The sequence below is a fragment of the Phodopus roborovskii genome, unplaced genomic scaffold (assembly GCF_943737965.1).
Source record: "Phodopus roborovskii unplaced genomic scaffold, PHOROB, whole genome shotgun sequence".
NCBI classification, from domain to species: Eukaryota; Metazoa; Chordata; class Mammalia; order Rodentia; family Cricetidae; genus Phodopus; species Phodopus roborovskii.
Window position 1 is genome coordinate 14,018,104 of NW_026126585.1, and position 72,089 is coordinate 14,090,192.

A 72,089-nucleotide genomic window follows, 5' to 3' on the forward strand; every position below is an offset into this window, starting at 1 on the left:
TTGGTTAATTCCATAGCACCCATAACCCTCTAGTACCAGTGGGCATAGCTCGTCCAGGCCAATCTCTATTATAGCTGACTGGGTTCATTAGCTGGGTGAAACTAATGAGAACTGTTCATACCTCATAGCATCTTCTAGGATTATGAAAGCTATCTAGTAGGGATGGAGTTTCCATGTGAGGACTAGATTGATTTATTTTCATGTTCTATGTATGACTCAAATGTGTGGTGTCTTAACCTCCAAGTTCAGGAGAGTAACCCAGAGCACTGACAATAGCCTATGGTGTTTGGGGATTTAAGGAAAGTCATTGGCCAACAACTCAATATGAGGCAGCTAGTTCCTGGAATTAGGGTTTGTATTGCTAGCATGTAGTGTTTAGTTAGGATATACTAACCTCCTATTATACTATAACAATATTTAAGCTCATTTTATCTATGTATAGATTTTAGGAAGCTTCTACAATAGTTAAGTTTCCGTGTTCATACAATGCAGAATGCACCAGGTCTTGTCTGAATTTTTAAATTTTAACTCCACTTCATAGTCTGGAAAATAAGAATGCAATTGCTCCTGGATTTACCATGGAGTAATATAAATTGAAAATATCATAAACCACAAATCTTTCAAGAACTTGGGGAGTAACTCAATGAGTTGTAAATGACTTGAGTAGCATGCATGAGGCACTTGAGTTCCGTGTGTGCTGTCTACTTCTAGAAAAGGGGTGGAGGAATACTTGAGAAATGCCACATCTGAGTAAGACCTCTCACTGTAGAGCACAGGCATTCTCCATGTGACTGTGGAACTGATTGGAAATGCAGTTTATAGCCATGGCTGGCATCACCAGGGAGTATCCCATCTGGAAAAAGAACCAAACTCAAAACACTAAAGGCAGTTTGACAGTTTCTACTGAATTCACACCACTTTTGCATCAACAGGAAGTCTCAAAATCTTAAGGGCAAGCCATACTACACCAGACATCTTCTGCACCATAAGCATAGTCACTTTCCTAACACAGCAAGATTTAAGGAGGCATCCTTTTCCATCTTCCCTCTGGTTAAGTCCAGTTTGCAGTGATGGTAGGTACCATTTACATACATTCCTTATGGGAAGGGATATGCCTAAGAAACACTGGGAATTGCATTTGTAGTTTTGATCCTATATAATTGAAAATAAATATGTTTCCTAGGTACAAGCTTAATCCAGTAGTTGTTTTATTGTGAAATTAATCCTGGTATTTAAAGTAGAAAACAGTTCTTACTCTGCAGGGAAATACTGTGGAGAGAAAACGGTTCTTGAAAAAAAATAAACAGGCAAACAAAACAAATCTATGTAAGGATGTAGTTTTGAAGCAATGGTCATAATCTTTAAGGGGGCTCTTTTGATAAAGATGCATAATTAGATCACCGACTTGTAAACGTTTTAACTGCAGCCTACTTAATGAGTACTTTTTTTGTTTCATGACTGAGTATAAATATCAGAGATAAAAGTTCTATGAAATAATTATTTTTTCTTAAGTACATGACACATTTTCTATACCATACCCTGTCATTTTTTAAATTGCCAATTTCAGCCCATTAAATTGAGAACCATGAAGGCATAATTAAGTGTAGACTTACAAGGCTAGTAGGGTTAGAAACTTAGCTCTGTTTCTTACTATCATGGTGAGATATGGACGAAATTTCTTAATCTCTCTAGGCCACCAATAAAATGGGACTCACCACAAATGTACATCGTGAGTCATTATGTGGACAGAATTAATTAAAGAACCTATAACAGTGATTGGTTATAAAAGTATAGGTTATAAAAGTTTCACTATTAATATTGTTCTCCCAATCCCCTTGTGTAACGTCTTGAAGTTTGAAAAGAACTTCCTTGCATTAATATGAATGGTACTACCTGCCCTTTGGTTGCTGTTAATTGTCTGCTTGACACTATCTCAATTACCTAAGAATATCCACGCAGACCTATGAGGGATTATCTAGCTTAGGTTAGCCTCCTGGCTTGCCTATGGTTATTGATTATATTGATTAGGTTATCATAGGTGACCATCTTGATTTTGGAGGGAAGAGCCACCCATTTGAGGTGGTAGCATTCCCTCAGTTGGAATCCTGGAGTATATAAAACACAGAAATAAGATGAGCACAAACACATTCACCATTCCCTCCTCCCTCTTTTGGGTGTGATATAACCATCCTCTTCAATTCCTGCAGCCTTGACACCCCTGCCGTGATTGACTGTGCCTTAAACTGTGAGCTGAAATACATCCTTTGAACTGTTTTGTCAGAGACATTTCCTCACAGCAACAGAAAACAAAAACAAAAACCTAAAAACACCTGATGTCTTACCTTTCAATACACAAAACATCAGTAACATAACTTTAAATTCTTCAAAAGCAAATTAATAAGTACATTTCTTTTGAAGGGAAGATAAAATGGCCCTTTATTTTTTAAAAAAAAAATCCCTAATACATTTTTTTAAAAATTAAATAGTATGTCTTGGGAAAGCAAGTAATGATCTCTTAAAAATATAGAAATGAAAAAAGCTCTATTTTATTCATTGTTGTAGTGCTTTCTATATAATTTACTTTTAAATGTTATTTGACCTTATCATGAGTCTTCATGTAGTTCGAGGTGTTCACACCTATACCCTTTAATCCAGAAATATAAAATGACAACATTCCAATTTCGTCGTCAGCCCTCATTTATTTTGGGACTACCTGCAAAGAACTTATACTCCAACTGCTATTTTCTCACCCGCTGGTCCGTTTTGTACAGATAATTCAGGAAGAAGCTTTTCTTGGCAGGTTTACCACAAATGTCTCTTTCATGTCATTATGGGATTAGGCTTTAATAAATTTTATGTTTTGTATCCATGCCACTTGCCATCAATCCTAAACGTTAAGTTTATTCTGTAAACATTGAAGTATGTGTGACCCAGCAGGGTGTTCAGGCTCTTTCTGTTAGACTTTTAATTAGCTATCTCTCAAAACAAAACAAAGCAAAAAAACAAAAACAAAAACAAAAGACAACCTTGTTTTGATGGCAACAACATTTAGCATTGTAGTAAGACAGCTAGGGATCTGCAGACACTGCCATCAATGTGTCATTGTCCCTAAGCCGCTTCAGGAAGCAGGACTTTGAAATGTGGTTGTTTATTATTATTATTATTATTATTATTATTATTATTACTTTGAAGATGAAATGTAAAGATGCCCCCTAGTGGCATTTCTCAATTACACATTGAACTGCAGAGGTTTACTTGTACGTTCTCTAATATCTGTGTCTCACTTTCTCCATACGATAAATCAAGTTACCGGAAACAATGCATATATCATGATTACAATCTTTAGTCTACATTTGGAGAGAAGAGTCTCCTGATAAGAATGCCTCCATGACCATCAATATAGATACAACTGAAAGTTTTGAACACTTTTTGCACATGCTTTGTTCTTTTGCATTGGTGTTGGATATGTATCATCGGAGCATGAAGCCTTCGTGGATGTTCTACATATAAGGTTGGTCATTTCATAGCTGTACATTAATATTTTCCAGCCTCTCGGACACGCTGAACTCAGTCTCCAATAAATCCTGAAGAATGTACTCACGGCAGCAATTTTGCTTGAGTACTTGTGCGTTCCTAACAGTTCATCTTCAGTCTTTGTAATTGAAAGTCAGCCTTGCTGTGTGTAATATATCCTTAGATCCTTTTGAATGGGAATCTTTATTATATTTCTACGCTTTTCCACCATAGAGTTCCATGCCACAATGTGGGAATGTGATTTTGTTTCCTCTATAAGCCACCTGGCACCTTCTCCTAGATAGTCAAAGTTATTTCTCCCTCCTGTTCAAAGCTAAATAATTATATGAGGGTATGTTTCAGTATCGACCACCCTGCTGTGCTCTTTCCAATGGGCAGTTTCAGATCTTTCTTGTTTTTACTGTTACGTTTCCTTAAAGACGTTAATCATTAGACTCTGCTTCTGCTTTGTTCCTTAGGAAGTCTTATTATATGTGTGGCGTCTGTTTTGCCTCGTTTCTCTGTTCACCCAGTGTCTTTCCAGTACTTTCAGCACTCTTATTTTTCCCGTCTCTAAAGACATGATTTGCTACCCGTCTTAATCTCATGTTTCTTTTTCATTTCCGAAAATGACTTTTCCTTTTATTTTGAATTGCTTGCCGAAGTCGGTTACTCAATTCTGAGTTTATAATTCCTACTCATGTTTACATCTGTCTTGTCCCTGTGTCATTTCCTGGCTAGCATGGTTCCTTTTGAAAGTACATTTCCAGCCTCTTTCCCACGGGCCTTTCTGCTTCACTGTCTTACCTGTGGGATGTTATTCTGCTCAGTTTTCCTCGCGTGGAATTATAATTTGGTCTCTTTCTTTGTTCCTTGCTCTGGAAAATTCCTTGTGTGAATTTTTAGAAGGAACTGGCCAAAACTAAATCTGCTACCCTGGATTCCCAGGTTCCCCTTCCCTTCTAGCTGCTCCAGACCCATGTGATCCTCCTCAGCTGCTCTTCCTGTTAGGGAGCTTTGGCCTATCAAATGAAGAGCTAATAAAGAGCAGGGAATCTCGGGGTGCTCCGATCCTTTTGTATGGATCCTCTGTGTCTCAGTTTAGTTGTTTGCTTGCAGCTTTCTCTCTAGCCGTATGTCCCTCCCCCCCCCTTCCGCTTTCTCACCCTAGTTTTTATGTATCACAGGTGCTCTGTAAAATCTCATCACTACTCCTCACTGGCCCACTATTTGGGGCTTGTGGAAATGATTCGATATTTTCTGTTGGTTTTGACTTTGCTGCCGTGTTGTATTTGATGTGCAAAAACCCTTTTTAATGTAAGTGGCACCAGCTCTTCAGAATCTCATGGAAGACATAAAAAGAACTACATCAGGCCTGGAGAATTCTGAAACTTTCGCCTGCTTTTGAGAAGCAGGGTTTAATTTTCCTTTTTAAAAATCTTACCCAGTATCACGGCATTCTCGAGTGCACACTGAGCTACATTTGTCCCAATGAGAAAGATGAGGTTTGAGAGCATGCACCCACGGACCTTGTGAGGACTGGGCAACCAAGGGATCAGCCAGCCTTTCGCCTGTCATAAGATAAACTCTGCAACCCAACAACTGTGCTGGCTCTCAATATCTTACAGGAGCGGGCAGACCAGGCTTTGAAGTCATGCTCATCTCCAAGCAAGAAATCTGCACAGTGACCTAAATTCATAAATACCTGGCCCTATCTCAGGCTTTGCTACACTGTGATTTTTAGTGGTTCAGTGAGATCAAGTAATACTTTCTGTTTGGATTTACTTTAAATGTGTAAAATTATCTGCTACAGAGTCTTTGGGTCCACTGACCTCATTTATTGTATGTTTCATTATGTTAATGATGATTACCATCCAGACCGTGTGAGAAGTATAAGAGAGTGATAAGTATATTCTTGTTGGGTGTGCAGAACTTTGGAAAACCCTGCATTAGGCAAAATGACCGATCCCCAAGGTTTATCGTTTGTTTACTAATGGCTACTTATAAAACCCACCCAGATTGCCCAAGATAACCAACCTTGCTACAAACAAACACTTATTATTTGCATCTGCCACACCAGATATTAAGATATGGGCCCTCCAAATAGCCCATGGGAAGAACACACACGCACACACACACACACACACACACACACACACACACACACTTCAGCACATGCTCAATTGCATCAAGAATGTCCTCTAGGTGATGGGTTTGAGGAAGTGGGTAGAGGTTGGTAGGTGGTATGTCTATTTTTCTTTGAGATGAGGACAAGAACTCAGGTCAGGTATTAAGGCTTACTGCTGAGGTAAACAAAAGCCTTGATGATACAATGTGGCAAGGAAGGCTGGAACTTTAGGTAAATTTTGTTTCACAGAATAGTAAGTTAGCCCATTCAAGTTGAAGGGTTCTTGGTCTAGAAGGGAAATGGTTCTTACTGGTTACAGGGTATGTAGAGAATAGCCTTCAGCCATGTCGTCTTAGTCTTTGCAAGAAAATTAGTCCTAAGCTGACTCTGAGTTAGCTGCCTGCACATCATTTGTGCACATTTACTGAATGGACCTTGTATCTTCATGTAAATAATACAAATACTCTCTGGAAGAGATTTTTGTTGGAGGAGTTTTGAGCCAATGAAGAAACCATGAAGACTAAGAGCAGTAAGGGAGTTAGGAGGAAGAGGAGGGGAGAGGTGGGCATGACATATCAGGAAGATTGAGTCAGGGAAAAAAAAAGAGAGGAGAGCAAGAAAAGAGATAACATAATAGAGGGAACCGTTATAGGTTTAAAGAGAAATCTGGCAATAGGGAAATGTCCAGAGACCTACAAGGATGACCCCAACTAACAATCTAAGCAATTAGTGGAGAGGCTACCTTAAATGCCCTTCCCTGATAATGAGATTGATGCCATCCTAGAACCTTCATCTAGTAGCTGATGGAAGCAGAAACAGACACCAACAGCTAAATACTGAGCCAAATTCCTGGAATACAGTTGCGGACAGGGAGGAGTGATGAGCAAAGGGGTCAAGACCAAACTTGAGAAAAACACAGAAACTGCTGACCTGAACAAGAGGGAGCTCATGGACCCCAGACTGAAGCTGGGAAAAGAGCATAGAATTGACCCAAAGCCCCTGAATGTAGGTGTTAGCCAGGAGGACTGGACAGTCTATAGGCTCTCTGGTAGTGGATCAGTATTTATCCCTAGTGTACGAATGGACTTTGGGAGCCCATTAAACATAGAGGGATACTCTCTCAGTCTAGACACATGGGAGAGTACCTGGGCCCTACTCCAAATGATATGACAGACTTTGAAAACTCTCTATGGAAGGCCTCACCTTCCCTGGGGAGCAGAAAGGGGATGAGATGGAGGTTGGTGGGGGGGAGCAGGGGAGAATGGAAGGATGCGGGAACTGGGGTTGACATGTAAGACAAGCTTGTTTCAAATTTAAATAAATCTTAAAAACGAGCAGTTATGCTCAACTTGTGGTTCACAAAGCCTTTGGTGATTGAATGACCTTTTCACAAGGATCATCTGAGACCATCTGCATACCATTTATGATTCATAACAGCAGCACAATTACAGTTATGAAGTGGCAATGAAAATAACGTTGTGGTTGTGGGTCACAACATGAGGAACTGTAGTAAGGGGTGGCAGCCCTAGGAAGGGTGAGAACCACTGCTCTAGAGACTCCTTTTCACTTGACACCACGCCAGTAGCCAATGCGGCATTTTTGGAAAGTCTTGTAACAGCTACTAGAGAAAAGGAAGTCATTAAAAATGTGGCCAGTGAGCTTTGACAAATTGCTAATGGAAAGAGACAAGAGGTAACAGCAATCTCTCACTTAGCAATGTCAATGACTTTCGTAAGAAGGATATAAGAAGAGTTTGTGTGGTTCGTATGGATTCCAGTCACCCATGAGCTCAACTTCAACTGTTGCTATGAGTAAGGGACTGACAAGAGAGTTAGTTGTAATTTTTTACTTCAGTCTATCTAGAGGGTCTGAAGAGGAGTTAAACCAAAGAGGACAATTTAATGCATTTCAAACAAACATACACATTGTGAGATTTGATGGATGAAATTCTAAAATCTTATCAGATCACATCCTGTCACTATTTACCTGGATTTTGTACATTTAGGTGAAAGAAGGTGTATCATGTGTGAGTGTTCAAATTTACCTAGTGCAGGTTTTAGATTTCAGGATATTTCAGATTTTGGATTATCAGGGAAGAGATGCCAACTCCTAAAGTCTGTGCACTATTCCAAAGTCTGAAAAATGTCCAAGTCAAAATAGTCCTGACTGTTTTGCATTGTATCTGCATTTGATTTGTGTGTCTGTTTTATCTTCTCTTTTATTAGATGGCTTAGACTAACCAGATACATAGGTCACCTATTTCAAACACTGATTCCTTGATAGGATACAAATACAGCAAAGTCCTAATCTGCAACGTTTACCAGGATTCTATCATTTTCCTTTATTGACAAGTCAGTTAAGTTTTTATTCCTCCTCATGAGTGTGTGCATTCAAATTAAATGGTAAAATAGAAATAAATTATTGGTGACTATGTAACTCGGGATTTTTGTGCATATAATTAATTATTGTTTGCTCCCTCTTGATCATCTGGATACAATGTAACAATTAAATGTAAAGTATTGGCAGATTATTTGAGTGTGAAATCACATGGATAGCAAAGGTGTTTCTATCACCTAAACTTTCGAAAAAAAATGTGTGGATATCCCCCCACAATTTAGTGTAATCCAATACTGAACTTTAAATCAGCTAAGAATCAATATACAGGTTGTATCCTTACTATGATACCTGAAAGGCTAAAGGAAGAAGAAAAAATAAAATGACATCTCAGACACAGAAATGCTGATTTTGTGACCACAGTTAAAAATGTTTGTTCTTCCATTCTGTAAACCTTCTTAGATTTTTCAGTGTCTAGAGTTGCATGTTGTGAACATATCCATGTTTTATTTGAAAATTGCTTTGTTTCAGTATTTCACTGGGTTATAAGTAGAAAGTATTATTCACAATGCCCTAATGATTTTCTTAAAAGGTAATAAATGGTAATAAAGAAATAAAGAATAGCATTATAAGGACAGGTGTACACATGTGTTTATAGCTAAATCCACAGACAAATCCATGAACATAAGTGAATTTAGCATCATTAGAGACGGTAAATTTTTTTTCAAAAAACAAGAGAATTTAGCATCATTGGAGGTCATCTTGTATGGGAAGTAAACCTGTATTAGTTCTTTAAAGAAGATGAAGAATAAGGTTTGAAGGACATTTGAAGGTAGACTGTTTCCCAGCAGGAGCTGGAAACTCTTCTGTGGGTAGACCAGTTGTATGAAATGTGGCAAGCAGATTTATCTGGCTCTAGCACTAATACATGAACCAATACTATGAAAGGACATGTAGTCCCAGGAGAAGGTGATTTTTCTGTAAATCTTTGGAATTTACATTTATACATTTATTTTGAGGGAATTGGACAAACTTAGATTGATTCATCCCCTTTGACCAGAGAGCTCCAAAACAAAATGAAGGCTCTAGTTCATAAATTACAACATTTTATACTTGTATCCTTATATATAGTGGCTTATCCTGGGACTTTAAAAACAATTTTCTCATTTCAATATTCTGTGTGATAATTTCTGTTGAACTAGAGTGACTGAGGTCACTTTTTATCTCATCACAAGATGAAAATATATTGGTTGTCAGATGGATGAGGAAAGAAGACAATGCACCGTGCATCACACAATCGTTTCCTCTTCTAACCATGGCTGTAACAGGTGTAGCGACAGCCTCATCCCTGTGACTGCAGTCTCCTCCCTACACCCGCTCTATGTCTGCACGTGCACATATAACTGTGTAATTTATCACTTTCTGTGTGTCCTTGTCTGTCTGCTCTTGACTCTCATAGTCCTGCGACCCCCATACAATTCAGAGACGATCTCGACATCTGCTGAGGCCCTCGCTGAACTCAAGAGCTTGTGGGGAAGACTCACAGGTGCGGCCCTGTCTCCTCAATGAAAACTGTTTCCAGTTCCAGTACAACCTCACAGGTAGAGTTCCACTCTGAGTTCCACTCTGAGTTCCATGATCATTGACTAACCCTCGTGTGTGCAACCTGTCCTGGCACTGGGGAGGGAAAGGATGGTGTGTGTGGAACATGAAGAGCTGAGGACTTAGTCCCTTCAGAATGACAAACATCCATTCGTGGCGTGTAGATGCATCAAGGCCACCCATAATTTCTGAAGAACAGCTTGGCTTAAGAAGATACTGTAGTACAGTTTGGTTTTTCTCGTGCCTTTCATTATTTCAGTAACTCAAGTCTATGAAATATTTCCCCCATCACAATAAAAAATGTGAGGCCTGACCAGTCATGGATATTAAAGAGGCAATAAAAACCACATTAGATGAATTATTCAGCCACCATAGTTGTCTGAACACACAGGACAGTGCCCAAAACAAATGAGTTGCTATGGCACTTATCTGCTTCCTACCATTCCCCCTAGCAGGGGGGATGCAAAAAGGCCACCAAATGTAGAACTACATTAGGTGTTAACACTGAAGTCAATTTTTAGGAACACAGCACCATATGTCTGCAGAGGCAACAGCATCCTTTGCCAAAAACTTGCCTGTCCCGTGCACACGGGAACAGCTGGGATTCTTCATGGTGAAAACCTTGTAAATTCTACGCAGGTGTCTCTGGTTCTTTCATGGGTGAATGACAGCATGGCGGATTAACCCTTTTGCTTCCTGTCTTTGGGTTTTTTAAAGTAATTTTTCAGAAATACAACTGAATTTTGTTATGTTGGAAAAGCCCATGTTTTAAGGCTGGATTTTCTCTAATTATACATAAATTTGTTATTAAGCTTTTAGGTATAGAAAAAAATTTCAAAGGGTTTTTGTTAATGGTTGAGGGACTTTCGCCCCCACCGCCCCCACATCTGTAAGAAGAGTTGTCTCTTTTTGTTGTATTAAGTCAATTTAATATTGGGGGAGGAGCAGAAGGAGCCGGAATCATCTTGCATGGCCATGATCCAGTATTTTTAAAAATCCACTAGCCAGCCCTATAAAACTCAGTTGCCCAGTGCTATTGAGCAGAGTCTGACAGGATGTCTCCAGACAAGCTCCCAAAGTCTCTCATAAAGACAATAACCCCATTTCTGAGCTCCCCAACTTCATATAATCATCACCAAAAGGTTCTACTCCCTAGTTCTACCACCTTGGAAAGTTAAGATTTTGGGATGTAGAGAACAAACATAGAACCGTTGCCTTGGTTTAGTTGTTTTCTCTCTCAATTATCCACGACAGGAGAATAAAGAAACACCAAACTTTACTGTTCTGGTTAGTGCCTCGCTTATCCTGCCAAATGGTTGTAATAACCTTTGGGGTCTTCATTTTATTTTGCTTTTCCTAGAAAACCAAATTCTAGGAAGTCGACTCAGTACATTTATTTTGTTTTTGGGGACTTACTTGCATGTTCCCCCTCTGATACATTGGTTGTACACGGCTTCCCAAAGCTACTTAGGAAGATTGTAGCATTGTTTGTGGGCTCCCTTCCCACCCATGTGGATTATCAGAGCTTGAGTGTGCTTGGCTCACAAGCCCAGACCTTTGAAACTCAATCTTTATGGTCCTGTGCCTGTAGAGTGGAGTACATGCCAGCTGAGTGAAAACGCTTCCTGTGGCCAGGGCGTGAGGACTCGTCTGCTGAGCTGTGTGCGCAGTGACGGCAAGCCAGTTGGCATGGACCATTGTGAGCAGGTAACTTGTGTGTGATGGGATCTCTTAGGCTTCTTAGGCTTAGACCTCAACCTTCACAACACCTAATAGACATTGCACACACTGACTGAAGAGGTTTTGTGTGGCAGTTGTATGTCACTGGTTTTGGACCTACTCAAAGTAGTGGAGACAGGTCGTTTTGCACTGAAGAAATGGGACCAGTAAGAACTTGTTAAGATATACTTGCTTTCCAGAAACCATTGGTATTAGTGCCTTTACTACTGTGGTGTGAGTCCTTATGTTGTCAGGTGATTCATTTGCTTGAGTGATAAACATGTCCTTATCACAAAAAAAAAAAAAAAGAAAGAAAGGAAGAAAGAAAGAAAAATGGATGCTAACCCTGGATGTAGAATACACTAACAATTTTATCAACAAATAATTTCCAGATAAGCAATACAGTTGTCTTCTTCTCAATCTATGCAAAAGAACTCCATGTCAATTTTCAAATTAGGAAGTTCTGGAGTTTTCTGATTTTATGGAATTTGCAGATAAGCTACAGCAGGGCCCGTTCCAAAGAAGCTGGCATCCCCTTCCCAAATGTAAATTTGGCTCTATAGGGACCACTCAACAGAAACAAGAATGCTGTCATACTGCAGGCATCACAGAAACCATCTTCCAGATTAAAAATAGGATTCCAGTAATCACAGAAATGCCTGTAACATGCTGACAGATTAACTAAGGTCTGTCTCAGTTATTGTGGCATGGGGGAAGTAAATTAAAACAAAGACTTCCTCATCATTCTTATATCAACCCTAAGTTTTGTCACAATGTGCTCCCTAACTAGACTGTGAATGTCATTCAGGATGCTGATTATGAACCACTCCATCCAAGAATACATGCCCCAATGGATAGTTTTCTGAAAAGGGCTCACATCCTGTAGAAGACTGTTGGCCATCCATCATTGCTTTATTTGAATACTTAATTTCATTTAGTCTGCCTCTAATACACTGACTGCCTCAGGAGTTACCTATCTACAACTGTTCCAAATAAACAATGGGTACACTCAGATCTGTCCCCACAAAGTTAACATTCCTTCCCAATGCATGAATGAGAAATACCATAAGGATGTTTTAATGGCCAGGAGAACACCTGTGGACTGTTGCTGTTCAGATGAGTTGCTGATTTTGTTTTTGGTCCTCTGTTGTTTGTGAACCTTGTTACCTATTAATTGTGAGCTCCCTATGTGTGTAAGAAATATTTTTTTTTGATGTAAGGAGAGATGTCCATTATTCATTAATAAAAATCAGTTTCTTCATTTTCTAAATGCCATAGACCAAACATATATTTAATGACTTTCCTTTTAAAGAAGTCCTAAATTATTAACCTAATTATCACACCAGTAATCACAAATCCCTTTATGGTGGTATCTGCATAACCCACTTAAAGAGTCATCATGCTGTGATAACTAATTTTAGCTTTGGGTAGCTGTGCTGATAATATTTAACATGTGTTAGGTGCCAAAGCTTTTCTAATTAAACATACAATCAGTGTGTGAGTCACACTGCACATACTTCAGTATCCACTCTCTGAGTCTTAGGTAATTTATTCCTACGCTGAGATGTCCTCTACCTTGATCCCAATAAAATGAACACATTTTGTCTACACAAAGAGTTCAGAGAAGAAAGTAAGCTGTCTCATTAATTTGTCTCCAGATTAGAACTGTAATTGCGTTGTCCAGTTGCTCATTTGGGGATTCAGATGTATCATTTTACCTTTGGACCTATTCTTTGTACCACTAGCTTTTTTTTTTTTTTAACTAATTTCGATCTCAGCCCATCCCAGGATATCTGAATGGAATGATGACATGTCTTCCTGCTTTGTTGCTGACTGGACAACATGGAAGATCTCTGTGCCATGTGACCTCATACTTTCTAAACACCTGAGTGTCAGGTCTCTGCCAGAGTTCAGAGTTTATATAATTCTGACTGACAAAATGTCACCCACAAAATAGCAACAGCCATTTCTATGCCTGACAATTTATAAAACAATAGATGTTTGTTCTCCTATCACAATGGGGCAAGGCTGTTTATTACAGAATAAAGGGCACTCTCCCCATAAAAGAATAGTGAGTGATCTGGCTTGGCATTGAAGGTATATCTCATTGTATTTGCAGCATAATCTAGAAAAACCCCAGAGGATGAGCATCCCCTGTTTGGTGGAATGTGTGGCCAACTGTCAGCTCTCAGGATGGACGGCATGGACAGAGTGTTCGCAAACCTGTGGCCAAGGAGGTATGCCATTTCCCATTGTTTGTTTTTACTGCTAAAAATGGCTTGGTAACTGGAAAAAAACACATAGTAAACAGCTGAAGCTCACACAGGCTGACCCAGAAAATAGACCTCTAAGCATCCCAGCATGCTCAGTAGATTTGGAAGATGTAACTTGTAACCATGGCAGATCACAGAAGAGCTGGCTAATCCATGGTCAGTATCCTGTCAGAAGACTGTAAATGCTACCAGTTGAAAACATGTGGCCATGGTGGCTTTCAGATTGTGAATTATGTCAGTATAGTCTAACACAGTGACTAGAGACTTGTTTCAACCTGTGTACAGAAAGAGCTTGTTTCTGATTCAAAGGAATAATCAATCCCATAGGCTGAGAGGTGCCATAGAATGCTAATACCATTTCCCTGGATGGTGACACCATTATGGATGTTTGTATGAGCAACATTGGAAGTGGTGTACCTCTCTTCCTTATGTGTCCAATGAGAGGAAATTTAGTCTGTTAGAAAATCAAGGCAAGAAGCTTAGGATAGGAAATACAGTTTCTGATGGCCAACTGCTTCTCAGTGTTCCCCACGATGGTGTAGGGGAGTGTGAGTCTTGGTGAGTGGGCAGTTACCAATCACACTTTGAGGTCTTGGGACTTTGGTGTGTAAGTATACAGTGTGGCAAGGGATATGGATGCCAGGTAATTCTAGGAAGCTAGATGAATGGAGAAAGATGGCATGTAGCCAGTAGGCTAGAGCAAGAGACTTAACACTTATCTGTGGATGAAAATGTCCTAAAAGAAAAGCGTGCAATGGGCATAGGGTAAATGAGAGTCTTGAAGGGTACAGTTTATCAGCAAAAGAATGTCAGAAACTTGGAATAGAAATCTAGGAAGAAATCTTGACATTATAGTTAGTCACCAAGCAGAGGAGGAGAAGGAAGGAAGTTCAAGTTGGAGGAATCGTGGGATTGGGTAGAAGAAGGCATTAAGATCTGGACATTATTGCTCACCAGAAATACTCAGAGGCCATTTTCTTGGACTCCTGAAACTGGACTACAGTATGAGCTTCCTTCTAATCAGTACAAATGGTGATAGCAAGGTTATTCAACCTAGTCTTAGTCCTGGATCCATGGGGAGCTGGGCAGACATCAGCCTGCAACAGGAGATGAGAACTGAGCTGTAATATCCCAGAGAAGGCAGGAAGCCAGGATGGGCACTGGGAAAATGTAGCTAAGGATAGCAATGGTTTTACAAAGAGCGCCATTCACAATGCAAGTGTGGGACTCCCAGATTCTGGTAATAGTATTAGTAATACTACTAATAATAGTAATAATGTACTACCTACTGAGCAATTGCAAACAAAAGCCCCAGGGGGAAAATGTTATATTTTAGGACCAGGATATAGTGATTATTCTATACAATTCCTAAAACATGCCTGAGAGAGAGGCATCTTCCACGAGGGACCATTTCAAAGGCAGATGGATCCAGGTTCAAACTGCAGCTGTTTAAGTATTTGCTCTATTATCGTATATACATATAACAAAAACATCTCTGTGTGTGTGTGTGTGTGTGTGTGTGTGTGTGTGTGTGTGAGTGTGTGTGTGTGTGCATGGTTTGACATGAGGTTTAGGAAGTCACATGCTGTCTGTCCTAGTTAGGGTTTCAATTGTTGCAATGAAACACCATGACCAAAGCAACTGGGGGTGAGGGGGTATTTAGCTTATATTTCCACATCATTGTCCATCATCAAGGGAAGTCAGGGCCCAAACTCAAAATGGGCAGGAACCTGGAGGCGGGAGTGGATGCAGAGGCCATGGAAGGGTTCTGTTTATTGACTTGTTTCCCATGGCTTGCTTAGACTGCTTTCTTACAGAACCCAGGACCACCACCAGCCCAGGGAAGGCTCCACTCACAATGAGGCCTTCTCCATCAACCACTAGTTAAGAAAATGCCTTACAGGCTTGCCTATAACCCAGTCTACAGAGGCATTTTCTTATTCAAGGTTCCCTCCTCTCAGATGACTTTAGCTTGTGTCAAATTGACACAAAACTATCCAGCACGCAGTATAGTAGCTGTGTTGTTGGAGTGTTCGCTGCCTTTCATTCCTACATCCATCAGTATACTAGAGATCTGTATACTGTATCCAGTATCCATCAGTAATACTGGAGATTCCAAGGCACCTAAGATTTTTTTTTTTTACACTCTCCAGTGAGTTCAGTTATCTATATTGCTCCTTTATTATTCATGCTTTCATTTTTGCTCAATATCCTTGCAAACTTTAAAAAAAATCATATAGACATTTGTGTCTTTGTGCATGAGTGTAAGTTCCAAAAGCCAGAAGAGGGTGACAGATCTCCTGCAGCTGAAGTCGCAGATTGTTGTGAACCTCTGAACTTGAGTGCTGGAAACCATCTCAGGTTCTCTCTAAGAATATTATGTTGCTTAACCTCTGAGCCATCTCTCCAGCCCCAACTCAACATTCTTTAGTCATAAAGTAAGTGATAGTTTTAAAATGAAAATGTCACTGAGTGTTTTCCCGTTGACTTCTAGTTGCTCACATGTTCATTTACCTACTAAACAGATACAAATGCGCTGTGTTTTTGATGCCACAGCAGGACACAGCGACAACTTCCCTTATTTCATGTAGCTCACAGTCCAGCTGGAGGACAACTCCTAGCAAATAAACAGACAAGGGACGCAGTTCATGCTGTTGAAGACGCACAGATAACAGTGCCATTCACATTTGTCACACCTAACACCACAGTCATCTCTCCTCATCCACATGCACTGCTGTCTTGCCAGGGGTCATCCTGGGATGCTCTGCTCCCGGGCAACAGATGGCAGCATGCACAAGTAGTTAAAGATGGCCTTTCTTGTGACGATGGCCTTTAAGAGAGACTGTCTCTGCTGCCTCCCCTGCCCTGTCGTTCCCCCGGCCACCATGTTAGTGCATGCTGTTTCCGGGGCCATCAAGACCAGACCATGCTTTGTGCCCTCTCGTCATGTTCCCTCACACGGAGCATCTCACATCACCACTTGTTGCTTCCTGGTCGTCATGTCCATCTTTCCCCAGACGCCACCACCATCCTCATTTTGACTCTTCACGAGATAATCTCTTCTGTCCCAATGCAACGTGCTAAATGGGTCATCATTTGTCCTTATCCAGTTGATTCTAGGTCATAATATGTAAAATGCAAAGGGGAGAAGAGTTTGCAGCCTGAATCGTGAGCCTAAAGGTAGGCAGTCCCTATCGCTGCCTATTTCCCTTTTCTCTCCCAGAGTAATGAAGGTCTTTGTTCTCCACACCCAGAAGATATCTAACAGGTGGAGACAGAAACACACGGCTCTTGTTATCTTTCCTGAAAAATCCTAATTGTGCCACTGTAACAAGTCATTGAGAAATAACAGCTCATTGTGTCATTCCAACACTTCACCTTTACGCGTAGAACCCCAGAGCAAACGCTTAGTGTTAAAAATGTCACTTTACACTTCCATGCAGTTCTGCTAATGCAGAGAACTAATTACACTGCAATCGTCTATTATAAACCCAGAGACATCCCAAACCTGAGCCCCACTGATGAGGAAGTCTGGGTAGTTATAGCTCCAGTCTAAATTCAACTTTCCAAAATCCATAGAATAATAAAGACAAAGGATCCTGGTTTTCAGAAGAAAGGCTAGTTTCTGAATTGAAGCTCTGCACGTATGGAATCAGTCAGGCATCAGCTCAAGCTAATTTTTCATAAGTGAGGTTATTTCTTGGGGGCATCATTTCTTCATCTGTAGACTTCATTATGTTCTAAACTGCTAGATGTAAAAATACAACTTAAAAACTGTCCACAGTCTTACCATCTGGAAAATTTGCCAGTAATCAAAATGCAGATGTGTTCAGCCACTCCTCTGATCATGGGGAAACGTTTTGCAAAGATAATGCCTAACTATCCTACGATGTCCCCTCTGACGGTGGAAAAATAAATTACAATGTATATTACTCAGTGGATGCATTCTTAGTATGCAGCACTCTGCCAGGAGCTCAGGATAAGCTTCATGGGACAGATTATGATCTCAGGGCAAATTATGGGAACTTCATAAAGCCAGTACCCAGTGGAAAAATGAGTAATGAGACAAGCACAAGAATTAGGAATACCTCGTGACATGGTAAAACTAAGATTGATAGAACACTGCAAAAATCTGACCGGAAAGAACAAAGAGGATGATGCTGAAAAGTTGGTCTTCTGCCAAAATTGAATGTCCAGGGTGTGCCACAGCCTTTAAACTCATGACGCCATCATAAGGGTCGTTCAACACTGACTCTCATAAGGGCTCTTGACAAGCTTTGTGTTTAAGGCTTTAGGTTACAACCCAGAGACAGAAATACATAAATGAGTACTATTCCATTCATATATATTTGAACCTGGCCTCAACTGGATAGGTAAATAGTGAGTAAATAGGTCATTCTGTGGGAGAAATTGTCTATGTGTCCACTGGCTTTCTATGCACCTTCCTTCAGACTGTGTGGAAGGGATGATGTTACAGTTACTGCTCCAACCTTGGGGCGTCTTTCCTCCTTGTTTCCATACTGTGAAAATTCTGCATTTAAGTCACGCCCCAGCCTGGAAACAATAAACAAGCAGTACCCATCAAATGCAGGCCTGCACGGCACAAACTTATTCCCGGAGCTGGAAAGGTTACACACTATCACTGGGAAACATCTGCAGACATGCTTGTCTCCTCTAAGCAGCGTGCCAGCATCTGCCTTCTGTATGAGCCACTCTTTTGTCCTGCTGATTGTGGCCAGGAGACCCAGAGGCCAGATGAGATATAGTGGGCAGAGTCACATTAAAGAGCAGGAGGGAGTTACCTGGGAGTCCGCCTTCAGCACCGGCAGCTCTGAGCTGACTGCTGTAGCAAACGTGGAAGTTCACACAATTACCTCTGTTTATGAACTCACCGAGTTGTTGGCCCAGTGAGCTATGCTTCACCATCAAACTCAGAAAATGCCATTGATCTTAGGGAAATTTTGAAATGGGTTCTCACTCCAATCTCCAAGCTTGTGAACCGCCTCTTTACCGCACACCTGGAGCTTGTCATATAGATTTTAATTGTGTTAAGGATTTCAAGGTCAGAACAGTTTGAATCCAATTTCTTTCCGGTTAGAGAGAAACCGAATCTCAGCTTCACTGAGGGATCTTTTGAGATAGCTCTCTAGGATCAAAGCTAGTAATAGAAGAGCTTAATATTTGGATTAGTCATGTCCTTTGTCTATTGAGTTTTCATCGGCTCAGTGGAACGTAGAACTCCCTATATTTAGCATATCATGAATTATTCATAATTTTCACTTAACCAATAAGACTCTAAAAAGTTATTAATTCCAGACTATAATTCTTTTGCTATTTTAAATGTTTTTTCATTCGGTGTACATGAGTTGATATTATTTTTCTATACTATACAATCCAACCTGCCTCTTGAATTTCCCAGATGGCATGTAATTTTTCCATCTATTTTAGACCACAATAAAAAAAAACTAATTTTTTCTTATTATTTTCTTTCTTTTTTTATGTTTCAAGATGTCAAGGCAAATCAGTAACCTTTACTTTAATATCTGCATAAAAGTTGACCATTGTGGAATTCTTGACTGGGTACAAGACTAGTAGTTATGGCAATTCAAGCTCATTTACTCAATGGAATAATTGGATCTCATGACAGGAGGTCAGAAAGCTACAAAATAGAATGGAAAAGACTGGGCACAAAGGCCCAGAACCTTGGCCTCAGAATCTGCTGCATTTCCAATGGCAAACTTTAGAGTTTTAAAAATCTGACTTATCTTTTGAGGGGTTCAGGCTATTTTAATTCTATAAATTGAAGGAATATCAGATTGGCATTGTTTTAATACCCACTGGTCATGAACACAGTTATCAATGCTAGGCATGTCTTGGTAGTTTTTTGTAATGGTTGAATGATGCGTGCTCCTAATTTGCACCTGGATAATAGGAACCAACGTCACCAGCACAGAGACAGGGTGTGCCAGTTGCCTTGACCTCTACATGGTCTTTTTACTCTCTCCAGTAACCTGCCTCTCTCTTAGATAGATGGCATGGCTGAGACCAAACTCATCTGGACTCCAGCAGCCTTGGCAGTCTTTATCTTACCTGAATTGGCTATTTTCTGGGATGAAAGAGGTCTGGGACATTGAAGCAACTTTCAGATGACCCAAAGAATCCTTCTGAAGAAGCCTGTGGGGCCACAGCTCTGAGTGAAGACTCACTCTCATACCTCTCAGCTCTAACAGGGCCCAGAGCAGGGCCGAGAGCAGGAGTGAAATCAACCACTCAGCACTGTAATTTCTCCATCTTGTCAGACATTAGCCCTGATTCCAAATTCATCTTCAGCAATGTCTAGATTTAAAATTAATGCAAAAACTGCAGGTGGTATTTGTTAAAAGTACAGCTTCAATCATACTGTAGTGCATGTCCATATGCTTGAAATGGAGTATTTCACATGCAATGAAACTGTACTGTTCTTGATGACTTATTAGGATGCATTCATAAAAACAAGATAGTTTTCATGGGAGAAAAAGCCATGGGCATGTTACTATCAATTACTTTTTGCTAAAAGAAAGTATGGAGTGTATGAATTCAGGTGACAAATTCACAGGAATGTAGAGAATGAGGCTAAATGCGATATCAAACTTTCTCAAAACACATAGCAACTGAATTCTAGCACCCAACACCCACAAGAAGGGCCAGGTGAGCTTTACTAGACATCACATGCTTTGGAACAAAAGCAACCCTCTGTTCAGTACTGTGATTCTGCAAAATATATATAATGTCTCTAAGCTGCAATTAATCGTGTCTCGAATAAGATTAGTAATAGGTGTATCCCCAGACTGAGGTCCTGTTGTTTGGTAGGTTGACGGAATGTAGATTGGAGAGTTACAATAAGCAGAGTGAATCAGAACAAGGAAGGCAAAGGAGCTAGCAAGAACAGGCACCAAAACACAGGGTAGCCACCCAAATGACCCAGTCCTTCCCTCAGAAGTAAGCAGTGCTTTCCCAGTGATGCATTTCCTAAGAAAATGCTTTCACTACAGAGAAACACGATTAGAGTTAACAAGGTGAACAATGGCTGTCCATCTGTTTCTTTCTTATGTATCTCTTCATCTGCCAGGGTTTACTACTGAGCAATAGTAAATAAGCAAGTGCCAAAAAAATGAGAATAAATATATAGAGGAAGAAGAGAAAGTGGAAATATTTTATTCAACAAACTACTTTTTCATGCCCATCAAAAAAGACCAGTGTTATCCTGAATTTCATGACACAATCCCCTATGCTGAGTGATCACTGACCAGCTCCTTGGAGATCTGTTTCTGGGTTACCATTCCATACCAGTAATTACAGTATATGTTTAGAGGATCCAGCTAGTATTAAAAATAAATAATGCCTTGCTGGATATTGAGACAGAAGGAGGAATATTCATAAGCATGTTAAAAGGCCCAGATCACCTCATGTTCTATGCAGCTACAGTACTGTGTCTCCATGACTGCACACTCAACACACAAGCATCCATGAGCGTATCCACGGGGGTTGCTCATATTTCCTCTAATGAACTCTTGGAGGTCATTCAGTGCTCATTGTCTTATTCTCGTGTTTTCTATCCATGGACACTAACATACACATACACTCTTCCCCATGTTACTTTCTTGAATCCTATCAAAACTATCTATAATTATCCAGAACAGTTAACTTACTTAAAGCATGCTGCAAGAAAGGGTATGGTGGCCACTGAGATCTGGTTGTACAATCCGAAGGTCAGTTGCTGTATTGTTTTCCTCTGAAGCCAGTTTTTAAGAAAGAAATCTTTATATTCATTTCATTTCTGTGCGAAGAATCTTAACAAGTATTTAGTCAACGGTGGGGTCTTTAGGATTTGCTTAAATGCCTCATAAGCACCTTGTCAGTGTGGTATTGTTATGCAGTTTGAGGACTGCTGAGTTCAAAGGGAATGTAAGCTGGTTCAATATATAATTCAAATCCATATGCAGTGTCCCTGTTTTCAGTTTAGTTTTCATAGCTAGTATTTATGCCTTATTTATCTCTGGACGTCTTCCCCTGCAATCTTATTTCCTTCCTAGTAAATAACTATTGCTAAATTGATAGTAAATACAGTACCACTATTGGCCATAATGATGCCTTGGTGTTCCCAGAAGAAGGAACAGAAACAGCACAGAGAGGTAAACTGCTAGCTAACAACAGACATAGTTCTTTAGGTCCTCCTTAAACTGGAAATGTATTTTGCAGGAAGAACCGCACACAGAAAAATCAACCCCTCCCCTTCATCTCATAGATGCCAGTCACTAGACATACTGTCCACACTCATCAGCAAACTCAGGGTCGCCAGGATGTCTAGAGTCTGTTCTTGTGCTCATATTTAGAAACATAAATTCAAGCAAGAGAAGGCAAAAGAATACCCAAGGAAGTGCCTCCTTCTCACATTGGAAGCCCGAGGGCAGCATCCTTTCCCTGCTGACACAAAACAAAAACAAACAAACAAAGAAAAAAAAAACCAGAAGAAACTCAGGCCTCAACATACACTCCATAACCAATAACATACAGGAGGCAACAGGAAGCATGATTTGTGAGTTTATCACAGATCTATTTGAAGGCTAGTTGTTAAAATAAAAGATATTCCTGAAAACATACATACAGGTAATATTGTACAGACTGAGCAGACTATATTTATGAATCTAGGTATATCTTTATACACAGATATATGCAACAGTTGATGGAAAAAGAAAACTTGAAAGAGAACAAGTAACGGTATATGGAAATGAATGTTTGAAGGGAGGAAAGAGAAGGGAGAAATGTTGTAATTACAGTATAATCTCGGAAGTCCAAACTATAAACACTTTAACGAGTGTTCAGTGTATTTTGGACACCCCCATAAGATGTCCGTATATGGTGTGAGATACGTCTAGCTCATTCTCATCATATGAACGCTCCACACCCACATCTTCTTGATGTGGCTCTCTAGGACTCTATACGCTACATAACATTAGGATTCTCAGGATCTTGTAAAGCCATCCACCTTCCCACGGGCTTCTTCTGTCAGCATACCATTCTATGATCGGTCAGAAAATGTGCTAGTCAATCACAATTGCAGGTGGAATGGGGACCCACAGCTAAGGAATTATAGGAAGGGACGGTCTTCACACTGGAGTCAAAGGAGGCAAGGCGTGAAAAGCGACCAAATGATCAAAGACTTTATGATCGTGCTACAGGTACCAGTCGTGGAAAATGGATTTTCATAGCATAATCAGGAACTTACGCAAGCAGCCTGCATGGCTGATTTATTCTTTATCCTGATGGTGAGCACACACTCATAATTATGGTCTGTATGGTACTCCACATTGGATAAACTGTTACAGACTTCTAAGTTCCAGAAAAAGAATCCCATTTAAACATTTTTAGTACTTATTAAAAATAATTTCATTTCCATTTAAGAGACTCACTTCTAAATGACATTTTTCCCCAACCTGGATTACCCTCAGATAATAAGGCCCTTCTGTATTCTTCCTTTTATTTTACAGGACAGGAAATTCATGCTCGGAGGACTCAAATTACTGTCATACAGTCACATTATTTTCTAGCTGTTAATTTCAAAGAACGGTTTCCAAGTATGGATGACTAGTGCCAAGTACAGGTTTCCTCCACTGTTCCTCGGCTGCTGTAAAATCTTCTTCCTCCATCCTTACTGCGATTTTCAGTTTCTGTAGTTTGACCCTGTCTTCCACTCTTTTCTTACACCAGGAAAAAAAATTCATAATTACAAACAACGTTTTCCAAATTTCTGTGGCTTGTGGCCTCTAATAGAACAATCATGGCTAAGACATACTGGCTATGCTGAGGATTCCATTCAGTATGCAGTGGATCCTGAGAACCCTGAATCACTGCTGTTGGAGGATTAAGCCCCTATCACAGTACCCTGTGCATTTATCCTACTCCTTTGTTAACTTGAAAGTTCAGAATTGGTGAGTCTTTACTTATAGGGATACATCGGCCTTTCGATATAACCAAAACATCCTTAACTTAAAAATAAAAGGTGACAGAGTGAAAGCTGTAGACACCCCAGGTCCATTCACATTTTCATGTCTCCTATGGAAGTATTTATGTTGAACCTTAAACACCCCTGAATAACAAGGAATTTCAAATAAAAATTTACTCTATGCTTCTTGCTAGTGAAAGACACATTTGAAGATCTTATCTTTGCATCTGGATAGCAAAAGAGAGGAAAAGCCCTATGGCTTTGCTCCCAGTGACTGTCCTGAAGGTGTTATTGTTTAAACAGTAACACCATCTCTGTTTGTAATGCTTTTACTAATTCTTTGAGAACTTTATGCAGTGTGTCTTGTCACTCATACCTTCATCCCTATAATGTCTCCCAATCCAACTCCTCCTCACCAGCTCCTCCCATAATGCCTCCCAATTTACTTCACCCCTTTCCAACTTCATATCCTCTTTATTTTACTTTGAAACTCACAAGTACAATTTGAGCTACATGGTGGGGGACTATCACTGGAACATGGTTCCCTACCAGGGAACACATCCTTAAAGAAACATAACTCTCCCTCCCCTAGAAGCCATCCATACCTCCTTAGTTTGGGGGTTCTCAGGAGCCCCTTCACCTCCCTGCCAGGATGTTGATTGGGTTGATCTTGTGCAAGCCACGTCTGCTGCTCTGAGTTCATGAACACAGAGATCCTATCTTGACCAGAAGACACTACTCTGCTCTAATGTGTCAGGCACCATGAGAAATACAGCAGGTGATAACTAGTGTTCAACAGGCCAACCTAGCAGGTGAGTGATTCTCTGATGGAGAGCCCAACCTGGAAAGGCTGTGAGTTACTAGCTGTGGAAACGAGTTGCTTCTGTCTGTAATTTTTCTCGTGAGTCTCTTTATTTCTTCCCTAAGAAATTAATTTCTTCACTAAGAATAAATAGTTTTGTTTTCCCACTATATTTATCTCATGAAAATGTTCCATATGCTGGGTACATCTAGCTAGGGATGGTCAGGAAGATATATATATATATATATATATATATATATATATACTGGGACATGCTTCATAACTGCATCTATTTGTCCCACAAGGACTATAGACTCTTTATAAGTCTGCCTCATTCTTTTGATCAGACAAATTGCACACAATTAGCTCACTTTCACCTCAGAACAAGTTCAAACTAAACTAAAGACTTCTTGTAAACAGAGCATACATTTGAGACCTTACAGCTATATACAAGATCAAAGCTGTGGATGTCCAACCAAGGTTACTAAGAAAAGCATGCCAATTCTTCACTTGCCAGTCTACTAACAATGGATCTGTGTCTCAGAGTTGTCACTGGGCATTGCACCCCGCCATGTCTGGTCGAGGCTTTGCTCCTATGGCCTTGGACCTTAGTGTTGCCATGGTAAGCAGCTCAGCCCCAATTGCTTGCTTTGGTAATGTGTTCTTGTACAGGGATAGAGTGGCTGGATGGTCAAAGGCACTAGATTAAGGAATGTGTTCTTGACCAATGAGAAGCAACTCTTGTAATTTTCTTATCACCTCAAGGCTCCTGGAAGAGACCGGTATTTTAGAATAGAAGATAAAGAAGCTAGAAGAAGAAGCATGGAGAAGTTAAAAGTAGGGCAGAGTTATTAGAGTAGAAACAGAACAATAAAGAACACATGAAATAAAAAGCATGGCCCTCAGATTGTGTGTGAAATTACTACAGAAATCTGTTACACCTCCTGCTCCTGGGAAGCATGTCTCTTGGAACCCTGGGTAGGGGCTGAGAGCTGGTCTCATTAGCCCTTTCACTATGCTCTTCAACCTCTGGCAGTTATGATCTCCTTAGCCCTTTTCCTTAATGTCCATGAACCTTACAGAAGGGTGTGATATAGATGTCTCAGTTGTGGCTGAACACTCCACCAATGTTTATTCGAGGCATTTTGATCATTTGTGAGTTTCAGCATTAGCTGCTATTCATTTGACATCTTCATGGAGGAGGTATGAGAGATGCAGTGATCTATGGATAGGTAAGAATTTACTATGTCCACTTAGCAGAATAATCTGGGTCTAAGAATTCCCCAACCATAGGTTCTTGGCAAGAATTACAGTATAAGGTATATGTTTCCTCCTGTAGAATGGGCTGCAAATCCAATCAGAAAGTTGCCACACTGGTCATATTTGTAGTTTGAAGTATTTGCAGTTGAGTTAGACTGTTGATGACTTCTTCCTACTCTCCTTGCAAGCTACTTAGCAACACCTCCTACTACAATAAAAACTAACCAACATGGGGGAAGCTCCCTCATTAGTACCAATGTAATTTTCCCATGTCCTCTAGCCAGAATGTATACTATCTTCAGCAATAGAATCTTTCCATCAAGTTCTAGTACGTAACTAAGAAAAGGCTGTGTTATGTGGGGGTTTTCTAGGACATCCCTAATCTATAACTCAAGGGAGGGAATCCCATATCTGGCACGGAACTTTTTATTTAACATTTTAGGGTTCGGGAAAGAGACTGTATAAGTTAACTCAAACTAAATACTTTTAGATGAATATAAACACAGTGTGTTTCTCTCTCTCTCTCTCTCTCTCTCTCTCTCTCTCTCTCTGTGTGTGTGTGTGTGTGTGTGTGTGTGTGTGTGTGTGTGTGTGTGTGTGTGTGTGTTAGAAATAGTTTCCGGATGACTTTTCCAAGCATCCTCCATGTTAGTTATTCCCCTAACTCTTGCTGTACCCCACTCATCCATCTCTTTTCCCATCTAAAGCTCCCTCCCTATTATTCCTCCGTTTCCATTTGTATCATCTTTAACATCATATTTTTCTCCTCCACTTTCATCTACAACAGAAAATATCTGTCACTTGAATGAGTTGAATGGAAACAAATAAAATGATTCTAAAGTACTGGTCATCAACACACCATCAAGTTGAGAAAAAAAAAACTCAAGAGTTATTTGGTCTTTTAAAAAAGTCTTTTATCATTACATTGTAAATATAACTACAGAACCAAAAAATAATATAGCCATGATGTATTAGGTAATATGTACTTTGGCCAATAGAATAGCAGAAAATTTAAAGTTGAGGAGTTGTTGATTGAAAACTCATAGAAGATCTTGAGCCAAATATGTCCATAGACTATAAATAGCATTTTGTGAATGATGCTTGGAGTATAATTTAATTTTATGATTCTGGGAAATGTCCAGTTGCATTTACAGGAGCTCCGTGCTCAAGATGCACAGTGATTCAGCAATCCCATGTTATCACAAATACAGATTCCATTGTTAGAAGTCTCTTTTATGTAGTTAGCCCTCCTACCTTCTTGCTGTTTAACCAACAGCATGCTTGAAGTATCTTAGGTATGACTCTCATTCTCTACATGACTAATTGGGCTAAGTGCTTTGAGACTTATTTTTGTCACCTATAATATAGATAAATAGTATAATTTTCTCTGAGATTGTTCTAGTATATGAGTTGGTACTTATAAGTTGTTTAGAATAGTGTCAAGTACATGGTACCACCTCAATAAGTGCTCGGGTATTGATATATTATCACACATTTTAGATAGCATGACATAATGTAGATATTTTATAAAAATATGAAATAAACACATAATCAGTTAAGGGATTTTCAGCGATGACGTCTTTTTGTGGGAACCCAAGGAAGGTGCTGCATCATTGAGCTATACCGCCAGCCCCCTCCATTACTGCTGTTTTCAATTAGTACTTAATGCATAGAGAGTACAATGTTAGCAGTAACGCTCACCCACCAAAGAATTTACATTCTCAGGAACTTCCTGTGGTTTTTTTTTCAAGTTTCTTCAAAGATAGATTTACTTCATCACTAAAGTCCATGATACTATTCTGAATATTAGCAAGAGATCTGACCCTATGGAAGTATGATACCCTTAGCCTTTCAAGTGGATGCTATGAAAGCATCATTCTGTTTCTCTTTACAAGCAGGATCATTCATATCTACTGTAAGTCCCAGGAATTTTCTGTAGATCTTCTCTTCTTCACCACTGTTCTAGCCAATAGCTACTGCCAGGTTCTCAGATTAGGTTCATATCCTGCAGTTCAATACCTTTCTCGCCACCCTGTGGACAGCACTCTCCTCATACCACAACTTCTTAGAGCTCCTCTGTTCCAAGTTCGGCTTTTCAAGAAAATCGTCTGTGATTCCTTCTAGCATGCGGTGTCTAGCTCCAGTGCATACTCCCATAAAACTCTTTAACATGCATCACTTTGGAACCAAGAAATGATATTATATTCATAGCTAAGATGAATTATGTAACAATAATTACACTAAATGTGCTCCATACTCACCAGTAAGAAAAATCAATAATGAGGGTGCCATAAAAAGAGACAGGGATTCAACCGAATAGCTTGGGTCCGTTGAACTTATTATGGAAAAGCTTCTGTGGTGTGAGGAGATACCACTGTTTACCCTGGCTTTATTTCACTGTGGCGTGGAGCACCTCTTCTTGAGTATATGACTTTTAAGCATCATTGGTTCTCCTCCACATAAGCCAACTTGCAATTTTTTTTCCTTGTGTTCAGTGAAGGAAGAAATGAACACACACTCTCTAGGAAAATTGGTCTTATTGAATTAACTGGAGAAGACCGTAAGAAGCTCAGGGTGTGACCATCCTGTGAAATGTTTTGGAGTAATGGCTTATGTGCCTTTTCTAACACATTATTCCAGACACCTAGTGGACAAAACCATGCAACTTTCTCCATTTGCATGTAATATTTGTACCCCCCCCACACACACACACACACAGGTTGGAAGCAGAAGAACCATATGACAAATTTTACCACTATAGCTAATGCATATCAAAAAGTCTTGACCACACTAAAGCTTAATAAACAATATTTGTTAAAGGGAATTATCATTATAGAATTTACAAAATCAGCCAGTTTGATAGAGATACAAAGTTCATGCCTAAACAATGATATGAAGATGGGAATAATTTCAGATGTTTTTTTTGTTTTGTTTTGTTTTGTTTTGTTTTGTTTTTCAGGACAGGGTTTCTCAGTGTGGCTTTGGAGCCTGTCCTGGAACTCACTCTGTAGACCAGGCTGGCCTCAAACTCACAGAGATCTGCCTGCCTCTGCCTCCCGGGTGCTGAGGTTAAAGACGTGTGCCACCACTGTCTGACAATTTCAGATCTTTTGAAACATCAGTGTTGGGATAGTTTACGTCTCTTTCAAAATCAAAATTGAAATGGCAGAAACCTGAGCGTGAGTTGGACAGGACAGAGTCCAGTATCATAGAATGAAGACATACACATACAAGGCAACAATTTTCCCTCCGTTTCCAAGCCAGACTTTAACAAATAACTGACACCTCCTTTGTTGTTTTAGGTCGAATGAGCCGGACTCGATCTATCATTATACCAACCCAAGGAGAAGGACGGCAGTGCCCCACAGAGCTCACCCAGCAGAAACCCTGCCCAGTCATACCCTGCTACAGCTGGATCCTTGGCAACTGGTCTGCTTGTAAATTGGAGGTAGGTCATGCAGTGGCCCTGAGAGAATGCTTCTCAGTAGGTACAGAACACGTGTCTCATCAAACATACTGATTAAAGACATTACACAGCATCAGGTTCTGGGCACGTGCTATTTTTAACACAATGGAAACATGAGAAAATGTAAGCAAGTGAGTTCATTTCACACAGAGTTGCACTGCTAAGAGAGTAAGCAGCCATTCATTAGGCAATGACTATAACAAACTGGGTCACTGAGCTGCCTATCTCTTTGGCATCCTCAAGAATTCTATGCTTTTTTTTCCTACTTTTCTTGCTGGGAATATCAAAGATTTTTTAATTAAGCAAAACCCTGACTCTGGAAATTCACAGCTTGCTTCTTTGGATTGTGTTTCTTAAAAGTTAACTTTTGGCTTTGACAATGCCTTGCTTATGGGCAGAAGATGTAAAGTGGATGAAAGCTGTCCTCTAACATTATTCCATGAACCAAGGCTACTAACAATTCCTTAGTAATTACTTCTTTATTGGCCTGAAATATAAACGCCTGGTGACATTATTGTGTGTCACAGACCCTGAGCTTGTGCCGGATCAGTGAAGATCTTCCGCTGCTTGCTCTCTCTGGCCTCTGGCTTAAGAAAAGATGCATTGGTTTTCCTGTCTGTTAGTAGTTTGTCCTTCAGTCTGTATTCAGAAGCATATTTTAAGGAGGCGGCAATCACTTTGATTACACATTAAGAAATCTTCAGCGTATTCTTACCAAGACGTTTAGTGCCCCTGTCAGGATAGCCATGCCGAGCAGCTTTGTAAGATTGCAGAAATTAAATGCCCATGTATCTTTACAGGCCTCAGAGGGACAAAACTATGTGGCACCATTTTATCCCTAGTGTTCCTTTTTGTGGTTGTTTGGGGAGATAAGATATGCTGACTGGTGAATTCAGAAATGACCTAACAGCTCTAAGTCCCCAAACCTTGCTTCTCTGAAGTCTTTGGCAATTTGAAATGCTACTGAAATCAAGAAAATGAACAAAACAGTTCCCCTTATAAGCATGACAACTTTGAAAGCGTAAATAAGGAGCTTAAAGAGCCATTACACTACTGGGCAAGGAAGAGAATAGTTAACCCAACACAGAAGGTGAAGGATGAAAAGGAGGGAGAGGCTGAGAGAGACAGGGGATGGAGACACTCCAGCTCTTACCCAGCATGCACTCCTTTTCCTTCTCAGTTGTCAGCAGCCCTTTCTGTCTTTGATAGACAACTCCAGCAACTTGTCTGCTGGATCACATCGGGCAAAATCCCAAGGGAATCTGTTGCTGTCGTCTTGAGCTTCTGCCTGAAGCATAGGGACAAAGATGGACAGTGACCATGGTCTGCGGTGGCACTAGGTGGGTGGAGGGTGGCGGCTTCCCTGATGAGGCACGATTTTAGAGGTCTCAAGAACCCATGGGGACAAATGTTGGCTTTTCCTCTGGAAACTGCAAAGCTGATTGAAATTCTGGACAGGATGAGTCTCGCCCACCAGCACTCTGTGTCCTCAGGAAAAGTCTTGCTCTACACAGATCTCTGAGAAACAGTTCATGTTTGCGCTTGGATACTTACCTACACAAGGGCAGTCAGTGTCCCTGCCCATGAACTTGAAGTGGTTTTGAACCTGGTTAAAGACACAGCAGCCGTAAACTCTTAGCTGACACATTCCTCCACCTGGTGGATAAAGTCAGCCACTTGCTCAAATAAAATAAAATAAAATACATGAATAAAGAACAAAAGAGCGGGTACTGTGACAGTGCCTGGGCTAACTGCCCTGAGTTCCAAACTCATCTGACTTTCCTGAAGCCTGCGAATCCTTCGTGAAATAAGCACTCGGGATCTTTTCACGGAAGTGTCTTTTTTCTTAAATATATGGCTAAGTTTTGGGCATTGCTGGTCAAAACGCATGCAGGCCTTTCACACCCACCCTCCCCAATGCTTCTCTGATACTCCTGCCTGCTCATCATCTAATCCGCCAGATGCCTGCTGAAGATGGCGGCAATAGCATGCCCCCGGCTACTTGACTTCAGGAAGTGTCAGGCCATAATGACGGAGGCTTGCAAATGGTACTGTGAGTTTGACAAGTCACCCTCTAATTTTCATAGAAAGACATTAACAAGACAAGATGTGTTCACCTTCGGAAGCCCTGCTAGCCCTACCCAAGTTTCTCAGCCTCTCGTGTCTATTCATGAAGAGATGAGATTCTGGAGTCTAACGACCTTACCGTAGTTCACAGTTATGGGAAGTTTTACCTGAGCACTCCACCCCCCCCCACCCCCATTATCTAAACACTCCAAGCTTCATTTTCTTATCTAGCTTTTGAAAGTAGCAATAGACCAACACCTCGACGCCCTCCCCATCACTTCCAATGCCTTCAGAAGCTCCAGTCCTTCATAGAAAATGCTGTAGTATTTGCATATAACCTACATTCTTCATTTGCCTCTATTCCTTAGTATTTCTTGATTGGTTACATGGCTAATTATTAGGATGCAAGTGGCACGCAAACATTTGTTATATGTCATAAGGACTAATGGCAAGGGGGGACTATGCATGTTTACTCTGGAAGTATGTTTTTTACAAAACTTTTAATTTCAGTTGATCAAATGTGAAATTGGAGAACATTGACTCTTGCAGATATTTTTTAGAGAACTTATACGAGGCACTTGGCACAGTACCTCACATAAGTTAAGAGCTCAATGAATTGTGTTTGCTATTTTAAATGTGACTGGAACTGTGGTTACGTTTACTAGTGTCATCTGTCTGTTCACACACGGCAGAGGTGAAGATTCAGTATAAATGAAAAATCAAGGCAGTGAGGGTTGATGAGAGACTGCTCCCTGTTCACCATCTTGCTCCAAGAAGCCAGGAGCTGCCTGCAGGCCGTAGTGTATACATTCTGTATAAGGGAGTGTTTGGTTCGTGAATGGAGTTGTCAGTCTGATGCTGATTTCTCTTCACGTGGGCGCTGTCCTCAAAAGTACAGCAGATTAAGGATGAATGTGGGCTGATCCCAGGATACACAGTAGGAGCCTATCACTGTTTGTCTTGGATTTTAAGATGATCCCCAGTGCAGGCTCGTTTTCTGCACTGCTACACAAGCTGCCTGATGGGAAACTGTCAAAAGAAACTCATTGATTCATCCCATCAGTTGAGGGTATCTAGACTTTCAAAGCCCACATCTGCTACAGCATCTTTATACTTGTCTCCAAATACACAAAGTCCGCATACTCTCATCAGCGAGAAATATGTGGAGGAAAGTCACCAAAGCCGTCATCTGGATGCTAAGTAGGAAGGAGCACTCCCCACCAGAGAGGAATTTCAGTTCACTCTCGTTATCTTTTCAATATATGCAGTAAATGTTTATTAGAACATTTGTGGACTGATTTTAAACTTCTCTCCAAAGATGCATTTAGGCCTAAAATTATGGTACTTTTCATAAATGATAGTCATAGAGTGATCCAACCTCTGCTGTGGTGTGTTTGGCTTCTTCATAACTCTTACGTTGAAGACTGGCCACAAATATAAGAGGAAAATGATATCAGTAAGCCCAAGGCACCTGCCCTTTTGCCCCCGAGGACAAGCAGAAGTCCCATCTAAAAGGACACAGCTATTGGCCCTGTAATGCTGAACATCTTTGAATCCCTTGAGAAGTGCATATCCATCACTTATAAATTATTTAGCATAAGGTATTTTATTATAGTAGCATGAAAAACTGAGGGACTCTCCTAAATCCACCAACTGTAATTTCTAAAATTCTTTATGCTTTAAATTTATACAATTTGGATTTACCCAAACCAGACATTTCATTTTTTTTGCCAGTTGAACCCTTTTCATATTTTTGTTTTAACTTGCATGACAGATAACATTCCAAGATTTCCAGATGATGCATGAAATCAGATTATATTGAACCTAATATTTAGCATAATTTTCTTATACAGCAATACCTGTCATAAAGTTTAATATCTAAGTTGGAAACACTGAAATAATGCTCACCTAGAGTGAATTAGAATAAATACTACAATATACACTCAAAAGATACACACATTATTGTGCTTTAGAGCACAAGGAATAAATTAGATAGATAGATATAATTAGATAATTAGATAAATAGATACATAGATAGATAGGTAGGTATATAGATAGATAGATAGATAGATAGATAGATAGATCTCACTTGAACTCAGGCACTGTTATATCACAATATTTGATTTGATGACCTTGTGACTGACCGATTAGTAGCATGAAGGGCGATTAGTAGCATGAAGGGTTTGAACCTGTTCATAAACAGGTGATTTGCATTATGTGTGGGATAGAATGGGATGGAAACATTCCCTCATGCTCTTCAGAATGCCACATATTTAAACACTTAAGTTCTTTGTTCTGTAATTTCCTATTTGATATTTTTGTTAGATCACAGTTAACTGTGGCTCACTGAAGCCACACTACGAATATCCTGTCATGCCTTGTCTTGAGTAGAGAGCCCCCAAGCTGGTGGTCTGTGCCATCTTGCTTCTCTACAAGCCACCCATGAGCTCCCACATGCCCAGAAGTTTGTACCATCATATTTGGCTAGTGCCAGCTGGCCTATGAGTGGGCAGAACACATTCTCCATGCCCAGGATCAATATCTTGACTCCTTTAATTTTTGTCTTTTTTCTTTCTTTCTTTTTGAACTCCTGATTCTCCAAGATCCAGGCAGTGCAGTATCTATTCTCTGTAGACAGGACAAAGAAAAAGAAAAAGCCCAAGTTTCTACTATAGAAAGTTGCCCGACTGTCATGGTGCAATTTCCTCAATCTCTCCGTCTTTGTCTCTCTCTTTCTCTCTCTCTCTCTGCCTGTCTCTTTCTCCATAGAGAGACACTGAGTAGCCACAACAGCAAAAAGAAATAGAAAACTAGCCCTCTACCAGCTTTTGGATGGACTTAGTTGACATGAATTCAACATAGCTCTATAGGAAAACAGATACCAGAATGAATGGTGATCAGTGAGAACAGGATTGAAAGAGTTTCTGGCATTATAAATGCCGCCCCCACCCAGTCCTCTGTCCTCTTTGGGTAGTACTGTGGCATGGAATGGAACATCGAGAAGACATTGTGAGCAACCAAGACATATTTGCAGTTGTGGGTGACGCTGAGGCCAGTGTATGACTCACCACCCTGGCTTTGCCTCCCTTCTTCTGCTTCAGCCTGTCTGATCGTCCCCATTGACACCCTGACTCAGCCACCTCAACATCAAAGCTTTGCCTCCAGCTCTTATTCCTGGGTATATGAGAGGAAATGTAGCTGTCAGCTGAAGTCGTCCAAATTTCCAAAGGACTTCTTTGTGAAATTCAGCAGGCACCTAACTAAAGTCCTGGTGAAGAGAACCATCTCATGAGAAGGAAACCTTAGAGCAGGAAAATTTCCATCAGCAGTCAGTTGAGCTCAGTACCCCACCCCACCCCCAAGCCTTTTAGTTCTACATGTCTGTGTCTGTGAGGCACTGTGTGAATTTCCCTGTTTGTCCAGCTTGCTGAGCGACACTAGGGGGCGGGAAACATCCTCAGAGTGTATCACTCAATACAGTTGCCTAATTTGGAAAATCACTTCAACCAGCAACAGAGAAAAATCGTAGTCTTATTTGAATCCTAACCTGATCCATGCAAGAAAGGATCAAGTTCTGCAAATGAAAAAAATAATTAGGAAAAGAAAAGAAAAACCCATGCCCCGGGGCTGTGCATGTTCTCTGGGAGGTGATTGTAGAACACACTATGTTCTCACAATCGTGGAGACAAATTATGCAGGTTTCTCCATTTCATCAACTCTGCCCAAGCCCCAGAATTAAATGATCTGATTCTGGGGGCATAAACCCTGAAGCACGTGCCCGTGTCTCTAGGCCACTTTCCCTGTCAACCCCAGAAGTTCCACGATGCTTTATTGTCAACCGTTGATAGAGCATTCCCAAGGGAAGGAAGCTGCTCTGTGTCATTGGGGGTCCCGTGGGGACCAAGGCTCTGGGATTCTATCTGGCTAACCCTGAGGGCATCCGATTCTATCTGGCTAACCCTGAGGGCATCCTCTCTCCTCTCAGGGTGGACATTGTGGGGAAGGAGTGCAGCTGCGCAGCTTCTCCTGCGTAGTCCACAACGGCTCAATATCCCACACAGCTGTCCACGTGGAGGATGCCCTGTGTGGAGAAGTGCCCTTCCAAGAAGGAACCCTGAAGCAGCTGTGCTCTGTGCCTTGCCCAGGTGTGCGGTCCCCCCAATAAGCAACGCTCCACATGGTGATCTTGTTGATTTTTTTCATTTCCCCTCAAAAAGCTCTATCATATCAATGTTGAATTGTTTATTTGATTTAATGTGTTTGAATTGTGGGTATGGCAACGTTTTGAAAGATACAAAGTAGGAAAAACAAAAAAAGAGAGAGTACTGGCTTTGGAAACAAAAATGAAGCTAGAATCTCATCTCATTTCTCTGGCCTCACTGAGCAATGGATTTGCCATCTAGCTAACAGGTGGGTCAAGCCATGTCTCCATGTTGCCCAACATTCGGGATGCTGACTGGATCTTGGGATTGATGATCCTGAGAGAGATGATCCTGGCAAGAGTAAGGCAAGAAGCCTGTGAGCTCTGTGTAAACAGTCAGGTTCTGTGCAGAAGAGAAAGTCATCAGTAGAAACAGAAAATGATTGGGTTATTTTAACACTAGTAATGCAATTTAGCTTGCACTGAATAGTTTACGGTTTTCCAATATTTCCTTATAATGCTGTATGTGTACACATACTTGCATTTACATGTTACATATGCACATGTTATGCTGATCCTTGGAAACTGAGTCATTGCAATCATTACATCTCCCTTTTAAGATTTTTTTTTCTGTTTCTTTTATTGGAAATAGATCTTTTTTATATACTTTATTCTGAGTATAGCTTTCCCTCTACCAAGTCCTCCCAGATTTTTCCCACCTCCCCTCTAGCAGCCACATTATACATTAGTCATGACTACCATGACTCGAAACAGGGCTGTAGCGACCTATTTTTGCACTCCTTTGCCAAACTAGATTAAGCTATAAATTATTCCACCAGTAAGAGTACTTTCAGACTAGAAATCAGTTAAAATTTGGACCTGCCTGTGTCCCCTCTCTTCGACCACACGCCCCCTTGTGTGCCCCATCCCTGTCACTGATATCTAGTACCTGTGTTCACAAAGTTTCCCCTTCCCTGCACTACGTGGCGTTCCAGGAGACTGCCATATAACCCCGTGGTCAGAGTGGAGCAAGTGTGAGCTAACCTGTATCGATGGGAGAAGCTTGGAGACCACCGGCCGCCAGTCCAGGTCAAGAACTTTCATAATTCAGTCTTTTGAGAATCAAGACAGCTGCCCCCAGCAGGTTCTAGAAACACGACCTTGTACAGGTAAGGAGGGTCACGTCTCGGTCCTTCCATTTGGACGCATTAAAGCATACTGTGCTGGTTAAGAGGGACGTGACAGAATTACAGCTTTCCTATCCACTTGCAGGTGGCAAATGTTACCACTATGCATGGAAAGCAAGTCTTTGGAACAATAACCAACGGACTGTTTGGTGCCAGCGTTCCGATGGCCTGAACGTCACAGGTATTCCTTTCTAAGATTCACACGGAGCCTTCAGAAAGGTCTCACAGCGCGTTCTTCTGCTGAGGAATTCGCTGACCAATTACAGCAAGTCTGAAGAGCAGGCGCTCCAGACGGTCTTCCTGGAAGGTTTTCATTAGACCTCACTCCCATTTTGTTTTCGAGAAATCAGCGGTTCCGTGTGAAGATTCGGAAAGTATATAGAAGCCAAACAGATCAGTTGAAACACAATGAAATAGTCCTAACTTCATGATCTCAGATAAACCTGAGAAAGATGCATGCTAGTTTAAAACATTTGTCTCAGGTGTTGAAGCGTGTACCATCTCAGTGGACACAGAGAGGACTCCACTCTCCACTCGGCATCAGCTCCAGACCCACAAGCTCCACCCTACTCTCCTCTGTAGCTCAAATTAGCGGAGTTGATAAACATATAATTTTCAAATTGAAATGTTTTGGCATTGATGATGCAAAGAAAAAAAATTTAGATGTTATGGATGCTCGTGTTTACCATCTGCAGGCTCATTTTGAATGTTTCCCTGGTTAGGGAAATTACTTAATGCCTAAAAATAGTCTGAAGGAAAGATTCCTTATTCTTAAAAGAGGGTACAATTTGATTGTACAAATGGTTTTCTCAATAATTTTAAAGATTTTTTTGATGTCTTCTTGTCAAAGCAAATTAAATCGACATTGATTTTACTTTAGTACTGCAACTGACAGACAGCTTATGCTAGGCTGGGAGAATGGCAGCCCCTCCTTTGTCCTGATTACATGGCTTTACATTATTGGTAATAATCCATAGTTTAATCCATACAGTAATTTATTTTGAGCTACTTTTTTTTTCATCTTGTAAGCTGATAAAACTAAGTACTCTATAATCATGCCTAGCCAGGAACCCCAAAAGGCCTCCTCCTCCACAGTGGGCTGGAAGCTTACCCACTGGTGAGGGCTCTGCTGGCCCCATGGATCTTCTCAGTGCATGGGGGTGAGGCCATCAGACAAGTGATGCCATTGGCATCACCTAATAAATGTGGCTCCAGCCTGACTTCATTCTTAACACTTAAAAGCCATGTCCTGTCATGGGTGTGACTTAGAGCAGGCCACTCTGGAGAGTCCGGATTTGAAGCCTGAATGCCCTGTCCCCAGACATGGTAATGAAATGGACAGGTGTTGTGTGGTCATCGCCACTGACGTCCACACAACTATTCAACTCCAGACGACACCTCTGGGCAGCAGTGGGTTTTGTTTTTAGCTTTGATGTCTGTTACTTGTCTTATTTTTCTTTTTGAACAATATGACAGTGTAGTTGCTTCATTCCCAGGAAATGTCTAAGCTTGGCTCTTCCTCTATAACCTTGAGCCAGAAGCCTTTTTATTTTTTTGCTAGCTGCCACATCATAAAGTGTAATTGGTTGACAATTATGGCATTGTAGATCAGAGCCTACAAATTCGACTGACACCATATGAATACAGTTTTAACGCTGCCCTTAAGTGCATCAACTTCTCAATCGAATTATCTTGAAACCTATTTCATGTCTGTTCGCACTTTGAACCAGTACTGTGCATGGGTGGGTTTTAGAAACAGCTCATTCCTTCCTTTGACTGCCATATTTAAACAACCCTGCATACGTGATTACATAGCTGCAAATGCTGGGTTGAACATCAGACTGTCCATCCTAGTCTTTACGAATTTGCCTCTACACACATGTTGAATAGGAGGCCCGTATGTGACCCTGTATGTTCGTTAGGCCTGGTCCTTATAAAATCCTTGCACAGTGCTTAGCAATGTGACAATCACATGGATCAATGGTGACATTCTCTTACTTGGTTTTCTGAATCAGCCTAGTTCATGCCTTGCTGGGCCACCCAGGAACTGGAGAAATATATACATGCAATGAGTCTCTAAGCAGCTGTGTTTGCTGCTCTTGAACCTAATAGAGATTTCATCAATTCGTGTACTGATCCGGGTGCCCACAGGCTTTGCCCTCAATTATAGACACATAATAGACTCTTGACGTCAATGAACATGAAGAAAACTCTATAAATGTCTCATCTTAAACAGATCCTAGAGTGATTAATAGAGTTGTAGCATATGACTGACATATGCATTTAAGCCATGGTAAAATAATAATGATGTTAACAATGATAACTATGTCCCCAGTATTAGAGGGGAATAGAAAGCTTTTAAATATGATTATCATAGATAAATCCACAAATAACTGATATTGCCTTTGTAGGCGGCTGCTCCCCTCAGGCACGCCCAGCTGCTATTCGGCAGTGCATTCCAGCTTGCAGAAAACCTTTCTCCTACTGCACACAGGTGAGTCACCTGCTGGACTCCCGTACGGGCATTATAATTTCACACACACACACACACACACACACACACACACACACACACACACACGATGAATGCAGTGAGGGACAAGTCTCCTACAGCCAGGCAGCAATTTTACATGCTCACACCGCCATCTAGAGGCACTTAGAGTGGGAACAACAATTGCCAAGACTTACACCCAATCTGCCCTTCACCGGTCTAAATGCTCCATCTACCAAAAACTGTTTTTAGTTCATGTACGCATACTATTTTTAACCTTCCATGTAACTGAGCTTTTTTGAAATACATACACGCTGCTCACATTTGATAATATTCTTTTTGTAAATTTTGTTACACTGCAATGTTTATAGAGTGGGTAAAACTTTAGTTTGCTCAAGGTAGGTTAAACATACAACCTTGGCTGGAAAAAAGTCCGTGTGTGTGTGTGTGTGTGTGTGTGTGTGTGTGTGTGTGTGTGTGTGTGTGTGGTGAGTATGCACATGCATGCATGCGTGTTTTGTTTTTTGTATGTTTGTTTGACTTTTTTTAATGCAGGATTTTACTTTTCTCCCCCATTCCTTCCACAAGCGTCTGCTTGGGAACTGATGACAAATGTTCACTATATTGTAATTAGTGGCCCTTACTAGTTGCAATGCATATTTAATATTTTAAAGCTGTGTTGCATATCTCAAGGAGGCGGGTTTCTTCTTGCAGTGTGTACATCCTGAAAAGCAATGCAATGAGAGTATTTAGACATTCGATCTTATTTCATGACTCTTCTACTTCAAGATGGGTTAATTCAGAAAGTAAATAGATAGTGTTGTAATTTAAAAAGTGGCTTGAGAGAGAAAGGCAAGATGCTGTGCAACAGAGCTCATGTGAAGGATATTTTTTAATTAGGGGAAAGGGACTGAGAAAGGAAGACGGGGAGGAGGGGAGACTGGCCTCTGGGAAGAGGGGCAGCAGAAGAGAAGACAGAGGCAGAGTAAAAGAAGGGGAGAGACAGAGTGGCGGAGAAACAGAGAGGAAGATGGGGAGGTGGGCAGGGCCCTTTTAAAAGGGAACATAGTGAATGCGCACAGGTGGTGCTCTTAGTGGCTGCAGCTGAGGGCGTATCCTGTCAGAACCCCAAGGACAGGCCAATATACTGAATGTACGCCTGCATACTAACAGGATTGCAGCAAGTAGAAGTAAAACAAGGAGAAATAAATTCATTTGGGCTGACAATGTTTGCAAACTATAAGTTGCCTTCACCCAACCTTATGAATATTCATGTTAATAAAACATAAAAACTCTTCCTTAAACCCTTGTCACATACCGCTAACTGAATACAGCTCTTCTCTCAGACTAACAATGGAGATTCATCCTTTAAAGATGTTTGCAACAATACCGCCATGTGATGATGTCCATCAACTGAAAATACATGGCATTATTATAACGTTGTCGTGCACTGAACTGCGGGCAGTTAGTTGCCGCACTCACTTCTCTGGCTGCCATCTGTCCTTTTCTAGTGCATCAAGGTGCTTTGTTCAGTTTCAGTGGCTAGTGTTCCTTAAAATCAAATTTATCCCACAACTGATGATCCCAGTAAGACCAGCTGTTTGATGAGGATTGGCCTAAGAGGCTATAAGAGGCGGAGATCTGTTCAGAAGATGCCAGAAGGTGAATTGTACATAAAGAGCCATAATGGCCGACTCGTAGAGAATGATAATCACACCCTTTTTCTGTTCTCTGATTTCCTGGTGTCTGTCTGTTGGACCAGGAGAAATTAGTTTCTGACTCACTTCCCAAGACACATGGGAACCCTTGTCTACCATTGTCCATCATAGTTAGCCTGTCAGAGGCACTCATTACACAGGAAAGTGGCCAGAAACTGTAGAAGCAAATACAAAGGACACATTATCACAATGTCAAGTGGGGATGGGTTATAGTGTGACACTCGAGTTACTACAATGAAGAGTAATTGAGAAAGAGAGGTGGCATTAATGTGATTTCAGTAAAGACTCTTTCCCCCACCTGGACCTCCCTCCTAGGAAAAGAAAGGCAGTCATGACTAGTTAAACACCAACGGTACAAGGTGATAAAGACATCTAGCATCTGGGGTAATGACAGCACCCAGCATCACCTAATTCAGACAAAGCCTGTGGCTTTCCTTTGCAGTCAGAAGGGGAAACGGGAACCTCTGGGCGGGCATCTGAAGCCAGTGAGGGGTGGTTGGAGGTGAAAACTTGATGAAATGCTATAAACATTCTAAGAGAAGAAACAAGTTATTAATACACTCTGTTTGCAAGGAACTATGATGCCCCATTTGGAAACTGTCCAAATTATAAGCACGAGATAATTTGGACAGTTACTTAGTGCTGCCATTGGGATCCAGAAAGATGAATTACATACTTGATCTCTATCCCATTGGTAAATCAGTTGCTGAAACCCCTGCATTGCCAGGGCGTATCAAATATTAAGTGATTCCACAGGTGTTTGCCTTCCTCTTTATTCGTTTGCACAACTCCCTCGTAACCACACATCTCCTTTCTGTGCTGTAGGGCGGAGTCTGTGGCTGTGAGAAGGGTTACACAGAGATAATGAGATCAAGTGGTTTCCTGGATTACTGCATGAAGGTGCCTGGCTCAGAGGACAAAAAAGCTGATGTGAAAACCCTTCCTGGGAAAAACAGACCTGTCAATTCCAAAATACACGACATTTTTAAAGGGTGGTCTCTTCAACCTCTTGACCCAGGTGTGTTTCCTATTCAAATAAGGGAAGAGAAAGAGGGAGGGAGCAAAGGGGAGGAAGGACCGAAAGAAAGGAGGGAGGCATGGAGGGAGGGACGCAGGGAGGGATTAATCATGAGGTTTAGCTCAAGGTTTCTCTGATTCGAGTGTCTTGTGTTTCCTACTCCCTTGTAAGCATAAAGTAATCTCATGGATGCTTATGAGCCTGTCAACCGTAGTCCAAGAGGTAGCAAGTTAAGGAACAAAGTAGTATCTTGGGGAAAATGTCTTTTAATTGTAAATTGTTGCCGTTTCTATAACTGGATGTGTGCATTTAAATGAAATTAAATGGAAATTGGGATTGAATCGCAGAAACTTACAGGAAATACCCACAGACCTGTTGTGGGTTTAGGGGAGATGCTAAGGAGACCCTGTCTCCAAGACGGGTAGGCCTTTCAGGCCCGTGGCTTAAACCAACAAGTGTGACTTTGTGTCGAACCACCTCTGTCTCAGTCCCTTTACCTAGAACATCAGTGTATGGAACCCACTTCGCAGGCCTGTGGTGGGCAGGGCCAAGGGTCCAGCCTCTAGGGAGCGGAGATTAGTGTTTATTATAAGCAGGAAAGAAAATGTGCTATTTGGCTCTGCTGCCACGAGTCATCTCACTGCATACTTGCAGCCTAAGTGCATGCTATCGTCATTGTTGGAGAAATTAAGAAAACTGAAATTGGCAACAGCAGGTAATTTCACCAGGGTCACACCAGAAAGTGACAACGGTGAGTTTAAGATTCAGGTAGCCAAGACTGTCGTGTGCCACTTCGTGAAGTGCAGACATGTCTATGCCTTTCACACTAAACTCTTTTCCAAAGCTAAACATTTCAAACTGCCAGGAAAAAAACCCACATAGCTGACAGGTAATGGGAAGGGTAAGACAGACAAACCTTGGATGTGTGGGCCCTGGAAACTTTCCTTCTGGGCTGCAGTCTTGGTTACCTAAAGGTCCCTGATGGCATTTAAATGAAGAAAAAGAAAGCAGGGCCCAGCTGTGTGCAAAGGATGCCCAACCCAGATGGGGAGGCGGGTTCATGCTCCGTCTTCTCAGTACAATCATAGCAACCCACTCAACCTTTGATTCTCTTATATGCCGAAGATATTTTAAAGCATCTCAGTTTTAAAAACCCGCAGGGGCATATTTGAATGATATGCCACACATGGACTTCTCATCCATGACACATGCAACTTCAGGAAGACAGCTATAATAAAGTCACAATGCGCATTAAACAGGCATATGTGTTTTACAGATTTTTTTAAAAAAAAAAAACGAATGTGCAGATACACATGTATGTAGGTGTCTTAACACATGTGAAAATATGTATGCACGCACACATGTGAGGGCATGTAGGCAGAAAATGTGTGTGTATATGTGCACACATGTGTGGATGTATATATATGTAGACATATTGGCACTTTTGCAGGTGCTTGCGTGTGCCATGCCTGCATGTGTACGTACATGTTTTCATTGTATGTACATGTTATTTCCATGTGGTGGGGCCTATGTGCTTGTGTGGATACACATGTGTTTGTGTGTACATGTGTATGGAGGTCCAAAGTGGTGATCAGATCTTTCCCTCCAGAGTTCTCCACCTCGTAGATTGAGACAGTGGCTCTCAGCTGAACCTGGAGTTTGCCAAGTTAGCTAGTCTCTGTCCACAGCTTGCTCGGAGAGTCTCCCATCCCTGACTCTCACACTCTGGGAGTGCAGTCAGGCCACCACGCCTTTTTCATGAGTGTGGTGCTGGGATCAAAACCCCACTCCTCACACTGATGGGGTAAGTGCTGCAACCATAGAGCAATCTCTCCAAGATGCCTTTTCAGTCTGCTCAGTCAGTGTGAAACAACTTTTAATTTCTAAAATTACTATTACATTATATATAATACATCATCGTAATATTATTTTATATGTTTCATATTATACATTAGGTGAAAGCACAATGTTGAAAAGCCCCTCGGGGGACCCCGAGGCTGTCATAATCTATTTATCTGACCCACATTTTGATCTGCAGTTTCTCTCTACAGAGTTCATCCAGCACACACATACACACAAGAATGCAGATGATTCCCTGTACATGACTGCTTATTGTAACAAATGAGTAGAGGCAACAGAGATGCCCATAAATGGAATGTTATAGAAACACAAGCTGGTTCAGCTGTGCAATGTGTCTCGCGGATACACTGAAGGGAGATATACCTGCTACTGTGCACTAGGACTAGCACCAGCCTATAGGGACTGATGAGAAACAGAACTGACTAGTGAACAATATGCATACTCTTTTGTGTGTTTGTGTGTGCATGTGTACATTCATACCTCTGCACGTGTGCATCGAGACCAGAAAGATTCTCAGGCACTAGCTCCCAGGACAGGAAGTAAAGGGTAACAGACATTTGCACCCTGCATCCCTTAAATAGTTTCTTCTTTAAGTCTACTCATTATACTGTTACAAATGTATACTTATTTATTAATTTAGTTATTAAATTCACCCTCAAGTAGCATTCTGGCCCACCACATTCATCTACACTGAGGATAAAAGCACTCAGGGTCTGGGCACTGAGGTCCTATGGGTAAAAAGATGCCAGGAATATTCTTGCTCAGATTTCCAGTGTAAACGCTCAGAGTGAATTTCCTCATTTGTGTTTCAGGACAACCACTCTCAAAATTTTAAAAGATTTTTATGACCACGGAATGATATAATTTCACTGAACCCCATTCTCAAATGAGTCTCTGAGGCATGAAAAAAATGTAGTGAATTGATCTAAACAAACCTTTTACAATGGATTTGGGTGGTTGTCCGTCCCACACACACACTTTAGTGTAAGAAGCTACTGTGTGTCCTGTGGACTCAGGGAGTGAATCTGAATCCCTGAGTGTTCACAAAGAAACGCCATTTGTTTAGGATGCTAACAGTTGCCTTTGTTAGCTCACTTACACATGTAGTTAGCCACACTCTTACATTAAATGGAGAAAAAAAAAATGAAAATATTAGTTCACCTGTTTAAAAAAAAAGTAACAAATAGACTGTAATAGTTACATGACTAATAAGTTTCATTTAACTGTGGTAAGTATGAAATCTAAAATGATGTCTTCTTATACATGCATGATCATAAATTTGTAGTGTTATGTAATCATCACATTTATATAATATTTTCTTAATATACATATAACTTATACATATATATTAATTTAGATTTGTATGCATATATATATATATATACACACATGTATATATAATCCAGTCAGTACTGCCCATGTACACATAGTTAAGGGGTAGTATTATATAGTATAAAAATTTATATGATATATGTTCTTAATATATACATATAAATTATACATATATACATGTATGTGCATATATATATATATATATATATATATATATATATATTCCAGCCAGTAAGTACTGCCCATGTACACATAGTTATGGAGCCATCCACTATAGTGTGGTCAACCTACCAGGGTCCATATCCCTAAAATACCTAACTCTCCCTTCCCAGGTAGCCCTTAACTGTTAATAGCACCTCCGCTGGAGTGGGGCTCTGAGCCCCTCCCTGTCCTCACTGGAATGTTCAGCTTTTGTGCAGGCAGCCACAGGTGCTCTGTATTCATAGAGTCTGATCCAGACGACAGTGTTTCTCCAAAGTCCTTTCTGACTTACAGCTTCTGGTCTTTCTGTCCCTCTTTCCATAATGCGCCCTCAACTTTGGACTTCGGGGGAGGGTGTGTTCCCTGGACCTTGGGGGAGGGTGGTGTGTGATGCAGAAACCCCATTTGATTATTTTCCTTCACCTAATTTCATTCAGGAGAAAGAGCTTTTGAAATGTGTTCCCTTTTGGTAAAAGAATGGTCTGAGAAGTGTGGTTATCTTTTTAATTGTAGTTTTTAATTTTTTTTTTTTTTTGTTGTGGCTGTTGTACTTAATGTTGGGAGAACGCTGATATTATTACATTGCATCTGCAAATATATGAGCATCTTCAAACAAGTTCAGATATCCTCCAGTGGATTTGATGAATTAAGGGCTGTCAGTATCTCATGTTGGGTTGGGAACTTGGGTTTATATTTTAGTTTCTGACCTATTCATACCTTATTTCCTTCTTTGCTGACACCCTTTTATATTTAACAGCAGTCGCCAATGTGTAGCTTACAACTATGGACATTTGTCAGTTTAGGTGGAAGAGAAATTATTTGGCCAAAAATGTATTTACTACAATGCAGTTACACCCTTAACCCTTAAAGGTTTTGTTTGATCATTTGTTGAGACAAAGATGGCCTCAGATTTGGGGTGATCCTCTCAAGTGCTGGCATCATAGGCCTGACCCACCACACTTGGCTGACAGCCTAATGTTCTTAAGGGCTAATTTACTAAAGATTAGAGTTCTATAAACTGTTCATATCTAGAAAGTTCACGGCTACTGATATAATGTTGTATAAATTATATGTTGTTTTAAAATTTATTAGTATAATTATATCACCTTGCCTTACCCCTTCCAACCCCTCACTTATATCCACCTTGCTCTTTTTCAAACTCGTGACCTATATTTTCTATTGATTGCTGTTATTCCTGCTGTGCTCAGGAGAGAAAACTGTGGACACCTGATTCCACGGGGTAGTTCACAGATCATGCCCATTGAGTAATCAACTAGCTTAGACACCCATTTCAGATGTAGGATTAATCATTAGCTCTGGGCTGTAAACATTATGTTACCATGTATATGTGTTTTCTCGCCTAAACATTGCTGACTGTGTGCTAAGGTTGTTATGTTATTTCTGTCTTAAACAGATGGCCGAGTAAAAATGTGGGTTTATGGCGTTTCAGGTGGCAGTTTTCTTATCATGATTTTCCTAGTATTTACTTCCTATCTTGTTTGGTAAGTACCAAGGAATGGAAATTATGTAAGCTCTATTTGTGTGTGTGTGTGTGGCATGTTAAAAGGAACTATATTGTTAAGATGTTGGTAAAAATGACAAGGATCTCAGGACCATAAAAAGAGAGAGAGAGAGATCAACAGTTGAACTATGGCACCATTAACAGTATCATTACCACTTGATACCACATCTTATTAGGCTTTCAGTCAATATTAGAAGATAGACAAACCATGTCTTGACATTTTTGTACTTAGCATTTGATTCAGATGCTGTATTTATCATCATGCATATGAGGCATCTGCTAGGTCATAATGTTGTTCTGAAGTTATTTTCTTTCGGGTATGGCCAGAACTTCTGCACATATATAAATTCCCCAGGTAATTCTGATCTGTTGCCAGTCTGAGAACACTACTTTAGGTAATTCCAGTTATTACATTATTCTTATTGTTGGTTCTTAATTGGGCCTATGTTAGAGTAAATTAACCAGTTGGTTCCCCCTCTTAATGCATTTTGAATAACAAAGATAATATTAAGTATCAATATCTAATTAGCTGTCAGTTCCAGGGACTTCTGCTTTGTAAGTGACTAGTCCTATTGCCTACTCTGAAAATTCTAATTAGTTTATTCTACAGAATATATATTTTAGTTGAAGATCAGTTCTTGAAACTACATACACATAAATAAATTCGAATATTATAAAGTATGTGAAGAATATTATATTAGCTTCCAAAGCAACATTTTCAAGGATTTTTTTATGAGATCTAAGTGTTATTTGGCTTTTTTTCTCTCCCATCTGAGATATTTATATTTCTCATCTGTCTCATAGGATATTTCTTGAGACTTTTGACTCAAGTTTTAATCCTGACTCAAATCTGTATATGTATTTTCAAGTTCTGCTTCCAAGGCTCCATAGACTTTAAAATCTTTGCTTTTGGTCAGTTAAAATTGGTGAAGAAAATCGGATGACTTTTATCCTTCTTACCACCTGCAGTGATCAAAATTGAATTCCTAGAAATGAGATTTCAATCCAGCTAGTACTTCCAGAGTGATGCAGTAGAAAACTGCTGTCTCCAGCAGTCATCCACCCTGTAATCAAATGACTGGACCAGCTTAAGTGTTTCAGTTGATAAGTTGGACTGTGGACATCTAGTCATAATGAACAAATGTGAGCCTGAACACTTCCTAGGAGTTTCAGAGACACCCACCAACAGAAAGGGTTAGACGAGGGGAATGTTCTAAAAGTCACAGTATAGGACATGAAGGTTTATAGGTAGATGTTCTTCAAGTCACAGACAATAAAGTTCCAGATCATTGGTCTGCCTGATGGCAACATAAAAACAAGTGGATGTCCTCAATCCAAACAGCATCATCCCAAATCTAGATTCTGTTGTTCCCTATGCACTCTGATACCTGGGAATTTGAAAACCAGCATGTAGTTTTTAATATTTCTACACGTAGAAATACATGTAGATCCATGAATATTTCCTTCGATACTATTCTCCCTTCCCCTCAGGTTACACATTTTTAATCTGTAGTTCTCTCTTCCAACAACATATATTTAATAAGACTGCATATAACTCCAAGCTATGAATTCTGGATTCTGGTACTAAGATTTTTTTTTTTTTATCAAAAACCCCTCCCTTGCTCTCTCTCCCTTCCTCCCTTTCTCTCTCTCACTCTCTCTTTCTCTCTTTCTCTCCCCCTCCCTCCTTCCTTTAGTCCCTCCTAGGGTGATCTAAACTCAGTTTGATTTTCAGACTAAGACTCCCAAACACTGGGACTAGGGCACAAAACCATGATTGCTGAGAAGACATGACGACAAAATACCAGTAGAATTTCTCCCTTCTATTCACAGTGGCCAACTTATACTGTATATATAAAAGACCCACGCTCAGATTTAGACATGTCTTCTTCATCCTGTGGCCACACTAGCCTTCCTAAACTACATCTCCAGTGATCACCGCCTCTCTTCTTTACGCCATTAATAAGATCTCATTTTACTGATGAAGTCCAGGTCATGTTTCATTGTCTAACTGGATGTCTAAAGTCTTTCATGACCAAACCCCAACAACTCCCAGTTCCATCTTCTGCTATTCCCTGGGCCCTGGACAGACTAACCTATGCTGCATGGACCCCAAATCATTTATATGTATTGTCTCACATGAGAAAATATCTTTCAAAATGACCGACTTAAGTATTTATATGAAATAAAAATAATTCACTCAAGGATTTAATTAATGTGCTTACTCGTATACCCAATCCCATGTCATATGTTAATACTTACCGTGAAGTATTGATTTCGCTCATTCCATGGTAGTAATGGTTTTAGGTAGCATTCACATATACTTCCACATCTGCCACGGGGCAATCCCATCAGCCCCTCTGTTGGCAATCAGGTGTATTCTTTCCTCTTTACCATATTCATTTCCACACACTTGGTTGAGACACAGCATGTCTGTGAGTCTGGGTTGTTGTTCCAGCTATTTTATCCCAACAGCCCACTCTGTCTATTCACATTTCCCTGGCCATTGTGTTTGTCCTGTTGTGTTTATTCACAATCTCCTCTGAATAAAACCTTTCCCTATAATAAAGGTTTAATCCCCATGACCCCTTCAACAAAAAAGAAGTTTTGCAACCAATTCTTGGCATTCCACCCAGGCTTCCAGTAAAACTCAAATTCCAACCTATTTCCTTCTCAAGGAGCCTGGAATAGCTCCTCTGTGTCTCCTCCCCTGTGCCATCTACTTCATGCTCACAGTATAGGTGTTTGCCTAGATATCTGTCAACTTTCTACTGAACCACAAAGACTTTAGAAGAGAGACTATGTTGACTACGTTTTATGGATTCTTGTTTGTTTATTTAAATTTGAAACAAGTTTGTTTTACGTGTCAACCCTCTCCCTTGCCTCTTCCCCTGCCCCCCCAACCACCATCCCATTGCTTTCTGCTCCCCAGGGAAGGTGAGGCCTTCCCTGGGATTTCTTCAAAGTCTGTCACATCATTTGGAGCAGGGCCTAGGCCCTCCCCCATGTGTCTAGGCTGAGAGAGTATTTTTTTCTTATTTTACATATCAATCCCAGTTCCCTCTCTTCTCTCCCTTCCTCTCTTTCTCTCTCCCCCCCTCCCATGCCCCCCACCACCACCCTCCCATCCCATCCCACCCCCACCCCCCCACTCCACAGGGATGGTGATGCCTTCCAGGAGGGATCAACAAAATCTGTCAAGTCATTTGGAGTAGGGTCTAGGCCCTTCCTCCTGCCTCTAGATTAAGGGAATGTCTCTCCATGGGGAATGTGCTCCCAAAGTCCTTTCATACACCAAGGATACATCCTGGTTCCACTGGCAGAGGTCCCTTAGACTGCCCAAGGCCTTCTAACTGAGACCCCTATTTAGGGGGTCTGAGTCGGTTCAATGCTGGATTCCCAACCATCATTCTGGGGGCCTATTAGCTCCTCCTTGTTCAGGGTAGCTGTCTCTCTGGGTTTCTGTAGCCTGGTCTTGTCGTCTCTCTCTGCAGCTGGATTCTAGTTCTGCTCCATGTTCAGCTGTGGGTGTCTGCTTCTGTTTCCATCAGCTACTAGATCAAAGCTCTATGACAGTGAAGAATAAGTCTTCAATCTCATTATCAGGGAGGGTATTTAAGGTAGCCTTTTCACTGTTGCTCAAATTTTTAGTTGGGGTCAGTCTTGTAGGTCTCTAGACATTTCTCTAGAATCCATTTTCTCTTCAAACCTATAATGGCTCACCTCTTCTATGGTATCTCTTTCTCCCTCTCTCTTTCTTTTTTCTCTCTCTCTCTTTTCCAAGAAAGTATGTTTTATGGGTTCTTTTACAGCACAAATTGGATCATTGTTTATTGAAACCTGGATAAGTGAATGGATAAATGATTTGATTAATAAAAATGGGGTTTTTTTTTCAGACTTTAGGATTTGTGACTAAAAGTCAAATGTGTGCACGTTAGACATAGAACTAGCTACTGCACAGAAATTTTTCTTTAATCCCCAAAGTGCAAGGTTCTTCTCCAGGTTCCCTCCCTTCAGCTCCCCTGCAGGGTGTTTACATGCAATGATGCCCTAGGTTTCTACTTTAGCACTAACTCCTACATTTCTACCAGTACCGTGAGCCACAGGCCAGCAGAGACATTCCTTCATTGCCTCAAAGGAGCTGCCTACAGACAGCCAAATTCCTGTTTTCAGAGCAGCCTACTCTACTAAATAGTTTGTAGGAACCTTCAAAGATGACAGTTTGGAGATGTTCTGCTTTCCACCAAAACAAAGGTTTTGCGGTAGTAAGATTCCTACCATATACCAGGGTTTAGACGTATACTTTAAATGAAAGCAACTTATAATAACATTGGAAGGACTTTTGAGAAAAGCAGAAAAACAGTCTCCCTAAGCATTTCCTTTCCACAAGGACTTTCTGAGCATCCATTAGTGTTGGGGATTTGGTAAGGGCCTGCTTGGGTTCCCCTGGGAATAAACATCTAATAATGATTTACTGAAGCTACCTACTAGGTGAGCTTGTGGTTAATCTAGACATAGTACCTGGAAGACACTCTAGATAACTATGCCCATTCTGGCAACACGCTTGGTATCAGACTCACCATCCATGGCTCAGAGTGCTGCCCTGGCTTTCACAGGCTTGATTCTCACAGATAGCTGTCCAAACAAAAATGTTCCATCAAACTATGCAGCATCAGCTAGCTTAGGGGTGTTCCTTGTGGGTGCGTTCCAAGGCACTTACTTAGAAGCGTCAGAGGCTGGCCTGCCTGCTTTCCTGGCTGAATGCGGTCTTTCACTTTGCTAAAACACAGATATCCTCAAAAAAGGCCACTTTAAAATGTGTCTTCTGTGATCTCTCATAGCCAGGACAGCAGCATGGTCTTACGCTGTGTGACTGCCTGCAGTAGTGGCTGTCCAGGGCACTTTGTAAGGCTCAACAGGAGGATGACCACACACACACACACACACACACACACACACGGGGGAAGATGCTGCTGGGCGCTGGCAGTGGCGATTGTAGCCTGTGCCAGGCCTTTGCAGTCCCTGATTTTGCTTGAGGAAGAAATGTGATTGTGTTTCCCTAACATCAGAGTTTAGGGATGAAAAAGTGAAAGAACCTTTATCTTAAAGATGACATGTTCCAACAGAGCAGAAGAAAAAGGATCCCAGAACTCCAAAGATGATTTTTTACAAGGACGCCACGCACACCTTCCCTTTTAGGGAGCTTTTCTACCAGCCTGAAAAGCTTTGCACAGGGACCTGTATTCTAGAGTTCCCAGGTTAGCATTAGGAAGGGGTTTCATTTGTTTTAAATACTGCAAAGGTTTTCAGATCTTACCCATTCATATTTGAGATCTTTGAGCTCATAGTGTGCACAGATCACACACTGTGAAATGAGTCGCACTGAAGGAAACCCCAACCTCAGTGACTCCAGGCCATGCATGGCTCACCACGCCATTGTCCCTGCCATGGAAACTGTGTTCATCAATCTACATCTGTGCACATTTTGAGAAGAATTTTCCAGGCCTCACTCTCACAGCCTAGCCAAGTTTGCATGTCTCCCAGGCAATGGTTTTATCTCCTCACACAAATCTAGCCATTGTTGCTGTTCCTTGTCTCTACTCCCCAGGTCCCCAGCTCTCTGTTTCTCTCTCTCTGTCTCTCTCTCTCTCTCTCTCTCTCTCTCTCTCTCTGTCCATCTAGGAGCATATAATATAGCACATGCAAAATAAGAACAGACTGCCAAACACTGTAGGATCTGCATTTCTCACTCTGTGGGTTCCCTGTTCCTTTCCACATCGTGGAGTCATGAGGACATCTCTGCCATTGCTTCAGAAGAAATTCTGTACTCACCAACGTAGATATACAAGGTGTCACTTGCAGGAGGTCCCAACCTCTCTACTGATTTTTTTTTTTTTTAACCACCTTTAAATGCTTGGGTCGGCATGCTGAGGACCCTGCCTCAAGCCAGGTTTATTTTCCGTGCTAGAAGCTCCACTGAGCTCCAAATAAAGCCTCTGGAATATACATATGACTCAAACGGATAAAGTTAAATTGGATGCTAGTCAAGTAATTACACAATACCCCTGTGAGAACCGGAGAGGGCCTGGGAGGCAGGATGTGGAAGCTTGGGCTCTCTCTGCAGAGGATTCTAAATCAAGTTGCTGCTTCCCATCAGCTTCTCTGCCTGGGAGCTGTTTGCCGCAGGCAGCCTGTGCCCACCACTCAGCAAACCCTCTGTGGGGACCCCTTGCATGCCAGGTGCTGGCTGAAGGCCCCTGGGAAGAAGTATGGCTTCATTCAGTAGAATTTTAGAAATAATTTTTACCTCTTTAACATGTATGGCTTACTTCAGACATCAATCAGAAAAAAATTAATTTTGCTCTTTAAATTAGATTTTGGGCATTTTAAATTAGGAAATCCTTCCTACAACTGGTTCCTCTCAAACTTTTTATATCCTAATAAATTCAAATATCAGGAAATTCACCACCCTAACCAGGGGGTGAAAAGAAGGTTGATTAGCAGTTGCCAGGGAACATGGGAGGGGGAACGGGACACTGCTTAGTGATGAAGATGCTCCCTTGACAGATGGCTATGACAGCAGATGACACAGGAGTAAATGCTACCACTGCATTTTATAAACTAAAATGCTTTGTTTTAATTTAAATTCAGTCTGGATATAAAATTCAACTCATTTTTCCAGGCAGAAGAGAATGTTACTTCTAACAAGTATCTCCCAATCAGGTTTCTGGGACTTATGGAAGGAAGAAATACAAAATGCTTAGCACAGACTTGGCACTCAGTAGGCATGGAATAAAAATAAATAATAGATGCTGCTATGGACTACATGCCATACCAATCAGAGAGAGAGAGAGAGAGAGAGAGAGAGAGAGAGAGAGAGAGAGAGGGGTCCCTGATAAGGACAGGGCAGAAGAGAAGACATGGCAGAGCCAGGCTCTGAGGAGAATGGGAGTCCATGACAAAATTTCAGTTGTAAATAAGAAACAAGAATGGCAATACACAGTAGCTACCCATGTGAATATGCCAGGTTCTTTGTGAGTAGGAAAAACAGTCTTCCTCTTTGTAAGGAAAGTTGTCATTCACAGGCTAAGCGAGGCCCAGGTGAGGATGATTTTGCAGAGAACTGGTGAACTTGTTCTGCTAGCTTACAGTGGGCTGGGAGCCAAATAAATAGCAGGTTTCAGGCCAGCGCAGAAATATGTTTGCTTCAAAACAAGGCCAGAGTAAGACACAGGGGTCTGGCTGCCCCAGCTGTTTAAAATGTTAAACATCTGTGATGCGGAGGTCATGGTAGCTCAGGAGTCAGTGGGCAGCAGATGGCCAATTTTCTGTGTGTAAACATGAATGCAGAAAACGGTTCTCCTTTAAGCCACTTAAACCACTAAACCATTTTTAATATTTTGAATATGATGGCTTATATTTTAAAAGAACTAAACTGAGGAATACAGGCATACACAAAATTCTGCAGTTTCTAATCATGTGGACTACTTACACGCCTCTACTATGGGCCCAGTGAAGCTGGAGTCGGTCAGCATAGAATGGGAAAGTGTGAGCTATGATGTTCACACAATGATCAAATTCCCCACAGTGCATTCCACCAGCTATCTCTCCATTGATAAGAATCACGACTTATTCAAAAGAGAAAACCCACACTCACTAATAAGTGAGTCATTTGTAACTTTTCCTCTAGAACTCCCAGTCTTCAAATTGTCTTTGACAGCTGAAGAAAAGCTCTGTAACCTTTATCTGAAGAACTCTTTTCCCTTTGCAGCAAGAAGCCAAAACCACATCAAAGCACACCTCGCCATCAGAAGCCACTGACCTTGGCCTACGATGGAGACTTGGACATGTAACTTGAAAAAGGAATCCAAATGTAGACATCAACTGCTGCCTTAAATGCTTTCTCTTTTGTAGCTCTCAGACTTCTCAGTTATTTGAGGAATCTCACACGATGTGATACCTTGGGCGAAATACAAACACTGAAAATGTACTAGTGCCCCAACTTCATTTGGACATGGAGTCAAGGATTACTGGGTCTGCCATTTTGTTTTCAAGTTGTTTGTGGGTGTGAGTGTTTTACTTTTTTGGTTTTCCCAAGAGGCCTGAAAACCCTTCTCTTCCTGTTTGAAAATGAGAGGAAGAAAACATGAAGGATTTCCCACAGACTTGAGTAAACTTGATCTTCAGCCGCATATTGACAATCCACGGGAAAGTCCAATCAAGGCATTTATTGTAAATGGCGAGTCTGACACTGTATTGTTACGCACTATATTAGTGCAGAGTCCTTATTCCCATACTTCAACATGAGTTTTCTAGAGTTTACATTGGTTCAAAAACTTTCCAATTGGATTGCCTATTTTCATGAACACAGAAAGAATGGGTTACCATTTCTGAAGTTATCTGAGTTTTTACCTTTAAATATTGTATTTTATTTTGTAGTCAGGGAATGATGGCACTTTGTGGACTGCATCTGTTGAGACAGAAGAGTGTGCATTATAGCTGGACTAGAGTAAAACGGGTGATTTCTGGATGAAATGTGTACTGAGTGTAGCTAATGAAGTAGGTGATTGTACTGGAGAATGAGGTAGACTATTTGATAACTAAAACTGTATTTTAACAAAAACTTAGCTGTGTAGATATAGCATTAACCACACACAGTTGTAGTTCAGTTTAATGTTGACCAAAATATGCTTTTGTAATTTCAATTTTCTTATCTGAATATTTATAAATTATTTTGAATTTAATTATCTGACCTCATTTAATATACATTGAACACCGATCCCGTTTGTAGCGAGTCTTGTTTTTATAAGGTTTCAATAATATCTAAAACAACACATTAAAAACCTGAGACCATTTTATGAGCTAATCGTTTGTAATCCCGGATGTTGGAAGTAAGAAGGTGCCATTGTGTGCTATGGATTTGTCTTTATAACAAATAAAGTGCTCAAGAGACTGTAATGCTCGCTGGCCTATATTTATTCACTTCCACAGGCCTGTGTTTTGACAAAACCAATGAAATTCTCATTTCCCTATGTCGTCACTTTCAGAGTTGGCAGATAAAATTCACTGATAGAGAAAAAGAAACCCCAGTTTCTCAATATTATCAACTGTGACAAAATGTAAGTCACAAAGACAAAATCAGTCACAAAGATGGAGCAGCATGGAAGGAAGATTTCTACTCCAGATGATGTAACCCTGGAAACACTGATATTTAAATGACCCAAAAGAACTAAGCAGAATGGGGACTTAGAGCAAAATAGAGTGTCTCCATTTACATGGTGACATATGTTAACTGTTTAACAGATAAGTAAGCCTTTGATAACTGCTCTTAACCAACACTGCCATGTTTTTACAGGAAATAGGAAGTGAAAGAGATGATCTTACTACCAATACTCTCAGAGCCGGGCTTTTCTTGTTTAGTTTGTCTAAAATATCAGCTATGCTCATATTGAAGCAGTTGAAGAGAGCCTCACTTGGAGACTAGCCCTGATGTTGCCCTTTAGTACCTGTGTGACTCTCAACAGGAATATAAATTGTAACCAAAAAATGGGAGATAAAACATCACTTTCTTTTTAACATGCACATTAATAATAAGTATAAAATCTTGGTATTCAGTAAACATCACAATAAATACTGTCTGTGATTAGCACTTTACAGGATTGGGACCCTCAAGTCATTATATATTTTCATTCATTACAAATTCAACTATTATAATATACATTGAATTTGCATTAAAATATTAGATTTTCAACATTTCTGGCTTGACTAAAATTGTTTCTCCAATATTACAAAATTACACAAGATAGTTTTATTTTAGTTTACTCACATTTTCCACATAGCATTGTCAATATAGATTCTATTCATTTATTAAAACAATACATATTTATTGAATATCTGCTAAAAACAGATGCAGTGCTCAGAGGTACATTACTGAATCAATAAAATATAGTCTTTTCTGACTTTCCTAGTACTTTCAAATTATGCCACATAGCTCAGGAATTCATAGCCAGGAATTCCACCCTGCTGTAGTAAAGACAAGCAGGCATTACCAGGAAAAAGAAATCCTGTGAGCTGACACCAGTTTCCAAAATGATATTCACCAGTTATGAGAATACTTTACCCTAATGAAACACACTACATGTAGAACAAAAGAAAAAAATAATCTACGTAGCTATTCTAAGTAAAAAAGTATGTGTACCGGCCTTTTGTCATCTAAGGTCACAATTTGACTCACTACTATTATTCTGCTAAAGGAACAAAGCAATAACATGACTCCTGATACCATGTTGCTATACTAATAGATCAGTGCATCACTGAACCCTCATGAGATGAGCTTCTTCTTGTAGTAGACAACAATTAACACAGAGACCCACAATTGAACAACATGAAGAAAGTGAGAAGCTTTGAAGCCCTCAGCTCTAACTGGCATGTCTTCATCAAACCCCTCCACTTAATATTCAGGATCTATGGAAAGAGGAGGCAGAAAGATTATAAGAGCTCTTGTCCCTTTCCACTTTTGTGAGGGAACTTGTATGAATTTCTTAGGTTCCTCCTTGTATCCTGGTTTCTCTGGCGGTGTGAATTATAGGTTGGTGATCCTTTGTTCTATGTCTAAAATCCATATATGAGTGAGTACATGCCATAGTCCTCTTTTTGTGACTGGGTTACCTCATTCAGGATGGTTTCTTCAAGTTCCATCCATTTGTCTGCGAATTTCAAGATTCCATTATGTGCCCCCCCACCCCGTCAGAGTAGTATTCCATTGTGTAGATGTGCCACATCTTCTTATCTTCTTTACCCATTCTTCAGTTGAGGGGCATCCAGGTTGTTTCCAGGTTCTTGCTATTACAAATGATGCTGCTACAAACATAGCTGAACAGATGTCTTTGTTGCATAGATGTAGATCATTTGGGTATATGCCTAAGAGTGGGATTGCTAGGTTCTGTGGTAGACTGATTCCCATTTTCCTGAGGAACCACCATATTGAAAGCTAGGAAACCAGCATTGGATTGACTCAGACTGCCTGAACATGGGTCTCAGAAGGCTAAGGGACCTCTGTTAGTGGAACCAGGATGTATCCCTGGTGCACAAAAGGACTTTGGGAGCGCATTCCCCATGGAGGGATACTCCCTTAACCTAGGAGCAGGAGGGAGGGCATAGTCCCTACTCCAAATGACTTGACAAATTTTGTTGACCCTTCCTGGAAGGCATCACCAACCCTGTGGAGTTGGGGGGGGATGGGATGGGAGGGTGTTTGGAGGGCATGGGAGGGAGTAAGGAAGGGAGGGAGAGGGAACTGGAATAAGGGCAAAAAAATTAAAAAAAAAAAAAAGATTGTAGGAGGCAGAGGTGGTTGATGAGTCCAAGGACACACCAAAGCTACATGTATAAACTCGCAGAGACCGTGGCAGTACTCACAAGGCCTGCACAAGTTCAAGTCAGACATGGTCCCAGCAGAAAGGGGAAGTGAACACAACCTTCTCTAGTCAAGAAACTATCTGCAGTTGATACCTGCTGGGAAAGGGAAATCAGATTCCATCAATAGAGCATCACTAGCTATATATCAACACTCACCTGAGCAGGCCACAACCCAAAGGGAGTTGGCAAACACAAAACAAACTCCATTGTGGGTTTTGTTGTCTTGCGTTGTACTTGTAGGCATGCATGCATTCATGTATGTGTACACACGTGTGTGCACTTTTTGTTTACTGCGACCTTTGAGGGTTTTGTTTTGTTGGGGGGGTTGGTTTGATATTTTAGTGGGAGATGGAGGGTGGTGAGAGACTATGACTTAAGGAGAGGACCGGAGTGGAGTTGAAGAAGGGGAACCATTATGATTAAAATATATTTTATGTACAAAAAATATATTAAAAGAATAAAGTAACCTTTCATCTCGAAACACTGAAGCAATTCAGTTGTGTATCCCTCAAAGTAATACAGCACATGCCCCAGGTAAGTAGCTTGTAGAAATATTGCATTTGATAAGAAAAAGATCTTTGTTTGCTTTTGGGTTAACTTTTTTAACTTAGAAATTTAACATAAGCATATGGATTTCCTACCTCCTTGGAAAATTCAGATTTTAGTTATAACTTTCAGAGTAACAAAATTCTGTTACTAACTGAATACTAGCTGACTTTTCAGAAATGGAATTCGCTCTCATCCATCCAACAACTATTTATGGAATATCTGCTTTACACTAGACACTTTCATTTTCTGAGCATAGCTTGTTGACTTAGACAAGAGACCTGATGGCTGCTCTCATTTAATTTAGGGGAGATAAAACAAAAGCATAAAGGAAACATGGTTACACAATAATAATGTCATAGTCAAGACCATACTGGCCAGTGGGATCAAGAGAAATTTGTGAAAGGGACAACAGTTGTGATGTGGTTCTCAAAAAGCCATGGAAGGTGACATTTTGCTTGATGACATATAACTCGAAAACTATGTGAAGGGGGCATTCATAATGTAGAGGGATCATTGCATGTGAACACAGACATGAAACAAGCTAACATCAAGGCCAAAAACAGGACCAAGCTTGGTGCTGATTAGAGATTCAATGGAGCCCAGTAAGAATGGCAGTGTGGAGACAGGAAGGCAGTGTGAGGTGTATTTCAGTGATAGTCTCAAGTCCTTTCCTCAGAGAGGCATCCCCAAAAAGACTTTAATACTTTAATACTGCAATCCAGCAACCCATGCATATGGTGCATGGGCCAATTTTTGGTATGTATTTTGTAAAATTTTGTATAGGTTCAGGAGCTTAGTTTTGTAATAAAGTTCAATTAAAGCACAGCCAAGTGGATTCACTTAAAGATTGTCTGTGGCTTCCTTTGTACCTGGGACAGTGTAGAGTCCTTGTATTTGAGATTTGATGGCCCACAAAGCTGAAGTTACATCTGGACTACATAGAAAAACAATTACCACCCCTTCCTTGTTGACCCATACAATTGCAGACTTACGGCTGGTATAATCCTCTCCCTCCATTTCTGGTTTTATTCACTGTGTATGTGTAGCTGTGTGTGTGTGTGTGTGTGTGTGTGTGTGTGTGTGTGTGTGTCTGTCTGTCTGCCTGTCTGTGTCTGTCTGTCTCTCTCCCTCTAAGCCTAAACCTGTTACTTATTCTACATATTTAGATATGTAGTAGACAGTAACGTAAACTTACTGTTAACTTAGTCTTCACATTGAGATATTAGCCCCCATGAGAAAAAGGATCTGAATTTGCAGCACTAACGTATCTGAAAGTTGTCATATTATTGGTGCCCAAGGAATAATCAATTGAAAGACAGAAATAAATAGTAGTCAGTGCACAGCCATAGCAGGGAACTTATACTGTATTCTTAATGTCACAGACAGCTACAGTGGATTTTCAGTGAAGTGAATCGACAAGGTCAGGCCACCCCTTACCTTCCAACTTCAGTGCAAGGATCTTAGTGTAACCCAACTACAATAGACCTTAGCTGACTGACTAAGATGTTGGAACACACGGTGTCCTGCTAGTGCCTAAAACAGATGCTCAAATATTGGTTTCTATACAATTTGAGGAAGGCCAAACCAGGTATGGCCTCATCTATTGACACCTTATATCTCATAAGATTAACACATGCTACAGAGGACAACAGTTGAAATCGATTGATACGCGTTTTCCACAAAAGGAGGTTTGGCCACCCTTAAGATTATTGGGTTCATTAGAACAATTGACCATGACAGTGATCTAAACGGACTCATAACCACAAGCCTGAAGAGTTGAATACAGAAGACAGAGAAAGGCACCGAGAAAGACTCAAAAGGCACAAGACGTTGAGCTACACATTGAAGAAAGAACTCTTTTTTGTTGGAAGTAAAGGGAGAGGTAGTTTATCACTTGCTAGATATTGCCAAAGATTCAGGGTCATTTTTAAAAATCCTTCAGGGAAGATGTGGCTAACGGTAAATAACACACTGTTGGGTTGATTCAAGAATCCTATTCTATCGCGGTTAAATAAGGATCAGGATAAACAAATAGGCAGAATAGATGTTTATTTAGGGAGAAATAACTTACAACCTAGACAGATGAACACCAGGAAATTCAACCCAATCTTCTCCCGTCAGAGTCACGCCAGAAAGAGAGCTTTTCCCGGCTCTCTCTCCCCCCCCACCCCACTTCCACAGGTCACTTCCGCCCATCGCTCCACCCCCCAATGGGCGTGGTCAGTGCCACAGAAGGACTATCTCACTACAGTATTCCCATTGTCATACGTCAAGTCCTTCACCAAGCACAATGAACTTGCTGTCTGCACTACCTGAAACCCAGGTTTCTCAGAACTCTATTGTAGAAGGTTCCTTCAAGGGAGTTTTTATTCCATGTAGTGTAGCCTCATAAATGTTATTCTACAAGTGGTAATTAACAGTGGGTAGATTCATCTCTTACTCAACTTTCTAGTTTAAACTATTCTCAAGTTCACTGTTGGGTTAAACACTGAGGAACAAAAAAAAAAAAACAGGGAGATTTAGCCAGGAGCCCAGTTATTATATATGTGCCCATATGATAGACAAATCAAATAGATTTCTTAGTCACTTGGCCTTCCTTCATGTTTATAGCGAAAAATCAACAGACTTAGAGGCTCACCAGTAATACTTTTACTGCACTTGACAGCCCCATGCCAATTCTAAACTGCTTTAAGATTTAGCCACACACCCCCCAAAAAACCCTTAATAATTCATGACTTAAAGATGTAGACGCCTGTTAAAAACACAAAACCACCAATAAATTAAGAGAAAATTGCCACTCTGTTTAAGTTTTAAACCACATCTTTCCAATTTCTAGACACCTAAGTAACTGTGGGCTTCCAGCCCCAATCAAGGGGGTGGTGGCTGCCACCTCCCTCTCTGCTCTTTATTGATTTTCATCACAGCAATCAATGACAACCCGGTTCATAAAGATGTGACATCATCGAAAGAAATGTGCTGTAATCCTATATTGAAATATGAACTAGCTCAAGCCAGTAGTTTACAGAAATCTGACAGATGCTCTGTTTTGCTGTATTATCCTCATAAATTTAAAAATTGTGGATGCAACCCCAAGAGAGTTTTGATACATATCAAATCAGAGCTATATTTCTGGGCAGCTGCAAGTCCATTATGGTGTCAGATACCCATGTCGATTTTTCTAGGAGATTGTTTTTCATCAGAGAGATGAATAACCGCTTAAGCCTCATTTTTGTACATGAAAAATGCAACTTCAATTTATTTCTCAAATTTCCAAATATCTCTCTATCAAACCTATCGATTTGCAACATATTCAAAGCACAAAGGGGGCCGTAAAGGGATGCTTATGTACATAAACTCTCATCCTCCATAAATGAATTACATGCAAACATTTTTATGAGATTGACCTTAAAGTGGAAAGGCATGGTTTATTTCTCCCCATGCATTCTGCTACCACACTCTTAATAGCAACTCACTTAACAAGTTTGCAACATGGCCACATTAGTCCTAGTTTGCTTTCTACTTATGTGATAAGACACTGAGCAAAGCCAACTTGAAGGGTAAACTGTTTATTTGGTTTCTGGCTTATACTTCCTTGCCAAAGGCAGGAACCTGAAGGCAGGAACTGAAGCAGAGATCATGGAAGAATGATCCTTACTGGCTTCCAACTCCTGGATTGCTCAGCTTCCTTTCTTTTACAACCAAGAACCACCTGCCCCCAAACCACCCACAGCTGAGCAGTCCATCCCACATCAACCATTAATCAAGAAAACGCCTTCCCAGACATACCTGCAGACCAATCTGATGGAGGCAATTCCTCAAGTAAAGTTTCTTCTTCCCAGATAACTCTTGCTTGTGTTAAGTTAGAGGATAAAAAGGAAAACATCATTGTATATGACCAAAAGGTAACAAGAGAACATTAATTTAGAGCAACAGATAAATAATTGAAGCCAGATGGATCCAAAGCCATTACCACAAAATTTAAGAATGTTTTAGGGTTAGCTCCATAGTAGAGTACTTGTCTAGTATGCATGTAGGCCTTGAGTTTTATACTAGCAGTCTTTAAATAAATAAATAAATAAAGGGCTTGGGGATGGCTGAGTGATTAAGAGCATTCGCTGCTATTACAGAGCACCCTAGTTCAGTTCCCAGCATCCACTCCAGACTCAAAGTATCCAACGCTCTCTTCTAGCCTCATGGGTTACCTGCACTCATGCAGCCTACACACAGATGTACACGCATGCACATGAACAAAAGTAAGTTTAAAAATGCAAGTGAAGGTAAAAAGTGATTATGACTGTAAAATTTTAAAATTACATGTTTATATAAAGGTATATTGTAAAGGTATGCAAACAAATTGACACACGTGTATTTGATGTGTTTCTTTTTAAATTGATTTTTAGGTTAATACTGAGATAGTGGGTTTCATTACGGCAATTTATACACACTTACCATTACAACTTGCTGTAATTTGTTCCTTTCCTCCATTTCCTTCCCTTATACCCAGAGCCCCCGAGAATGTTTCTCCCTTTTTTCCTCCCTAGTCTTCCTTATACTTTCGTATTATTTCAATTCTAGTTCTCACTCTATTCCCTCACATCTCCCTTAAGATCTGCTCTCACTTCTCATGATCACTTACTCAAAAACAGACACAGACACACAGACACACAGACACACACACCACACACTCACATACACACCACACACACACACCACACACACTCACACACACACATACTCACACACACATACACACACACATACACACACCACACACTCACACACACACACACCACAGACACATACCACACACACTCACACACACACACACACACACACCATATACATAAAGACGCACGGAGACACATAATCTTAAATTTAGGTTATGTATATGAACATAAGCATGCAGTATTTGTTTTTCTGAGTAGAGCTTACTTTACTTAACATAACGATTTCGTTTCACTCATTTCCCTGCATTTGCCATGTTTTCACTTTCTTTTCCCTGTTGTCCTTTGTTTTTGAGATTATAATTCACCTATAACTTTTCTCCCTTCCGTTTTCTCTCTCCTCCACCCCATTCTCCTTCAAATCCATGACCTCCTTTTTATACTGTTATTGTTTGCATTTATTTGCTAGTATATGCATACATATTCCTAATTATAACCTCTGGAGTCCATATAATGTTATTTGTATGCATATTTTCAGGGATAATCACTTGGCACTGGACAGTCAACTGGTGTGATATTCCTCGGTGAGGACCATCTCTCTCATTCCTAGCTTCCCTAAGTTTCATGTAACTCTTGGGGCCTCTTGGACTTTTCCCCACCTAGTCTATTGATGTTATCCTTGTTCAGCTCTCATTTGGGAAGTCAATGCTACTGAAACTTTATGGGTATAGCTTCTTACGTTACTAGGAGACACAATCTCATTGCAAACTCCCCCATCCTCTGGCTCTTACCATCTTTCCACCCTCTCTTTCTCAATGTTCCCTGAGCATCTGGTGCTGGAGTGTTTTGTAGATATATCCACAGGAGACTGGGCTCTGTGACTATGATTTGAATAGTTATGGTTTTCTGTCATGGTTTCTGTTGCATAAAGAAGTTTGCAAAGAGAATTCACTTTTCTTTACAGGTACATTATGCATATGTACCATATTTGCTTTATCCATATCTGTTGATGGTTATCTGGGCTGTTCCATTTCCTGGATATTGTTACTGGTACAACAATAAACATGAACGTGCAAGAATTCCCGTAATGTGTTGGGTTAGAGTTTTATAGATGCATGCCTCAGTGGTATACTTGGTGTTGTAGGCACACATGAGGACTTTTTAGGAACCACCATACCTGGTTTCAATAATGTCTGACACCATTGGCATGCCTGCCACTAGTGTATATGGGTTCCCTTTTTATCAAAGCATCATCACCAGCATTTGTTCTGGCTGGGATGACTCAGACTACAAAAGGCAGCTTATTTGCATTTTTTCTAGTGGCTATGGATGACAAACACTTTCACATATTTACTGGCCATTTGTATTTCCCTTTTGAGAATTGTCCATTCGGTTCATTAGCGCGTTTGCTGATTGGGATGGTTGTGGGGTTTGATGTTGTCTTTGCAATTTTTTATATCGCTGAGATATTAGCAACTGTTTGATGTATCACTGGCACCCCTTCCCATTCTGCAGGCTGCCTCTTGACTAATGATCGTGTCCTTCTCTGTGCAAAACTGTCTTAGTTTCATGTAATCCCATTTGCCAACTCTCGGGATTATTTCCTGTGCTATTGGAGTCCCATTCAGAAAAATCTCCATCAGTGTCTCTATTTGGAATTATTTCATGCATGTTTACCTCTAGAAGTCTTATTGCAGGCCTTACAATAAGTTCTTGGTATCTTTTGAGAGAGTCTCATGTAGGGTAAGAGATGTGGTCTAGTATAATTCTTCTATGTGTGGAAATCCAGTTTTCCCAGCACCGTTTGAGGAAGAGACTGTCTCTTCTCCAGTGGATGTTTCTTTCAGATTTGTCAAAACAAAGTGGCTGTAACTGTCTACATTTATTTCAGATAATTTTCTGATAATTCAGATAATTTCAGAACTGTCTTCATTCCATTGATCTACATGTCTGCTTCTGTGCTAATAACATGCTGTTTTCTTTTGCCTTTTCTATTGTGTTTCATTACGTATTTTGAGCATTGTGATATCTCCACTGATGAGGGTTGCTTTAAGAATTCAGGGTCTTTTGTGCTTCCATATGAGTTTAAGGAATATTTTATTTTTCTGGTTCTGTGAAGAATCCCGTTGGAATTTTCATGGGGATTACATTGAAGTCTGTAGCTTGCTTTCAATGATGTAGCCATTTTCACAATATTCATTCTGCCTAGTATAACCTGGAGAAGTTTTCATCTTTCAGTGTATTCTTTAATCTCTTTCTTTAGAATCTTGAGGTTGCTTTGCAGAGGTACCACACAGCTCTTTGGTGAGGTTTTAGCCCTAGGTATTGTTTAAACCATTGTGAATGGGATTTTCCCCTCTGATTTCTTTCTTGATTCATTCATTACTACAGAAAACTTGCTGATTTAGAACGTTGATTTTATGTTCTGCTACATTGCTGCAAGTGTTCATCGTCAGGTCTGAGAATTTTCTGGTGGTGTCTTTAGAGTCAAGTATAGGACTTTGTCATGTGTAATTGAGTAAGAAGAGAGAGTGAGCAGCTTGCCTCATTCCAGAATTTAGAGATAACACTCTGGGGTTTTCGCCATTTACTATGATTTTTGGCTACAGGTTTATGAGAGCAAGCCTTTATCATGCTGAGTTACACCCTGTCTGTCCCTAGTTTCTTTGGTGCTTTTCTCACTAAAGGCTGTTGAACCTTGTAGAAGGCTTTTCTGCATCAATTGAGATGACCATGTGATTTCTATCCATGCGGCTATTCATGTAATCATTCACATTTATTGATTTAGTGTAAAGAGCCAGACATCCCTAGAATGAATCTAATTTAATCATGATGTATGATCTTTTTAAAATACATATTTGTATTCACTCTTTAAAATTTCCATACAATTTAATCTGATCAGTTTACCTTAAGTCATTTTCCTAAATCTTATAGACCCACTGAACCCTCTAACTCCCAACTTCATGTCTTTTTTTTAATGACCCATCAAGTCCACTTGTACACAACTATTGGGTGTGGATTGGGTGTGGGAATGTCCCCTGGAGCATGGTCAGTCTACCAGGGTCCACACACTGAAAGAAGACTCACTCTATGTTCATCAGGAAAAGAGATCTATAATATTTCTGGTTCATTGCATTTTCATCAGAGTTTAGTACCAGGATGATGCTGGCTTTGGAGAATGAGTTTTGTAGGGTTTCTTCTCATTCCATTTTATAAAAACAGTGTTAAGCAAAATAAGACTCACGACAACAAAAACTGTGGGTATTTTCTCATATGCAGACCCTAGATTTAAATCTTATGCATGAGAGAAAGAGAGGGAGGATATAGAAAGAAACCTAAAACAGGAACAGGTGATCTTAAGAGAGAGATTTAAAAGTTTAAAATGTGAGAACAATGAAATACACATTCCATGGAGGCAGAGTGTATATTTGGAGAGATATAAGGGACCAGAACAACAGGGACATTTTGTGTAGGTGAAGGCAGTTTGGAAAAAGAATGACTAAGAAGAAAATATAAGCAACTTTGAGATGGCTCAGCAGGCCAAGGCACCTGCACCAAGCTTGCTGAACTGAGCTTGTTACCCAGCACCCACATGGTGGAGAAAAGGAAACAACTCAGAACAGCTGTCCTCTGACCTTCACATGCATTGTGGCCCACAGGACCACACACATGCAAGCGCGCACACACACACACACACAGAGAGAGAGAGAGAGAGAGAGAGAGAGAGAGAGAGAGAGAGAATAAATAAACATTAAAAAGAAAATAAAAACAGGATTAAGAATAACAGGATGACACGCGAGGATTAAAATACCATAATGAGCTGGGAAATGGTGGCTCCCGCCATTAATCCCAGCACTCTGGAAGTATCGGCTGGCAGATGTCTGTGAGTCCAAGGCCAGCCTGGTCTATAGAGTGAGTTCCAGGATAGCTAGGGAGGTTATACAGAGAAACAGTGCCTCAAAACAGAACAACAACAACAACAAAGATGAAGCTTACTACTTCATATACTAACTTTAAAAATAAACAGGAAAGGGGCTAACAGTGGGTAATGAGGCTTTCCACCAAGCCTAAATTTGTGAGTTCAGTCCTCAAGATCCATGTGGGAAGGAGAGAACTGACTCCCACAAGTTGTCCTTTGACTTCCAAGTGTACACCCCCTACACACACACACACACACACACACACACATACACACACACAAATAGTAAATAAAGCAATAATTTATCTTGTTTTGTTATTTAAACAAGAAATAAGAAAGCTTTTATACTGAAGCTAGAGAAGCAAGTAGATATATTCTTGAAGAATAAAATTCAGCCCCTGTAAACTTGTGTTTTACTCATAAAGACATGTCTTGCTTATGCTTTTCCCCCCAGTGGATTGTGACTTTATCTAGAGGCTTGTAAGTTTATCAACTTTCATCTGCACTGTGTCTTTCAAACATGACAATAACCACTGTCATGTCTCAGAGAAAATAAAGATGTTGTCAACACTGAATACTAATTCTGATTCCTTTCCTGCCTAAATTCCCCTTAAAATGATCTTTATGCCATCAACATATGGAAAACCCAAATGTACATAAAACAGTATTTGGTGTGTTGGCCTCTTTGACAGTGATTAATCCAATACTGCATCTTTATTATTATAAACTTATTTAAGCCACTTTAAAGATAATGGGTAAACTTAAACATTCAAATTTGTAGTAATTGTACCCGTACAGAACCTGGGAAATATAGAAGATCCATATTTGTGACTTTTGAGGTTTAAAAAAGTCTCTAAATTGCTTAGGCTGGACTTTAGAGCTCCTGACAAATGGTAAATGCATGGGTCTCTGGAAAAAAAGTTTAAATAAGACTTTCTTCCAAGTAGTCGGTAGGAATTCAAATTTATTTGAATTCAGTTCAAATACGGAATGGATTTTCATTCCAAACAGTTCTCTGAAATGTACATTGTAGCTTTATTCAGTTAACCCTGTTGTAGCCCTTGATCCTCTGGGATGCTAATGGACCTGCTCCAGCCTCTGTGAGTGTTGACTAAGCTTCTTCCGGAAAATGACTCTCAATCACTTTCGTACAGAAAACTAAGTTGTTCTGAAATGTATGCCATGTATGTTAAAGTATGCTATTCCTGGAGGCTGGAGGGCAAATAATGTGCTGCCCTGGCTACCCTAAGGAAGACACTCATTAATACAAATTTCAGGAGTGGTGCAGAAGGCTAGTGTGTTGACAGATGCTGTGAAGGATTGCTCATGATAGTACAAATAATAGAAAATCATAATAATCTTCAAACAAATATTGTCTTTCACATTGTGTCAAGTAGATCTGCACATTCAGACTATTGTAGAAATAAATAATATGTGAGTCAAGGTTAATATAAAAGCATTTTGATTTCTATCTTGCTGTGCTTTTGTGATCCACTTGAGAAAGGTTGATATTGTGTGGTAAGTATATACAAAAAATCCTATAGGCGGCCTATGGGAAAGATGAGAAGACTCTGCTCAATGTACAACATCAGCATCAATTTTCAGCCTATGTGTGAGTCAGTTTGAGAGCCAGTAATCCAGCTCCAAGAAGTCTTTGGCATGAGCACACCTTTAGCTGATATTATGATTTCAACACTACAGAACTCAAACTGGAACCACACCTAAACATGTTCCCAAACCCATTGTTGTTTTTAGCCATTAACATCTAAAGTATTTTGTTATGCAGCAATAAATCAACAAATGGTCCAAAGTCTTTGTAAACAGAGAAATTTTAATATATTGTAGTGAAACATTAAAATACTCACTTTGAATCAGGAACAAAATGAATCCTGATGTCACCAGGAGTTTTCAATATAATAAATAATATCATAAATAAGTGTCACTAGACTAAGAAAATGGTGTGAAAAGTTACAAATTGTTGCAATGGTTTGTATGAGTTTTCCCCAAAGGCCTGTGTGTCAAAAGCTTGGTTCCCAGTCTATGGTGCTATTGGGAGGTAATAGGATTTGGGCGAGGGTAATAGGATCTTTAAGAGACAAGACCAAGTTGAATATGATGGTGTGCCTTGGAGAGTGTATTATGAACTTGACCTCTGCTCTTTCTCTTTGCTTCCTACTTGCCATCAGGGTAGCAGCTTCTTCAGCCTGTACTCAGTATTAATCCTTGCCTCACCACAAGACCAAATGCAACAGGGCTAAGAGAGACTGTGGGCTGAGTCTCCTCGCTTCATGAGGCAAAATAAATACATCCTCATGAACATATCAAGAGACTTTGCTTCATGCGGCATGTGTGTTCACGCACGCAGGTGCAATGCATGTGTGTGCGGGTAGAGTGGAGGTCACAGGACCACAGGTGTCATTCTGCACACACCACCCACCTTCTTTCTAAAACAAGATCTCTCATTGGCCTAACGTTTGCCAAGAGGGCCAGCCTGACTGGCCAGTACGCCCCTGTGTCTGCTTCCCCAGTACTGTCCTTACAAGTGCATGCGCCACATCTACAGATTTATATAAGGTTAATTTTGATTTTCAATTTGATTAGATTAATAAATGGCCAGGAGATTAACGAAGCTCACCTCCAAGTTTGTCTCTTCTGGCTTTTCCAGAGGGGATTATATTATGAGAGTTCTAACATGAGTGGATCAGCCCTTTGATGGAGTCATACTATAATTTTGCTATTAGGAGCTTTCAGAAGGTAAGAAGTGGCGTCCAAGTGGGCAGAAATGAGATTTGGCATGGGCCCTTCACACTGTTTTATTCCTGGATCCTGCTGCTGTACCCTCTGCTTCCTGCACAACATGCCTGGGTTCCCTTGCTTTAGGCTCCCAACACCTCGATGTTCACTTCGCTGTGGAAGTCCTGAAGCCAAAATGGCCAATATAATAGATAATTCAAAAGAATTAATAAATGGCTTGCTTTTCACTGGTATCTTCTATGAAAAACAGAGAGCTGTGCTTCTGGTGTGCAGGGGAGGAATGAGGATCAATGTCCTCATTCCAGGGTGATGGAATGGCCATCAGTGCCCTCCATCTGATGTTTCAATGGCATAAAAGAAAAGGGTGGCTTCTGAGGCTGTAACTTTTCTTTGGATGCCTCCACATTCTCTGTGCTTCAGAAAAGGATGTGTGGATCCCTTCAGTATGATCACGCATTACTTAGTTTGATCCAGTCGGTAAGGTAGGAGTAAGGGCAGAGTACATGTGACTCTTCTGGAACATTGGAATGGACTAGGCCTTGACCACATGTTGACTATGCAATTGTTCATATAAATAAACACCAATTAGGATGAATGTTTATTATCTGTGCCTCTCTATTATTATGGACTCCAACTCAATACATTAAGATGAAAGACATTTAAAATAAACAATGTTTATGTGACGGTTAGCAATTGGACAGCATCTGGGGCTACCTGGGAGACAAGGCTCCGGACACAGCTGTGAGGGATTATCTAGGTTAGATAACCTAGATGATTATATAAATAGGTTAGATAACCTATTCACGTGGCTAGCCTGTGGTGGATTATCTTCGTTAGGTTAACTGATGTGGCGGTTAAGTCCTCAACACCATGGGTAACATTGGTCCACTGAGCTGCAACCCTGGGCTGTATAAATGGAGATGTGAGCATGTATCCCCTGCCCTCTGCTTTCTGATTGATTAGGAACGCACTATGACCAGCCAGCCTCCTGCTCCTGCCACCATGCCTTTCCCTACTTAGCACTGTGTCTCCCCTCAGTGATGGACCATGGAAATGTAAGCCAAAATGAATGCCTCCTTCTCTGGGTAGCTATTGACAGGAACTGTATCACAGAAACAGGAGAAAAACTAAGACAAACACTGATCCATCTTTCATAATAAAATCTTCCATAATAAAGCAGAGGAATGCCCATCACCATCAACTATTCAATATTCTAAGAAATTTTTTTTAAAAAGCTCTCTTTGTTCCAGTATGGAAAGAAAAATAAAGAAAAGGGAAATACATGTAGTTTAGGGGAAAAAAATTAGCAAAACAGCCACCATTCATGCTAACATCATTATGTATATAGAAAAGTCACAAAAATCATTAAAACAGAATCAAAACAATTTACTGAGTGCCTAAATACAAATTCAATATATAAATATATTTCTAGATAATGATATCTCTAATTGCAAGCAAGTTTTTCTTAGAATACAATTTACCTTAGACTAAGATCTATCATAAGCTCCCGTGAGTAAGGCATCAATACAGAAAACCTCAAACACCGAGAGAAATTACAGTCCTCTAAGTGAATGAGCTTTTCTATATTATGATCGTCAGAATAGGAACAGCACCAATTATCTCCAAATTGACCTATCAATTAAAGGAAATCCAACAATGTATTTATAAATTACTAAGCTTGTTCTAAAGCATATGTGAGAATGTGATGGCTAAGAATGCTTAAGTCCACAAAAGAAAAACAAAATTGGAGGAATTTTATTACCAGATATCAAAACTTGGCATAAAGCTATACTAATGAAGGTCACGTGGTGACAAATAAATTATGGGTGCAGATGGAGAATCTGAAGGGGTCTATCTGTAGACAGTCACTTGATTTATCTCAAAGATGACTATAACACAGCATGGAAAGAAGAGCTCTTTAGTCACCGATGCTGAGTCAACCGGATATCCATATTGAAGAAGACTTAGGCTTGACACATTCCTCACTCCATCTGCAAAATCAATTCCAGAATGACTGTAAATCTAAATGTGATTAAATAAAGCACTAAAACTTCTGGAAGAAAATGTGTTAGACTTCCCTTATAAGCTTGAAACTGGTGCAGATTTATTCCGCTAGACATAATAACATAAAGTATAAAATAAATGAAAGATTGATTAATGAACTACATT

At 40.4% G+C, this 72,089-nt stretch overlaps 1 protein-coding gene across 1 annotated transcript; it reads left to right on the plus strand.

The window, feature by feature from the left end:
- Nucleotides 1–6,589: 6,589 nt before the first annotated feature.
- On the plus strand, nucleotides 6,590–55,574 carry LOC127236398 (thrombospondin type-1 domain-containing protein 7B-like). The gene is made up of 13 exons (XM_051204016.1): nucleotides 6,590–6,646; nucleotides 9,435–9,576; nucleotides 11,169–11,284; nucleotides 13,416–13,533; nucleotides 28,916–29,061; nucleotides 35,132–35,291; nucleotides 36,283–36,456; nucleotides 36,560–36,655; nucleotides 38,122–38,216; nucleotides 38,852–38,968; nucleotides 41,509–41,701; nucleotides 46,509–46,596; nucleotides 54,388–55,574. Exons 1-13 carry the CDS (start codon nucleotides 6,590–6,592, stop codon nucleotides 54,467–54,469), a joined length of 1,584 nt encoding a protein of 527 aa, XP_051059973.1. The 3' UTR covers nucleotides 54,470–55,574.
- Nucleotides 55,575–72,089: the final 16,515 nt, after the last annotated feature.

Coding starts and splice junctions, on each gene's coding strand:
- LOC127236398 (XM_051204016.1), top strand. CDS start 6,590: ATGGACCCCAGACTGAAGCTGGGAAAAGAGCATAGAATTGACCCAAAG. Junction 29,062..35,131: donor GGTCTGCTTGTAAATTGGAG/GTAGGTCATGCA, acceptor CTCTCCTCTCAG/GGTGGACATTGTGGGGAAGG. Junction 36,457..36,559: donor AGAAACACGACCTTGTACAG/GTAAGGAGGGTC, acceptor ATCCACTTGCAG/GTGGCAAATGTTACCACTAT.